This window comes from Rhinichthys klamathensis, unplaced genomic scaffold (assembly GCF_029890125.1).
Source record: "Rhinichthys klamathensis goyatoka isolate OS25496 unplaced genomic scaffold, OSU_Roscu_1.1 h1tg000111l_1, whole genome shotgun sequence".
Lineage (NCBI taxonomy): Eukaryota > Metazoa > Chordata > Actinopteri > Cypriniformes > Leuciscidae > Rhinichthys > Rhinichthys klamathensis.
The window spans coordinates 15,035,294-15,098,623 of record NW_026606649.1 but is presented as its reverse complement, the minus strand read 5'-3'; the positions used below and the strand labels follow the sequence as shown (position 1 = coordinate 15,098,623).

General features: G+C 42.2%; 1 protein-coding gene across 2 annotated transcripts; it reads right to left on the bottom strand.

Moving 5' to 3' along the window:
* Window positions 1–10,607: 10,607 nt before the first annotated feature.
* mc5ra (melanocortin 5a receptor) lies at window positions 10,608–48,569 on the bottom strand. 2 transcript variants are annotated; one of them, XM_056254627.1, is made up of 2 exons: window positions 48,393–48,569; window positions 10,608–12,554 (listed from the first exon to the last, which is right to left on the bottom strand). In XM_056254627.1, the coding sequence occupies exons 1-2, from the start codon at window positions 48,543–48,545 to the stop codon at window positions 11,493–11,495; spliced, it is 1,215 nt and encodes a 404-aa protein (XP_056110602.1). In that variant the 5' UTR covers window positions 48,546–48,569; the 3' UTR covers window positions 10,608–11,492. The 2 variants fall into 2 exon arrangements, with proteins under 2 accessions (XP_056110602.1, XP_056110603.1); XM_056254628.1 differs by lacking the exon at window positions 48,393–48,569 and adding an exon at window positions 13,615–13,709.
* Between the last annotated feature and the right edge of the window lie 14,761 nt (window positions 48,570–63,330).

Genomic DNA, 63,330 nt, shown 5'->3' with positions numbered 1-63,330 from the left:
CTGTCATAAAACTCTAGATGGCGCAAGTGTCACAGTCACCAGCTCAGTCACCAACTCTGTAACTTGTCTGCACTATACTTCCCAGCATCTCTTCTGGTCCCCACCTGCACTCAGTCAGATCATCACCAGATACTGATTCCCTGCACTTGCACTCCCTCATCAACACAGCCTATATCAACCTGCATCACCCTCACATCAGTGCCTGGTCTCGTCAACGTTACTACATAAACAGTCAGACTCCTTACCTGAACACTCACCTGAGATCGTCCTGTCAAGTCTCCTGTCTTCCGTCTGTCTCCTGTCCGTCATCCAGATCTCCAGTCACCGTGTTCATCCTTCACCTGCACAGAGTTTCCACTTCAGTCTTCACCAGCTAAGTTTTCATCAAGTCACCATCCTTTCACCATCGTCTGGTTCCCGCTGTTGTCCCATCACTCTGCTTTTACTTGAATAAACCATTTCACCTTACCATCTTTCTGTTCCCTTCTGTGAGTGTGAGAGCAGGCTAATAGGTCCTTAACTCAATCTGCAATCACATCATTCTCTATAGGGCACAGCTGATTGGTTCCTGCTGTATCAGTAGCCAATGAGCTTGCTGCTCAGTCTTCAAATACTGGTCAGCATTTTCTGGAGAAGTTGCATTGCGCTTTCAGAAACCCTCCACCTTTCCCAGCTCCACCTGTGTAGATCTGCTACGAGTAAATCATGTATGCTTTTTTGTTTCAGCAGCATGCTTTTTTACTCACAGCCCCATGTCGTGTATGTATTGGTAGTAGCAAGTCCCATACTTGCTCTGCAGCAACAAAAACCAACAGTAGCAACGTAGCATATTCACTATATTACCTAAAGTATTGGGACACCCCTCCAAATCATTGAATTCAGATGTTCCAATCACTTCCATGGCCACAGTTGAATAAAATCCAGCACCTAGGCATGCAGACTGCTTCTACAAACATTTGTGAAAGAATGGGTCGCTCTCAGGAGCACAGTGAATTCAAGCGTGGTAACGTGATAGGTTGCCACCTGTGCAATGTCAATTCTTGAAATTTCTTCACTAAATAGTCCACAGTCAACTATTAGTGGTATTATAACAAAGTGGAAGCAATTGGGAACAACAGCAACTCAGCCACAATGTGGTAGGCCATGTAAAATCACAGAGCAGGGTCACCGCATACTGAGGCACACAGTGCACAGAAGTCGCCAACTTTCTGCAGAGTCAATGGCTACAGACATCCAAACTTTGTGTGGCCTTCAGATTAGCACAAGAACCGTGCGTAGAGAGCTTCATGGAATGGGTGTCCATGGCCGAGCAGCTGCATCACCTAGTGCAATGTAAAGCATCGGATGCAGTGGTGTAATGCATGCTGCCACTGGACTCTAGAGCAGACTCTGGAGTGACGCATCGCGCTTCTCTGTCTGGCAAAGAGAACGGTACTTGCCTGACTGCATTTTGCCAAGTAAAGTTTGGTGGAGGGGGGATTATGGTGTGGGGTTGTTTTTCAGGGGTTGGGCTTGGCCCCTTAGTTCCAGCGAAAGGAACTCTTAATGCCGGGCTATTCAATTGGCACCAGGGCTGGGTCCGGCCCCTGAGGGATTTTGGCGTAATTTGCGGGATGGGCGGGTGTAGTGGGATGGGTGGGACATGTCCCCACCACTTTTTGCTAAGGTCGATATTGTCCCCACCACTTTTGAAACATCTCGCGGCACGAATGTACCAATACAAATAAATAAAAAATCTCCAGTTAACTAGCAGAGCATTCATTTCGTTCGTTTGTAAAATAAGAGGCGATCTAGCGCTGAAATGTGTTGTTTTTGAAATCAAGTGATCAAAGTGCTCGTTGCCTCTGCGATCAGTGGCGCGGGATACTGTGTTCTCTTGTGGCTCATCTTCACTCAGTCACTCGGACGCGCGCTTCAATCCATTGTGGAGACTCTCTATTCGTTCCGGTGAAATTACAAAACAAAATGCACACAAACGTGTCCCTGCTTGTCCCTCGGTTTTGATGAGAAAAAGAAAAAAAACCTATTCGAGTGCGGATTAGAACCCAGAACCTCTGACACGCTTGTCAAAAGTTCTACCACTGGACCATTTAAATACACACTTGTAACACTCAGCTTAATTAAGGCAGGATACACAAAAAAAACTACGGTTTATACCCTCTATATGATTTTCTTTGAATAGAAATGTTCTATTTGTTCACAACATAAACACAACAAACAAGATGGAATAATACCTTAAAGTGTATTCAATAGAAGCACCAAAAATAAATATATACAGAATAGGCAATAAGTCCGTTGAGTGTGTGTGTATGTTCCAGTTCAGTGTAAGTGTGTGCGTTGAATCGGCCTCACCGGTAAGCCTTTCAAAGTCCGTGCACAGGAAGAGGAACAGCGCTGTCCTGTGAAGCGATCTCCAAGGTGAAATAATCCACTGGTGTATTTCCGCAAAGAGAGTCCAACAATCACAGTCAATGACGAGCAAAAACAAAAGGTGTGGTGCGATCGATCGCTAGTCCCAAACGAGCAATAGTAGCGTTGCTCTCGAACGCCGACTTACCGGCTCTTTTAAACGGAAGTGAAAGTCATAACTCCAGCTGATCAGACTGACGTCACGGGGATTCCCTGAAGCTCCGCGAACAAACTCTCGCGTGAGAGAACAGGAACACAACCACATGGCCGGGCAATCAAACGAGGAAGAATAATTATAAAAGAACAGCTGTCTGGTAAGAATTATACAAATACTTCACAGCAATATAAAATATTCTTTCCTTATGTGGCCTAGCTACATATTCCCCCCCCCCCAGCCAGCGGCATCGGAGGAGAGCGTCCATAATAGCGCTTCAGGTTTACCACATTCAATATATCGACTCTAGGTGGGTTGCCCCAGCACACAGTGTAATTTATTGGCCCTGTTTTACTTTTAATTTCAGCTGGACCCTCCCACTTGGGCGCTAGCTTGGCAGAGAATTTGTTTGCTGAATTAGAGAGAGGATGGGTTTTAATCCAAACCAGGTCACCCGTATGAAACTGCGCATTTTTTCTACGGTAATTATAATACCTAGCTTGTTTGGCTTGGCTCATCCTCATTCTATTCCTCACTTCTTCCATCATGATGTTTTGTCGTTCTACCAGGGAATATGCAGCTTGATCAGGTGAAGGCGGTCGGTGGATAAGACGTTCCAGTGGTCCTAGAATTTGTCTACCCAGCATGAGCACAGTAGGTGTTTTTCCGGTGGTTTCTTGCTGGGCAGTGTTAATGGCATAGCGGAATTCTGGTAGCCACTGGTCCCAGGTCTGATGATGTTGACCCACGTATGCAGCAATCATAGTTTTTACTGTCCGGTTGATTCTTTCTGTTAGGTTTGACTGTGGGTGATAACTCGTTGTGAGTTTCTGAACACAACCCCATGTTTTGCACAGATCGCTCAGAAGACTGGACGTAAATTGGGGACCCCTATCGGACACCAGGTATTTGGGTACCCCCCATCGTGTAAAGATCTCCTCTCGTAGAATTTTCACTACTTTCTGGGTCTTGCTGTCTCTCAGAGGGAACATTTCCACCCACTTCGTGAAATAATCAACAATGACAAGGAGGTATGTGTTCTGTCGTTTACTGGCGGGGAAGGGTCCCATTAGATCCACCCCCAACGTGTGTCCAGGTTCAGTGATCTGTGTACTCTGCATCAATCCCGAAGGTTTTGTATTGCTAGGTTTGTATTTCTGACAGATCTCACAGCTTTTGACGTATTGGCACACGTCCTTCCTAACGGACGGCCACCATGCCACGTCTAAGATTTTCAGCAGAGACTTTAACTGTCCGAGATGACCTCCAAGCGGATTATCATGGTAGTAGTGCATGAAGTCAGCGGTTAATGATAGTGGTACTACCAACTGATACTTCTCTCCTTTATCCTTCATAGGAACTTTGCGGTACCACACCCCTTGGAGGTTTTCAAAGGTGATGGCTTGATCCTTGACTGATCGAGGGGGAATGTTAGATTGCAGGTCAGTGATGGTATTGTCCAATTGTTGAGCTTTAGTAATCTCCTCCAGAGAGTGCGGTAATGTAGACGCATGGTGTGATATGGATAGACAAGGGGCAACATCAGCATCAGGCGTACCCTGGACCCGGGATAAAGCGTCAGGTCCCATGTTGAGGCACCCTTTTCTGTGATGGACCTGGAAGTTGAACTGTTGCAGGCGGAGTGTCCAGCGAGTTAGGCGTGAGGAGGTTTTAGGGCAGTTGAATGCCCAGGCTAGGGCCGCATGGTCAGTGAAGACGTTGAAGGCTCTTCCCTCCAAGTAATGTCTCCACTTTTCAACAGCCCAAACCACTGCTAGACATTCCTTTTCTGAAGTGCTGTAATTCTTCTCTGCTCCAGTTAAGGTCCGTGATGCATATGCCACCACCTTTTCTCCCTCCTCTGACTGTTGAGTGAGGATGGCGCCCAGTCCTACCTCACTAGCATCCGTGTGAACTTGGAAGTCTTTGGAGGTGTCGGGTTGTATTAACACCGGTGAGTTTTGTAAAGCTAGCTTCAGTGCATCCATACTTGCTTGACATTCTGTGGTCCACTCCCACTTGACTCCTTTCTTTTTCAAGTTGTTCAATGGTGCAGAAATGTCCGCGAAGTGTGCTATAAATTTATGATACCACCCCGCCAATCCTAGAAATCTTTGCAAGGCTTTGAGATCGTGCGGGATTGGGAACTCTGCAACAGCGCTGGTCTTCTCTCGGTCAATCTCCACTCCCCTCTCAGAGACTATATGGCCGAGGAATTTGAGCTGTCGCTTGAAGAAGTGGCTTTTCTTCATGTTCAACGTCAGGTTGGCTTGGGTAAGTCTATGTAGAACCATGTTGAGATGTTGAACGTGTTGATCTAGTGACTTTGAATAGATGATGATGTCGTCAATATAAACAAAACAAATCTTCCCCCTCAAATCAGACAAAACTCTCTCCATCAGACGCTGGAAGGTAGCAGCGGCATTTCTGAGCCCAAAAGGCATTGACTTGAATTGAAATAGCCCCTTGGTGGAGATAAAAGCAGTTTTTTCCTTACTCTGGTCCTCCATCTCCACCTGCCAGTATCCAGACTTCAGGTCCAAGGAACTAAACCAAGAGGCTCCTTCCAAGGATTCAAGGATGTCGTGAATTAACGGCATTGGATAAGCGTCAGCCACTGTCTTGCTGTTCAGCCTCCTATAATCCACGCAGAACCTGTGAGAGCCATCAGGTTTGGGGACAAGCACCACAGGTGAAGACCACGGCGAGAAAGAAGGTTCAATGATATTGTCTCGCAACATCTGATCTACTTGTTCCTCTATAATCTGCTTCTTAAGAGGAGAAACTCTGTATGCCCGGGATTTTAGGGGTATGTCATCAGATAATGTGATTTTGTGTCGTACTATTGAGGTTTTACCCAGGTTGTTGGAGGTGGTGCGTGGCCAGGCGGAGCTCAATTTCAACAACTCCTCCTGATTGTCAGAGTCCCACGTAGTGCTCTCGGGGGAAATGGACAAGAGTTCTGGAAGTCTACCAGTGGATGGTAGGGCATAGTATAAATTCAGCTTTGCAGCCCTATGAGGAAGATCTTGACCAGCCGGGATCACAGGACCTGTTGGAATCTGCGATGGCAAGAAAGGGTAATAGTTGTTTCCTTTTTCAGATCTTAACCCATATCGGCCTCTTCCCACTTCTAGGACCGCTCCAGTGTCCCTCAGGAAATCCAGACCAGCAATAAGAGGAAATGCGAGGTGAGTGTCTTTTAGGATATAAGTATCCAAACTGCAATCTTGGTCATGCCATTGAATCTTAATCCTTTGCAGATCTCTGGACTGGTGAATCGTGCCGTCCGCCATTATGAACCTCTGTGGACTGGAGGTAACAACTGAGGGAATCTCACCTTTCAACTGTTTCCACAGGCTTTCTTGCATTAAAGTGTAAGTGCTACCTGTGTCTAATACAGCCTTCACTTCTTTGCCATTCACCCTTACAGGCACCATCAGGAGAGAGGACATGGGATGGGGTTGTGCTAGTGTTACTCCAGCCAGGTTTTTTGGAAAGGTACGTTCAGCAGATTTTTTGTTGGTCTTTTCTTTGCTGCTCTGAGTACTGACTTTTTGCCAGTAGTCTTTGGCTCCCATGTGATCCTTTTCCACCATAGATCCAACCTTCACCAGCTGCTCAACCGAGTTGACGGTTCCCCTCATACATCCCGCAACCCTGGGGTTGATGTTGTTAAGTATTCGATTTACTAAGTCCTCCTCAGATATCTCTGGCTTCCATTTCAGACATAGGGCCCGGTAGTCATATGCAAAGTCCCTCAGGCGCTGTTGTGGCTGCTGAACCATTGTCCTCAGCTTTTCCTCCACTTCTGAGAGGTAATCATCTGAAAGAAAAGCAGCCATAAATGCCTTTTTGAAGGATTTCCAATCCATTACCTTGACCTTCTCCGCTTTCCACCAGCTCAGAGCAGGTCCCTTCAGCACCGTGCTCAAGGTTCCTAGGAGTTCAGTACTGGGAAGGGGCCGGATCTCCAGGAAGTTCTCACATTGTTCGATAAAGTTGAGCACCTCCGCCGTATCACAGGAGTCACCAAAAGAGGGGAATTCAATGCGGATAGGAGGTCGGGCACAGAATGAGGATGAACCTGCCACTACTGAGGAGGTAAGCACATTAGAGTGTCTATCATACATCGGATGTTGAACGTCATAAGTATCATTGAGGGGTTTATGAGTGGTAATTTTCTCTCTAGATACTAGAGTTGGGGTAAGTGGTTGAGGGACAGTGGAAAATCGGGAGGAATCTGGAGAATAGGCCTGTAATCTGGTGAGTGTGGGGGTGCTAGTGAGCCTCATTTTTCTCATTTGACTTTCCCATTTCGCATCTCTCCTCAGAAAACAATTTGTCACAGCCTTTTCTAATTTTTCCAGCGCTTCTGCAAAATAATCCTCCAACCTTGCCAAGCTAGTATCTACAGCCTGTCTGAAACTGGTTTCCCGATTCAATGTACTGTCCATTGACTGTTTGAAATCTTGTTCTAAAGTATGTACTTTGTTATCAAGGGCCAATAAATCAACTTTACATTGAGTCAGTTCTGATTGCAATGATTGTACCCTCTCAACATTTTGTGTACAACTCTCATCATCATCATCATCATCAGATTGTTCAGCATCAGAAATGTACAATGAACTAAGCATTGAAGTTATTTCAGCAGTAGGATTACGTCTAGTCACAAAAGACCTGGGAATCTCTTGAACATTTGTAAGTTCCATATCATTCTGGCCATCTTCAAAAGTAACTAGGTCATCAGCAGTATTAACAACTTCTGTCACTGTATCAGTATTCCTTACATCCATCTTAAAAAAAAAACACACAAAGAACAATAATAAAGGGTCCCCATACGGGCCACCAATATGTAACACTCAGCTTAATTAAGGCAGGATACACAAAAAAAACTACGGTTTATACCCTCTATATGATTTTCTTTGAATAGAAATGTTCTATTTGTTCACAACATAAACACAACAAACAAGATGGAATAATACCTTAAAGTGTATTCAATAGAAGCACCAAAAATAAATATATACAGAATAGGCAATAAGTCCGTTGAGTGTGTGTGTATGTTCCAGTTCAGTGTAAGTGTGTGCGTTGAATCGGCCTCACCGGTAAGCCTTTCAAAGTCCGTGCACAGGAAGAGGAACAGCGCTGTCCTGTGAAGCGATCTCCAAGGTGAAATAATCCACTGGTGTATTTCCGCAAAGAGAGTCCAACAATCACAGTCAATGACGAGCAAAAACAAAAGGTGTGGTGCGATCGATCGCTAGTCCCAAACGAGCAATAGTAGCGTTGCTCTCGAACGCCGACTTACCGGCTCTTTTAAACGGAAGTGAAAGTCATAACTCCAGCTGATCAGACTGACGTCACGGGGATTCCCTGAAGCTCCGCGAACAAACTCTCGCGTGAGAGAACAGGAACACAACCACATGGCCGGGCAATCAAACGGGGAAGAATAATTATAAAAGAACAGCTGTCTGGTAAGAATTATACAAATACTTCACAGCAATATAAAATATTCTTTCCTTATGTGGCCTAGCTACACACTTAAAGTAGTCAGATCTATGTATTTATTCATTATTCATTCATCATTAAACGACAAATTAAACCCAATGTACTATTTAAATCGATTGCTGGACATCGTAATGTTATTGTACATACATTTGATTTATGATTCAGCATTGTGTTAGCAATGTCCCACCCACTTTTTAAAACAAAGCGGCCCTTATTTTGCCTCAGTTTCATGAACTGGCCCCAATTCCAAATTAATTGAATAGCCCTGTCTTAATAGTTCAGCATACCAAGACATTTGGGACAATTTCATGCTCCCAACTTTGTGGGAACAGTTTGGGGATGGCCCCTTCCTGTTCGAACATGTCTGTGCACCAGTGCACAAAGCAAGGTCCATAAAGACATGGATGAGCGAGTTTGGTGTGGATGAACTTGATTGCCCTCCACACAGTCCTGACCTCAACCCGATAGAACACCTTTGGGATGAATTAGAGTGGAGACTGCAAGCCAGGCCTTCTCGACCAACATCAGTGCCTGACCTCACAAATGCGCTTCTGGAAGAATGGTCAAAAACACACCCCTAAACCTTGTGGAAAGCCTTCCCCGAAGAGTTGAAGCTGTTGTAGCTGCAAAGGGTGAGCCAACTGCATATTAAACCCTACGGATTAAGAATGGGATGTCATCTATTCGACCAAATATAGCAACATTGTCATATCCATTACCATGCCAAACACTCCAAGAGCTATCATGACAGAAATGAGACTACATGATTACTTTATATACATGTACTTTGTTATGCAAATTATTAATATTCTTTTAATATTGTAAATTGATGCAAAAGACATGTAACAGTAAAAAATGGTCACAAGAATGAACTTTATTCTTATATTTTAATTATACATGCATCCAAATACATGAAATAAGATATTATACAGCATAACACAGATGCAGGAGCATTACTGCTGTTCACTCAAATCTAAATTACTTACTAGCTGTATCACTGTTTCACACAATACAAGAATGAAAAACTTTCTTTATATATATATATATATATAATATATATATAAACACACACACACACACACACATATATATATATATATATATATATATATATATATCTGTAGTGAGTGGCACTTTGGATGATTGGAATTAATGATACTTTTCTAATAATTGTCTGTGTATGTGAAACCACTCCACAACAAATTATTTTGTGAGCGGGATTCAAGTTGTTTTCTGTTGAAACAGTGAAGGGTTTAGAGATACACTGTCACTGATTCTTCATGGAGAGCCAGCAAACCTGAGCACCTGAGCAGTTAATGTACCACAGAGAGACCGAGAGGACAGATCAGACGACCTCCGGGTCATTTTGACAGCACAAAACACATTGAAGGCACATTCTATTAATACCATCATGAACACATGTAAGGAGGGTTGACATCATGCTTGAGTGACTGGACGGTGATTTGAACTGAAATGAACTGAACCACTTTAAACCAAAGTGAAGAGAAGGGGATAATACACTGGCAAAAATCAAGCTGACAAACAACCTAACTGAACATATTTGCACAGTCTGAGCAATTACCTACATACACTTTTAAATTCTGGCTCCATTATAAGTCAATACAAGACAATAATCAACTAGCCTACTACAGGAGTCCTACTGCAAAATATATAATGTAAACGTTTCATAGAATTTACATAGCATGAACAGATTTACATTTAGATTACATGTGTAAGCCGTTGGATAAGTGTTTTAACCATAGGAGAAACAGGGCTATAGTTGTCACAAGGACTATATCTTGTAAGGTTTTGAGTCAAAATACCTATAACACTGTTTAGCTCTATCACATCTAATTTAAAACCCTTTTAAATAGAGATAATTTTTATTATTGTAATTTTGTCCAAACTAAAATATCAATATTTCTGATGTAGCTGATGAGTAACAAATGAAGTTGTCATTTTATTAGGATGAGTTGTGTTTTATATTTTCAGAATTTTTCTGCTGTTTTGCTGATTGTTTCATGTTTTATAATCAATGTAGCACTTTATTATTAAAAATACCCCCGATGGGAAATATTAACTGAAGAAAAACCAACAAAACACTTGCTTTTACCCTATAATTTCAAACAGATTAACTTATGCAGTGACTGTAAGCAGCATGATGACAAACATTGATTCTCACCCTGAAATTGTATAGCAAATACAAGAAATAAAAAAGCCATAGAATTTAATTTCATAACATTTAAAGGGGCTGTGGTAAATGCTTCAAATGAGTATAACTGCAGACCCCCAAATTCAAGTGCATGTTCGTGCTTACAATAATATGTAAATTGCCAACATATCCACAAATGCTTGTAATTGTGAGGACAAGTCAGAAATATTTATTTAAGTTTTTTATTTTAGTAGTTGCAATACTTATTTTAATTAGGTAAAACTTATTATTTCTGTTGTTTTATTGTATGAGTTAATATACAGAATTAACTGTCATAATATATTTTTTATTTTGTTTTTGCAGCTATAGATATACACACATTATGATAGAGGCATATGTGAAGAATTTCTATTCAATTACAACTATATTAGAAAACTCCTGATGCCTTTAAAGACTAACAAAAAATGTGTTAGTGACATGATACCAGAAATGTTGTCATCCTCTTTGTCATGTTGTTCATAAAATATCCACTTAAGGTTTCAAGGACTGTGAATCTATTTTTGTCACAGTCAGTCTGGTTCCATTCTTTTATTTTATATACTTTATGTTATGTATTAATGTGTGTATAGTTGTGCCATGTTTTTAAAAATTGTAGTCTGCTGCAGCAGTTTTGTCATTGAATTTCATCTTAGAAATCAATAGTGTTGCTCGTTCTTTCTCACCTTCACTGCCAACCACAGAGCACATGCAACAATGTAAACTGCATGCTATATTACATTTTAATTTTTACCTATACAACATTAATGTCTAGACAGGCTTTGTTTTGCATTGTTAATTTGACAAATGATTGCACTTTTTTTCCCATAGGCTTTGATCAAGAGCTCCTCCGTGTCCCTAGAGACTGTGTTATAAAATCACATTGTTCAACGAGGATTATATTGTTCCATAGAACTAAGGCCTCCTTAATTCTCCAACAATATTACAACATCTACATATATTTATAATATCAAAAATGGTCTCATTAGATATTCTATTTTGCATCATTGTGCCCTGAAGAGTTAATTATTAATACTCCAGCTTTTTTCAAGTTTCAATTTCTGAGTGTTTGCATTATAGAGGATGAGGAGTAAGTAGATGGTATACATCATAACAAAATCTTATTTTTCATCTAGATCAACAGGGGTTGGCACATTCTGCTCTCAGACTTTATGAATCGAAAGATTTCTTCTTGTGAAATGACAATCCACCTATCTTTTTTTAGGTTTGACGCTACCTTGACATTCCAAAAATGTTCCTCAGACTATAGCAGCAGATGATTTCCTTAAGCGTTTTCCGCATTTCCTGACTCCTGAAAGCGTAAATAAGTGGGTCGATGACAGAGTTGCACATGATAAGGATGAGGTACATGTTGAAATGAGACATGAAGCACATGCAGTAGAGGTTTCTGGGGCAGGAGATCATAAGGATGAGGTGGAGAAAGAATGGAGCCCAGCAGACGATGAAGATCCCGAGAAGAATGGTCAGTGTGACGGCCGCCTTCATGCTGGCTCTCTGGTGGATGGAGTTGTAGCCCGGCAGGGCGGCAATGCGTTTGACATGAGAACGCGCCAGCATGAACATGTGGCTGTAAAGAGAGGCCATGAGTGCTAGCATGATGAAGAACATGGAGACCAAGCACACGATGACGGACGTGTTGTCAGAATAGATTATGAAGACTATTCCACAGCCGGTGCAGAAGGTCCAAATCCCCCCAATGATGAGCGCGGCCCGGCGAACCGTCATGATGTTGTGGTATCGTAGAGCATAGAAAATCGTGACGTAGCGATCAACAGCAATAGCTAGAAGACTACACATGGACGCTACCACAGAGATGCAGATCATAGAGTCAAAAACGTTGTCCATCTGTCTGATGAAATGGTCCTCCACCACCAACTGGCGGTTAGTGAGCAAGTAGATGACTATGGTCTCCCAGGCGTTGGAGACACTCACCAGCATGTCGGCTACGGCCAGGCTGCAGACGAAGAAATACATGGGCGAGTGTAGGTTTTTGTTTTTCACTATGGCGCAGATGACCAGGATGTTTTCCAGTAGACTGACAATGCCAAGGATGAGGAACACCTCAGTGGCGATGTTGAGCTGCTCGCATGCTTTTGGCTTGGCATGGGATGAGGTCTCGGTAACATTGAGGATGTACGAAACAGGACTGGAGTTGACATGGATGGCCCAGAGGGAAAGAGGGGTGGTCTCTGAAGTGTTCATCTTGAGGAATTGAATGGGAATGTTGTAGACTTTTCTTGGAGTCACTGTGATGGGGGGTAGGGCATCTTTAACCTGCACAAAATGAAACGAATAATGTTTAATCTAGGAAGAGTTAACTCTTAAAATATAGATTATTTATTGGCATTAATGGTTCCTTGAAGAACCTAAATTACATGGCTCTCTGAAATGCTTAATTCTGATTGGCCAGGTACATAATTCTGAAGTCCGTTATTCCACGATAATGACTGGTGTCTTATAAAAAAACGTTAAAGTTTTTCTTTTGCTCTTTTCGCGAACAGACAACAACCTTGTCAAAATGATCCCTGTTCATACGGATACACGAAAACGACTAAAAACACACATGCCAGCCCAGTAGTGGGCGATGTCACTTTGTAAAGAAACCCTACGCACCAGAATGAACAAGTAGTACGCATGTCAATGTCACTTTATTTAAAGAGCACAATTTTAAAACAACTGTTGACCAATGTGCTGTGCATAGAATACAGAACTAAATACAGTTTGGCACACAACAAACAATAACCAGACAAAATAGGCACTGCATCATTGATTAAAAGCTATGGAAAACAAAACATTGCATTTTGTACCACTTGTACCACTCACCTATGTTGAGTGAGTTGCAGTAGTCAAGCGTTGAAGTAAAAAGGGCATGAATAGCCCTCTCAAATTTCTTAAAGGACAAAAAAAGTCTTCACCTTTGCCAGTGCTCTTAGATGGAAGAAACTAGATTTGACCACAGAACTGACCTGTATATCAAAGTTAAGAGCACTATCCAAGTATACTCCCAAGTTTTTTACACAAGGTTTTACATAATGGGAAAGAGAACCAAAACTGATATTGGATGTTTTTGGCCTCAGAAGGCCCAAGTACAATAATCTCAGTCTTACTTTAATTTAAATTTAGAAAATTTAACTAACACGACACTGCAAATGACAATATATATATTTTTCACTTTATCGAAAAGGATGAACAGCCTATAAAAACGACAGTGTAACAAACAATGGTACATTCATTCATAATTCTGTTTACACTAAACACTGTAAGTCATCCTTTTTTTCAATTATAACTCTGGAAATTCCAAGTGCTTACTTATTTTATTGTGCAAAACTGTTACCCAATCATAGCAGTGGGCATTTACTTCCAAGTCTTGAATGCGGCACGCCTTTCAAAACAGAGTGTTCGAAAGCGAGGATCAAAAACAGGATAGAAAATAACTTGTTATTGCTTATTTTTATTTAAAAATCTTGATAACATTATAAGTGGACCTCAGAGAACTTTATAAAAAAAGTGTGACCCCTTTAAATATGTTACAGTTTAGCAATAAATGCACACTGGTCTTAAGGGGGGCTTTTTCTTCTATCTTATCCTAGGCGGTTAGAGGGGTTAGTTTAAATCCTTACATTTAAATATAATTTATAAAAGTAGTGAAGCTTACCTTAACAAACCTCACTAAAGAGCATATAGATGGCAAAGAATAGGGATCCATTCAGGATGAAAAACAAAAAGCATGCATGCGTCTAGTAACAGAAGCTATTGACTAAATATGGCATTTTAAATAACCAGACCTTTCAAAACCAGACCCAGAGGATACCTAATTACGGTTATGAATTATTGCCTTGCACTAATTCATCATCTCTCGCTTTATTCTCTGAGATACCACTTTGAAAGGTAGAAAAAAAAACATGATCATGCTCCAAGGTCTCCAAGCTACTGCACGGCATGAAATCTAAGCACTAGACACATCCTCAAAAGCATATGATCATCTGTTTCGTGACGGATGGCCAGTAGGGTTTTGAAACAAGCCCATTGTTCATAAAAACAGCCCTGCAAGTAATTTATCAGTGAATTACTTTTCCTGTAAAAGAGAAGATTTATTGTGCCTACTGGTGATCATCGGTCAGGTGTCTGGATGAAGGGTCTTCTATCTGAATGTGTGCGTCAGAAGGCTTTTGCACAATAATGTGTCATCTAGTATCTGCTGATAACTGTACGGTAAATGAGTCATTGCCTGCACAGACTAAATACAGAGCTTTAGAAAACATGAAAGTAAGAACTACAAAGTTTTACAACTTAATCAGATGACTGTAATGATGGACTGAGAGTGGGAGAGCAGAAAATAATGAGTGTTCAGGGTTGGACACCGAAATACTGAAATGACGTGTGTGTGTGTGTGTGTGTGTGTGTGTGCAGGCATGAATAATGTCTCAAATTATGTGGCTTGTTGAGGTGAGGTGAAAATAGGCACAAATCCCATAGATTTACATTGACAGATATGGGACACACATCTATGAGGAGGTGATAAGCAACCACCCAGGGGTGCGTTTTCCCCGAAAGCATCGTTAGCCAACTATGGTCGCAAGTTCTGTCGTTATCAGCATAGTTCAACAAGTCTGTGTTTCCCGAAACCATCGTTCCAACGAACATTCGCAAACAGCATCACAAAGTTGTGTGGTTGAAACGACAGCTCTCGACCTGTGGTTAGAAGCATACTTTCTAGATTGCATGACATGTGGACTTAATAAATCCTTATCTTGAGCAAAATAAGCAAGCTGACATTCAGTACAAACTGTGTCTTTTATTTAGAATACATACAAATGTCATTTGCATCTTTGAGTTTGTCAAGATATTTAAAGCACCGTTTTTGAAGACTGCGCATCGAACGTGCTCTGTAAGATCGAGCCAATGATTGAATCTGGAAATAAAGCGAAATAACTGAGAAAAATGAGAAATAGTCCTTAGATGCCATGTCTGTAATTTATATCAAAACATCTAGCATTAATTCGATCTCAAACATTTTCATTAAAATAAGTTATTATTACTCCACCACGTGCGTGACGTCATAAACCAACGTGGTTGAACGACCACTTTGCGACAATATGGTTTCGGGAAACAGTCGTGACTAGCTAGTTGATTTCTTCAACGATGCATCGTACTATGGTAGTGAAGCATTGAGTTACGTCGTTGTACGGGAAACGCACCCCTGCCCAGCCAACAGCATACTAAAGCAACCTAAAAAGTCTTAGAACAATGCATTAAATTAAAGAATATGGTGTATAACAGTGTTATATTTTAAAGAATATAGTGCTACTAAGGCCATCTACAAAATGCACTTCAATGGTGACTTCAATGGTTTCATGCTCATGGCATCAATAAACTTGGGTGAACTTAAGTGTTTCAGTACACCAAACATTTCCCCCGGTACATCTTGTAACTTCTTCATTGTAATCAGAGGGAGAGGATGTTGATCCATGTCTGTCTTGCTGACTGTAAGCCTTTCAACAGGTTTAGTTGTTGAAAGCTAGTTATAATGCATATGCCACAATGTAATGTGAATTTATTCTAATCTGATGGACAACTGACACATTTTCAAAGTTGAGGCAGAGGTAATTAAAATGATTACTTCCCAACATTACACAACTGTAAAATAATGTAAAATAAAATGTAATGTTTCTGTGTGAATACTTCCATTGCAAACTTTAACAATGTCACATAAAAAAATAACAATAATGAAATGGAAATCCCTGCAGGTCCCAGGTGGCAGATAAAAAGAAAATCTGGGATTGTGGTGCAAACACTGTAATATCGAGATCTGACATTTCAAAGGATTTAATGCAGTTGTTGTTTTTTTCCCTGAAATGTGCCATCATTGATAAAAGCGAAGCCCACCAACTCCCATTTATGCAAGGACTTATATACATACTGCAGATCCAAAGCTCAAATATTCATTTTAGTTTGAACCATGATTCAGTCATGATTCAGTGGCTTCCTTACTGTCTTTTCCATATTCCAGAGCTTCAGCTTCAGAACACAGCCGTAGCAGTTGGCTGTTCCCTTTCGAGGGAACTCGCGATGCGTCAACGACGCTTTGGGAACGCCCCCAGTGTGAATGCGTCTGAAGCATCTATGTCAACTAGTCCAATGGAAAGAATGAGCGTCACGGGCGGGTGACGTCATGACCAGGAAGGGATAAAAGCACATCCGGTGCAAACCGGCATTAGCTTCTGTGCCTCAGCAAGCGATCTGTGTTATACTGTCTCTGTCTATTTATTGTTGTCTGTTGCATATATATTGGAAAGAGTTATGGTGAAACAAATGTACAAACAGTGTGCTTCTCCCTGCCCGTGTTATTTAACGGGTGGGGACACACACGAGCTTTGTGTCATTTGTTTGGGAATGGAGCATGCGGTTTCAGTCTTCGAGGGGGCTGAGTGCCAGCATTGTGAGATGCTTCCGCTTCGCATGCTCCGCTCTCGCCTGTCACTCTTTGACGAGAATGGTCAGGCTCGCGATCCTCAGGGTGCAGGACCCGCTGTTGCCGAGGCAACACGGAGAATGCATTCTTGGGGATCGCAAAAGGATCTTTCGGAGGGGTTGGAGACGGGTCCGAGGGCCTTTTCTCCTTCCTTATCCGGAGGATCCAGTGCTCTCCCCCCGGTGTCGGAAGCCCGCTCTGCAGCTTCTTCCGCCCGGGGAGAGAGTCCTCCATTACTTCAGTGCTCTTCCTCTGAGGAGGTTGATGTAATGAGTATGGAGAGTGAAAGCACACACACTGGGGAAAGAGATTCGCCACCTGTTTCCCCAGCATATGAGGAGCTGGTGGAGGTGATGTCTCGGGCTGTAGAGAAATTAAATATTGAATGGCCAGTTGAGAAAAGGGGCTTCCTTTCTTCAACCACATCATCTCCACCACGAGGCCTTCCCCTTTTCCCCGATCTTCATAGTGAGCTATCTAGATCGTGGAATAAGCCGTACTCGTCACGACTTTTCAGCCCTCAGGTTCATTTATATTCAGGTATAAGAGGGCTGAAAGAGTACGGATATGAGGCGATGCCCCAGGCGGAACAGACACTCGCGAGCTATCTGTCACCTGGTCCAGCATCGTCTCTGAAGGCCTCAGCTTTGCCCACTAAACCGCTTAAAGCAACTTCGGTTTTAGTGAGCAAAGCTTATACGGCAGCAGGTCAAGCTGGAGCATGTCTGCACACTATGGCAGTGCTCCAGGCTTACCAAGCTGACCTGCTGGGGGATCTGGATAGGAGTGAGGGAGTTGGTCCTGACGAGGTTCGAGAACTTCGTCGGGCCACCGATCTGTATCTCAGGGCTACAAAGGAGACCGCCAGAGCAATTGGGCGGTCTATGGCAGCCCTTGTAGCTACTGAGAGACATCTTTGGTTAAATCTGGCCGAAATAAAAGAAAAAGATCGGGCTTTTTTATTAGATGCTCCGCTTGAGCCTTCTGGTCTCTTCGGCGACGCAGTCAATGCGGTCGTAGAGAGATTTCAAGAGTCAAAGAAGCAAGCGGAGGCATTTAAAAAGTTTCTCCCTCGCCGTGCCCAGCCCCCTGGGGGTGCTGGGCGTGAGCAGCCCCAGCCGTCGAGTTCCTCATATCGTGCGCAACAGAAAGAGAGTGTTTTGTTTCGTGCACCTCCACATAAACACTGGAAACAGGCGCAACACTCTCAGTCGAAGTCTTCTAAGTCAAAGCCGGATCTGAGGACCGTTTTTCAGGCGAAGAAGACTTCGGCTCAAAAAAGAGGTCCTGACGTCACTGGCGTCAGACCGGTGAGGACAGCCCCGACCGAAGTGGAGCGGTGTACACCTCAGAATACGGTGCCCGTTCCACTTCGGGGCTTCGGGGCGCAGCGGTCTCCAGCGAGTCGCTGATGCTATGCTGCAGCACTGCATCGGTTTCGCGCCCTCTGAGGGGGGTTCTAGAGCAGCCAGTTCAGGTAGTTCCTGCCATTATGTTTCAGGCTCCAGAACTGGCTGTCTCGTTAATACCAGAGACCAGCCTCGAGAGGTCCCTTAGTAGATTTTCTGGCAGCGTGGAAGCTACTGCCAAATATTTCTCGTTGGGTCCTGCGGATTGTAGAGAAAGGATACAGAATCCAGTTCGGTTCTCGTCCTCCTCGCTACAACGGGGTGTTGCTCACTGTAGTGCATGCCGAGCAGGCTCTGGTAATGGAGCAAGAGGTAAAGGCCCTGTTAGCAAAGGAAGCTATAGAACAGGTGTATTCACTCGACCGAGAGTCGGGTTTTTACAGCCGTTATTTCATTGTTCCGAAAAAGGATGGAGGGTTGCGTCCCATTTTAGATCTTCGTCTGTTAAATCGTTCAGTACAGAAACTCAAGTTCAAGATGCTGACACTCAAACAGATCGTGACTCAAATCAGATCCGAGGACTGGTTTGTCATGATAGATCTGAAGGACGCTTACTTCCATGTCTCCATCCTCCCTCAGCACAGGAAGTTCCTAAGGTTTTCTTTTGGGGGCAAAGAATACCAGTATCGGGTACTTCCTTTCGGTCTAGCTTTATCACCCCGCACGTTCACGGAATGCGTAGATGCAGCTCAAGCCCCGCTCAGGCTGCAGGGCATACGTATTCTGAACTACATCGACGACTGGCTGATTAGCGGAATTAATTTAGTAAGTAAAGCAGTTGCTTTGTTTTTAGTTATAATAGTTGTGTATATTGGCACAAAAATGCACAGATGCACAACTTTGAAAATCCACTGTAAATATCTAATTTCTCATTTCAAAGCAGTATGACATGCGATGACATCCTCTAGTTCTCAAAGAAACGGTTTAATTTGGGGAAATCATTATCTTGGCTAGATAACACAGGTTTTTAGAATGGGTGAAGAAACCAGTCAAATTAGAGATTCACTGAAAGGAGATAAGCATAGATAGCATCCATTCCTCAGGCCACATTTATATTGTACATTTAGTTTAGTCAAATAAATCTTTTTCACATTTAAGATAAATGGATTTCCCTGCTTTTGTGTTTTTATTTTTTTAACCCATTGGACAACCCTACTCCCACTATTATGGAAAAACAAACTCTAAATCTATGTTGGCTATGTGTAGATCAATTAGCTGATTATCAAAATGATTTATGTTTGTTAAAAAAATTGTTTGCTTAGATTTATCTGAAGCACTACTAAATACAGAGTGGAAAAGTGTGCCCTTGAAGAGCATTTCCCAGAAAAAGGAAAAATCTAAAATGAGATCTCTTTAACATCTCAAATGTTGTCCTAGACAACAATTTGGTCACTTTAACATCAAATGGAGACTTTTACTTGAGTCTCCTGCTTCTCACACTTGTCTCCATAGACAAAAACTCTAAAACTCGAAGAGGTCTCAACAACATCACACACTGTGCTCAGATTTGTCTCCTTAGCTAGAGAAACTGGTGGTCTCTCACATTTATCTCCTCTAAAGATTCAGAAGAAACCTCAACAACATCACACACTGTGCTCATACGTATGCTCTTAAAAAGTATAACCTAGACTGCTATAAAAGTATAACCTATATACATCTATTTACCATTAAAACAGGCTAAATAAATAAATCAATTCCACTTTCATAAAGAGAATGTGCAGCTTTATTTATTTATCTATGTATTTATTACATCAAATGTAAAGAATTTTTTTTGTTTTTTTTTTATTCTAACATTCACTAATGCAACAAGGTCTGCTAAACAAGGATGAGTCCTCTGGATTACTCACTTAATGGAAATCAATTAATATATAATAGAAAAAACTTATTGCAAGCTGTGCACCAGAATCAACAAGACGGACAAATATTCTTGGTATGATAGGCTACATTTCTTGCTGAAACTCTGATTGTATATAAATAATGGCACCACTGTGCTGCATCAAAAAGTAGAAAGGTCCTATTTTTATATACCGTAATTCCTCAAATAAAAGCCGGGGCCTTTATTTACCTGAACTGCAAATGGTACCAGGCTTTTATTTGAAGCAGGCTTTTATTAGAGGCAGGCCTTTATTTCTAATTCCATCTGTTTGATAAATAATTGTTTTAAATAAACCGTTTTAAATTAAAAGCGATGAATGATCTCTGTCCAGTGTATTTTTTTTCCAAAGAAACATTTGCAAAAAATATCACCATATACAGCCAGGAGGGCGACAAAGCAATTTGGGTCAGAATTACGGTAATCAAACACCACCACCATTATTTCAGTTTGAACCCTGTAAATGTACCGGGTGTTTATTACATTTTTTTTATTTCAAATACAGGTAACTTACGACAGTATTGCTGGTAGATTACAATAAGAGCATACGCTACCTATGTAAAACACATTGCTGGTTTGCAGAACACCAGTAGCCCATCTGATTAACGTTACAGACGGTAGCTATAACCAGCATGAACATGACAAAAAAAATCTATGTTTCCTCAGAGCTACACATACAGGTATGCTAAATTACACGTGTGTGTAGTAAGCATTTGTAACATCATGGTATCCAGTGTCAAAACATAAAAAGAACAAATCTGAAGTAATGCTACTTCGGATACCATAACATTAAAATACATTCCTGACAGCACAGTAAACTGCCGGTATCTAAGAACATTCAGCTGCAAGCAAAATCTGAACAAAATTGCTTAAATAACATCGTCGCAGCTTACCTTGATAAATGAAACGGTGTAATTACACGTAACATTATTTGGTGGTCAGTCCTCCTCCTCAAAATCACCATCCTCAACATCATCAAGAACTACAAGTTCATTGTTAAACAGTTCATCTTCATCTTCCTCCTCCTGAGGTGCTTCGCGCCGGTTTTCCCGGCCCTGCTGTCGGATCTGACCGAGCACCTCCCGTCCAGCGGCGCAAGGCTGTCCCTCCCTGAAGCAGAGGATGAGGTCATCTTCGCTCCGTCCACACACTTTGAAAGACTTTTTTATCATATCCACGTCCAGTTTGTCCAAGGCGGCGACCACCCAGTCCACAAGCAGGCGTCGGGCGGGGGCTTTTAAGTTACCTCCGGCTATGTACTCCTTATCTGCATCCCCTGCCATCCACTGATCGTAGGCATCGTGCAGGCTCGCCTTGAAGGGTTGGTTCCACATCACATCGGGGGCTTGGATATATTTAGTGCAGCCTCCCGGGATCACCACTGTTATGATATTGTAGCGACACTTTAGTTCCTCTTTGGTGGCGGCACTGATGTGGCAGCGGTATGAGTCCCACGCCAGCAGCCGTGGGGTGAAGTTGAATTTTCCCACCACAGACTTCAGCCAATCTGCTGTGAGGGTGTCATTCATCCAGCCATTCACAGAAGTGGCGGTTACTGCGCTGGAGATCTGCTGCTGCATCGCCTTCACTTCACGAATAGCCCCTTTAAAAACGATATAAGGCTTCAGTTTGGTGCCGTCGGCCTTGCCAGCGAGGACAACGGTAAGATGGCTTTTCTCGTGTCCTGTGGTTTTTAGGGCCACACTCTTTGCTCCTCGTGTGTCAACAGTAGTGGGAGACACCATGTCAAACCAAACTGCAGTCTCGTCCATTGCAATGATGTCCTTATCTAAAATCTTTTTAGAACTGACAGCCTTGCTAACGTAGTCAACATATGAAACAAGTTTCTCAGTTAATAGATCTGGGTCTTTCTGGGCCATGGTGGTGCGACGTCGAAGTGCGAAACCATTGCGCTGTAGAAATCTTTGTAGCCAACCCCTGCTAGCCACAAACAAATCTCCTCCATCACTCACAGAATTGTAGATCTCCAATGCTTTATTTTGTATAATTTTTCTCGATACTCGGTTGTGTTTGTCCCGCATGGAGTAGATCCAATCTGGCAGTTTTGTTTCTAGTTCCAGGCTAACTTTTTTCCTCCCACCTCCAGCCAGCCGTGCTCTGCTCTTATCGGCTAATCTTGTCAGCTCATTCCAGTATCGGATTCTCCTGGGGTCAATGCCGAAATGTTTCGCAGCTTTTTCACCTGAGTTTTCCTCCACATAATTTAAAACTGTTTGTTTAAATTTTAAATCAAATTTTCGTCTGGGTGTCATGCTCCTCAAGTTCGTTTTTTAATAACATTGTTGAAAAGTTCGTCACCAGCACTAAATGAGACCCGTGTTACATCCAATGTAGCCACTGCCATCTATCGGCACCTGTATATAACGGTGAACTTGAACGCACATTATATGAAAGGCACGTACGGTCCCTATCCACATTATTTTCCCCCCGGCCTTAATTTGAGACCGGCCTTTATTTGTCCGTGTTGACCACGCCCCCGGCCACTATCAGAGGCCCGGCGTTTATTTGAATACCGGTTTTTATTTGAGGAATTACGGGTACCTACCACTTCAGAAGCGGTTTCTGTGCTGCTTTAATGTTTTTAAGACAACATTAGCTTGAACACAGGTGTATCCATTTAATTGTTCATTGCACTATACATGTAGGTTAAGCATTAGACTTTCATTATTAGACACACAATATATAAAACCGTAAATAAAACATGGAAATAGAAAAATTAAGACAACTTAAATGTTCAAATATTAAACATAACTTTAAAATAGTTTTAGTATTTTTCTGCATATCATAATTTGAGAACCACTGTTTTAAACATAAATAACTAACCAAAAGTTAAAATCCATAAAAGCTAATTTGCACAGAAACTTAATGCACTTAAAAAAGAAAAACACCACAGAAAGAAGGTGAATGTGTAATGCAGTTATTTAAATGGGTGTGTATAAATATTTTGCCCTAAACTTTGCCTTGAATCCTGGTGAGAATTTTAAAATAGTAGAGAGTTTCGGGCTCCTCATTAGAAAGGAGTGTTTTGACAGCAATATTCTATTCACTCCTGATCTCCCTCTTTACTCTCTCTCCCTCTCTCCCTCTCTCTCCTACACTTCAGGGACATCATCTGCATTTGAACTCATCCTGCATTAATTAAGATCCTCATTAGTTATATGAAAGGAAAATATTTCATTCATTCACACAAACATTATTTTGCAGGGATCCAATTGGTTTGTTCTGCTCTACGTATGAAGCACATCATGGAGGCGGTGGGCCTCTGGGACGCCACACAAAGACTCCAGTATTGTACAATTTCTCAATGCAATGAATGAAATTCAGAGACAGATTCCTTTTATGATTTCATGGCCTGTTCTCAAGGATGAAACATTAACCTTCTAAGAAAGCTTGTAATACACGTTTCTTCTGACAACGGCGGAGATCGTGCTGTCTGCAGTGCGCTGGAGGATGAGTCACTATAGCTGGAGAACACTGATACAACCTACAAAGTAGACAAACACTGTTTTTTTTTTTGTTTTTTTATGCAAAACTTTTATGATGTGTGGTTAAAGAAGCATCCTCTGGGTCACTCCTGTTCTGGTTGGAATTTGAACTCTGAGTCTTTTTAAGCTCAGGCACTTACATGCTAATTAAAAGTTGATGGAGCCTGGAATGCTGGAGGATTGAAATAAAGCATTTGTAAAACTTTTCCTGAAATTTTGATATTAAGAAGTGGGCTTAATAATTGTATTGATTATGCACTTGTAGTGTACTTCAGATCTTAAAGGTGCAGTATGTGATTTTTGAGAAACAGTTGATATTTGAAATCAACCCAAACAAACACACCCTTCCCTTCATTTCTCCGACCCCCAAAATGCATGAACAATCAATGCATAGCTGGTGCATTTGTAGCTGAAGTGAAGCAAAATAATGAATATTCAGTACACAACAAGAGTATTGTCATGAGGGTGCAGATAGATGAACCCAGAAGCAGACTGAATGCACACACACAGGGTTTATTGAGGCACAAAACAGAAAACAAAACCCACGAGGGGGCAAAACATAGACAAGACTAGGAAGCTAAACTTTGACTAAGACTAGACAGATAGAAAACAAACGGTTACACAAACTTACGAATCTTATCACAAGATACAGATAATGTACTCACAGAGAGTAACACGCAGTTCTGACAATGAACCCACACAGGACAGCAAACACAAGGGGATAATAAAGGGAGACACTAATGACAAGGACAGGTGAAACTGACTAGACAATAACGACGAGACGAGGATAACAAGGGGCGGGGTAACGAAACGAGACAACGCAAGCACATGGCCCAAACAAATGGCCATGTGCTGCACATAAAAACATGGGTCTGTCATGATTCTGCCACAAGACCAGAGAAATCAAAGACATGATGGCAGAATCATGACAGAACCCCCACCTTAAGGAGCGGCTACCAGACGCTCCTCAAAGGGAAACTAAACACAATACAAGACAGACCGTGACATAGAAAAAAACCAACAAAACATGGAAAACACTAATAACGGCATACATGAATAAACAATAACAGGGTTAGGGTGAAACATCAAAAACAACATACAAGGCAAGGGAGGAGGAGGAAAAACAGATTTAATGGGGGGTCGTCCAGGGAGGATGGGTGTGCTGGGGTTCTTAGGTCCATGGGATAATGGCAAGGAACGAGGAATCCGGGCAGGCTTGGAGGAAGACACACGAGGATGGGACTTGGGCAAAACAGTCCGGGGTTTCGTGGTGACAAGGGGAACAGTCCGGGGACTAGTGGCGACAGGGGGAACAGTACGGGAACTATAGCTGCGACAGAGACGAACGGGGAAACAGTCCGGGGATGAGACATGACAGAGGAGACAGGGGAAACAAACAGATGACCAGAGACAGCGGGGACTGCAGCAGCAGGTAGTGGAACGGAGACAAGGGGATTATCAGGCGGAAGGGGGGCGGGAACAGGAACAGAGCTCCCAGAGGTAGACCCAGAATCAACGCTCCAGAACTCCGATTCGGTAACCGCCATAGGCTCTGAAACTGCACCCTCAGCGGCAGGCTCGGGTGCAGCGCCCTCGGCGGCAGGCTCGGGTGCAGTGCTCTCGGCGGCAGGCTCGGGTGCAGCGCTCTCGGCGGCAGGCTCGGGAACTGAGGGCAAGACAGGACGGACAGGGACTTCGAGGATTTTGACAAGACTTGACAAATAATTGGATAGGGTCCTGGCAGCTATGATGACAGGCATCTCCTGTTGTGACGAAACAGACTGCATCAGCCGCTCGATCGGCCGCGGCTCTCACGGCAGGCTTCACTGCATCAGATCTTGCCCTCTCAACCGCGGGTTTGGGATCAGCGCTTGCAGTAGCGGGCTCTGGGACAGCGCTTGCAGTAGCGGACTCTGGGACAGCGCTTGCTGTAGCGGGCTCTGGGACAGCGCTTGCAGTAGCGGGCTCTGGGACAGCGCTTGCAGTAGCGGGCTCTGGGACAGCGCTTGCTGTCGCAGCTTCATTTACAGCACTCGCGGCAGCAGACTCAGGAGAAGACGGCGATGGGGAACAGGAAGCTCCCTTCTTTCTCCTCTTTCTCTTTGGCCGCGGGGCAATGGTCACAGCAGGGCTCGCGATCGGCTGGCTGGGCTCAACGGAAAGCGAAACAGGAACAGGGAAGACCACTTCTGGTAGGGTGAGCTCAGATGACGATGACTCCGAGGGGGAATCCCAAGAAACCCGTCTCCCTCGTTTACCACGGAGGTCAGCGGGTGTGGAAGACGCCTCTGGAGTCGAAACGAGGTGGGCCAGGTTCTCCTTCGTGACCACCGCTAATACGCGACCCTCCGGGATCAATGGCAGCGCGCCGGGTGAAGACGATATAGTGGGAGCCTGCGAATCCTTCCTCGACAAGCAGGCCACCATATCCGGGAACGGGCGGCGAACCAGACTCTCCCGTTCAGCCAGGGGAGGCAGAACATTTAGGCCCGCAATGAGGTAGCGATTTACTAGAACCTCAGGCAAGAGGAACCGCCTCTCATCAGCGACCCGGGCGTACTGTCTCAAGGTCCGCTGCCCCTGGGAAGGAAATGGGAGCCTTCCATTCCTGGAATCGGAAATCGCCTCCTGCCACCAATGTGCAAGATCGTCAGGATGATCGTCAGGCATACTGTCTGCTGGGTTCTGTTGTGGTGGGTTCATTCTGTCATGAGGGTGCAGATAGATGAACCCAGAAGCAGACTGAATGCACACACACAGGGTTTATTGAGGCACAAAACAGAAAACAAAACCCACGAGGGGGCAAAACTAGGGATGGCTGCCGCGAAACAGTCGTTCCTAAGCTTTGCGAGATCCCGAAGCGCAGATGTTTCGAAACACTGATTCGAAGCGTGATTCAAAACACCCATGTCACATGACTATGGCCAAACGAAGCCTAGAAGTGTTTCACTAAATGTTTCATCAGGTGTGATCCGCCGAATCAGCGTTTGATTGACACGGTCGGAAACAGACCACACAATCGCACATCTGTATAAAAGTGAAATCAACGCATATTGACCTCGTGGGTTTTTGTGAGAGGAGTTTGATTTTGAGATAGCGGATTTTTGGTGATATAGTGCGATTTGTTTGGTTATATTTAGGCTTACATTTAAATTTACACAACACATTGACTGATAGGCTAGAGACACAGAGTATACATATAGTGACACATTAATAGATACATAGATATAAATATATATAGACAGCTAGATTAATAGATAGATAGATACATATATACACTCACCGGCCACTTTATTAGGTACCCCATGCTAGTAACGGGTTGGACCCCCTTTTGCCTTCAGAACTGCCTCAATTCTTCATGGCATAGATTCAACAAGGTGCTGGAAGCATTCCTCAGGGAGTTTGGTCCATATTGACATGATGGCATCACACAGTTGCCGCAGATTTGTCGGCTGCACATCCATGATGCGAATCTCCCGTTCCACCACATCCCAAAGATGCTCTATTGGGTTGAGATCTGGTGACTGTGGAGGCCATTTTAGTACAGTGAACTCATTGTCATGTTCAAGAAACCAATTTGAAATGATTAGAGCTTTGTGACATGGTGGAAGTAGCCATCAGAGGATGGGTACATGGTGGCCATAAAGGGATGGACATGGTCAGAAACAATGCTCAGGTAGGCCGTGGCATTTAAACGATGCCCAATTGGCACTAAGGGGCCTAAAGTGTGCCAGGAAAACATCCCCCACACCATTACACCACCACCACCAGCCTGCACAGTGGTAACAAGGCATGATGGTTCCATGTTCTCATTCTGTTTACGCCAAATTCTGACTCTAACATCTGAATGTCTCAACAGAAATCGAGACTCATCAGACCAGGCAACATTTTTCCAGTCTTCAACTGTTCAATTTTGGTGAGCTCTTGCAAATTGTAGCCTCTTTTTCCTATTTGTAGTGGAGATGAGTGGTACCCGGTGGAGTCTTCTGCTGTTGTAGCCCATCCGCCTCAAGGTTGTGCGTGTTGTGGCTTCACAAATGCTTTGCTGCATACCTCGGTTGTAACGAGTGGTTATTTCAGTCACTGTTGCCCTTCTATCAGCTCGAACCAGTCTGGCCATTCTCCTCTGACCTCTGGCATCAACAAGGCATTTCCGCCCACAGAACTGCCGCTCACTGGATGTTTTTTCTTTTTCGGACCATTCTCTGTAAACCCTAGAGATGGTTGTGTGTGAAAATCCCAGTAGATTAGCAGTTTCTGAAATACTCAGACCAGCCCTTCTGGCACCAACAATCATGCCACGTTCAAAGTCACTCAAATCACCTTTCTTCCCCATACTGATGCTCGGTTTGAACTGCAGGAGATTGTCTTGACCATGTCTACATGCCTAAATGCACTGAGTTGCCGCCATGTGATTGGCTGCTTAGAAATTAAGTGTTAACGAGCAGTTGGACAGGTGTACCTAATAAAGTGGCTGGTGAGTGTAGATAGATTAAAGATAGGCTACATATATAAATACATAGATAGATTATAGATACATTTGTAGATGCATATCTAAATACATAGATAGATTATAGAGACATAGATTATAGATACATATCTAAATACATACATTATAGATACATATTATATATACATATCTAAGGCTGGAGAAATTATCTGTAAAAAAAGAAGTAGGCTAAGCCCTTCCACAGCAGAGAAATTAATATTTTTGAATACAAATATGTAAAAAAGTGAGACATTGTGGCTTGATTTATTTTATTAATATTCATTTTGCAGGACCAAAATAACATTATGCACAGTGAGGAGCCTATAGGTTGCAAGATTCACATATTAAAAAGTACAATAATAAAAAATAAAAAAATGTTCATGGCTCGTCAAGGTTGTTTCAGATCAACACCTGCAAGTGACCACTAGGTGTCACCGTGGAGACGGGTGTCGGATTGATTCGAAGCCTCGAAACAATATGGACCATTTGGTTCAACTGTTTCATTGCTTCACGAAGCCTCGATCTGCCCATCACTAGGCAAAACATAGACAAGACTAGGAAGCTAAACTTTGACTAAGACTAGACAGATAGAAAACAAACGGTTACACAAACTTACGACTCTTATCACAAGATACAGATAATGTACTCACAGAGAGTAACACGCAGTTCTGACAATGAACCCACACAGGACAGCAAACACAAGGAGATAATAAAGGGAGACACTAATGACAAGGACAGGTGAAACTGACTAGACAATAACGACGAGACGAGGATAACAAGGGGGCGGGGTAACGAAACGAGACAACGCAAGCACATGGCCCAAACAAATGGCCATGTGCTGCACATGAAACCATCGCTAACAAAAAGTTCATGATTCTGCCACAAGACCAGAGAAATCAAAGACATGATGGCAGAATCATGACAAGTATACATGCAGGAGTTTGTTGTTAGTCACCAGCAAAGCTCCAGACAAACAATGACTGTCCTGTTACAAGCTACAGCATATCTTCTATGAAACATAGCAAAATTAATGTCACTCACATATGGAACAGAAAGAACACAACCTCAGCATGCATTTAAGGCTTTCCCGCTTAGGGATCTCTAGTGCTGGAAAACTTTTCTAATGTTAACGCGGATCCTGTGCTCTTGCCTGATCATAACCCTTCTTTTTCCTGTGATATTTTGACCTTTTCTCTTTTGTAATGTCTCTCTGTCTTTCTACAGTATTTCTTCAAATCTACTTCTTGCCCACTCTCTCCCCTCCTCAATCATGTGTATACGCCCCCTGCTGTTGATTGGCTAAAATTGTGTGTTGTGGTTCTCAGTCCGATCCACTTTCAACAGGGTTTCTCAGAAATCGCTTCCTGCACCTTTAAAAGTATATTTTTAAAAAACTGTACCTGCAGATAATTAAATAATACCTCTTAACGGGATATACCCAAAAATGAAAATTCTGTCATCATTTACTCACCCTCAAGCTGTTCTAAACCTGGATGTAACTGTCACAGGCTAGTCTGTGTTTCTGTCTGGTTTCATGATTGTCACAGTCTAGTTTGTGTTTCTGTCGTGTTTCATGCATGTCTCTAGTCAGTTTTTCTGTCTTGTTTCATGTTTAGCAGCTCCCCGTTATGTTTATTAGTCTGTCACAGGTGTTTCCTATTAGCCACACCCTCTTGTTATCTTGTTAGCTCGTTTACCCTTGTATTTAAGCCTGTATGTCTAGTGCAGTCTTTGTGTATCCAGAGATTGCGCCATGGAAGATAGTTTGGCCAGAGGTAGACTGGTTTGTGTTACAGGTAGTGATGGCGAGATGAAGCTTCATAAAGCATTGAAGCGTTTCATCCAATTGGTTCACTCATGTGCCGAAGCTTCATGGTGCTTCATTTGCTCTATTGTGCCATCAAGTGGACAATAAATGTAAAACGTGCAGTGTGATTATAATGACACTATGGCTTTGGTGTCTGAAGCATTGAATGAATTGAATGAAGAAAAAGAAGCTTGAATAGATCGCTAACAAACTCGCAAAGTCCCAAGTCCACAAAATGTGAGGGGGAATCTATTGCATTTTGCTGGCCCTTATATTTCAAATAGACCGCCAAACCGCGAACCACTTCCTGAAGCAGTCACGTGGCACAGGCGGCTCGCGAGGCTTCAAACGTCACCACATACGTCACCGACACAAGCCTCGATACGCGCTTCACAGAAATCATCCCGGATTACTCGACACACGCTTCGAAGCCTCGATACGGGAGGACACATCACTAGTTACAGGAAAAAAGGAAGGCTCAGGAGGATATTAATTTAGAAAGACTGTTCAAAAATAGGTTGTTGGAAAAATATAATACATATATACAGATTTATACTGATGGAGCTAAGAATCCAGAGAAGGAAGCAACAGGATTAGGGGTGGTGATACCAGATAAAGGAACAGGAATCAATAGGAGAACGTCTAATCAATTAGGGGTTTATACAGTGGAAATGTTGGCTATATTAATTGCATTACGATGGGTAGAAAGGACGGGACAGAAAAAAGTATTGTTATGCTCAGATTCATCAGCAGTTTTAACAAGTCTTCGGTCATTCAAATCCAAAAGTCGTCAAGATATTCTGTGGGAAGTACTTCAGTCAGTAACAAGAATAGTTAACCAAGGTGGACAAGTAAAGTTTATATGGGTACCAGGACATGTAGGGATAAGGGGGAATGAAATGGCTGATCAATTAGCAAAAAGGGCATTAACAAAAGGAAATATAGAAATGCATGCAAGTTAGTATTAGTAAAGCAGAAGTTAAAAGTGTGAAATGGGAGATAATAAATCAAAAGTGGCAAGAAATGTGGGATAGAGAGAGGACAGGGAGACACTTATATCAAATTCAAAGGGAAGTTAAAGAAACAAGGGTTGGAAGTGGAAATAGGAGAGAAAAAATTGTGATCTCTAGGTTAAGAATGGGACATTGTTTATTAAATAAAACGCTTAAGTTAATAGGGAAACATAATATATGTCTTAATAACATCCTCATCCTCTCCCTATGGAGGATCCCTTTCCCACTCTACAGATAAAGCGTTGTTGATAATCCGGTTCGCGTACCTCGAAGTGATAAAATAAAATTCTGTATCAAATTTATAGGCAAGACAAGTAGTTTGTTTAGGCATGGTTTGTTGGGAAATTACAAACCTGCGCACACATATTCAAACGAATTTAACTATAGAATCAATTTTTAATGCGCATGTGAACGCCATCAGGTCACAGGTTCGCGTTTAAAGTCTGTTTAGAGAGAACGCCGTTGTCTTAGTGGCCCCTAATGTAATGACAAATGATAATTTTGCTGGAAGTGAATCAATCAAAACCAACTTTAGCTGGAAATAACATTATTCAAAAAACGCTATAAAGCCAAAACAATCTGTTACCGTAAATTGTATGTTTATCTCTGTAAAGCTGCTTTGAAACAATCTCCATTGTTAAAAGCGCTATATAAATGAAGATGACTTGACTTGACTTGACTTAATACTGGATTGTGTGAAGGATGCCAGGAAGAGGAGTCTGTAGAGCATATTATTTTGAGATGTAGTAGGTATGGAGCACAGAGAGAGATGATGAGGAATAAGCTGAGGGAGATGGGAGTTCAGAATATCACATTAAAAGGGTTATTGAGTAGTGATAGGGTTCAGACTAGAATTCTTATGACTTTCTTAAGAGAAATAGGGGTTTTTAATAGAATATAAATAAAGGTAGTATGGATGAGGGTTAAAGTATAAATATTGATGTTGTAATTTATGGTGGTAATAATAATTGTTGTTATTACTATTATAATTATAAACATGCCGAATGAATGGGAGGAGGTGTGTGTGTGAGTGGGAGAGGGGGATTTAGTCTGTAAACCTATTTTCTGTTCCACACTCCGGAGCAGAAGGTGGCGGAAATGCACCAATAAGTTGGATGCCAACCGCCGTAAAATAGCAACAAGAAGAAGAAGCAGCAGTCTTTGTGGGTCCTTAATGTTGTTTCCTGTTTCCTGAGTCTGTCTTTGTATAGTCTGAGTGGTGTAAATAAAGTAAATCTGCAAATGGATCCTACTCCCTCGTCTGCTTCAACCTCACGTGACAGAAGGACCCACCTCACCATGGATCCAGCAGATTGTCGCTTTCACCTCCGCCAGGATAACTGCCTGATGGAGGATTATGTGAGAGATTTTTTTGAGTTTTGCCATGGGGTGAACTTTAAGGACACGGACTTAAAGGACATGTTTGACCGGGGACTTAATAAGTTTCTGTATTTCCTCATGCTTCACGATACCCCACATTACACTCTGGCACAATATATTGGGTTCGCCCTTTTATTGAGTGGTTCGCCATTTACGGTGGGCTTTGCAAGTGAGGAACCCCACAAGCTCACACTATTCCCGATGCCTGTCATAGTGCATGTCATGCCCACCATGCCTGAGGCCGCTGCGGAGGAAGCTGTCCCTGAGGCCGCTGCGGCGGAAGCTGTCCCTGAGGCCGCTGACTGCGGAGGAAGCTGTCCCTGAGGCCGCTGACTGCGGAAGAAGCTGTCCCTGAGGCCGCTGACTGCGGAGGAAGCTGTCCCTGAGGCCGCTGACTGCGGAGGAAGCTGTCCCTGAGGCCGCTGACTGCGGAGGAAGCTGTCCCTGAGGCCGCTGACTGCGGAAGAAGCTGTCCCTGAGGCCGCTGACTGCGGAGGAAGCTGTCCCTGAGGCCGCTGACTGCGGAGGAAGCTGTCCCTGAGGCCGCTGACTGCGGCGGAAGCTGTCCCTGAGGCGGCTGCGGAGGAAGCTGTCCCTGAGGCCGCTGCGGAGGAAGCTGTCCCTGAGGCCGCTGCGGAGGAAGCTGTCCCTGAGGCCGCTGCGGAGGAAGCTGTCCCTGAGGCCGCTGCGGCGGAAGCTGTCCCTGAGGCCGCTCCGGAGGAAGAGTCCCTGAGGCGCTGACTGCGGCGGAAGCGCCCCTGAGGCCGCTGCGGAGGAAGCTGTCCCTGAACCCGCTGCGGAGGAAGCTGTCCCTGAGGCCGCTGCGGAGGAAGCTGTCCCTGAGGCCGCTGCGGAGGAAGCTGTCCCTGAGGCCGCTGCGGAGGAAGCTGTCCCTGAGGCCGCTGCGGAGGAAGCTGTCTCTAAACCTGCTGTGGAGGAGGCTGTTCCTGAGCACGTCACGGTGGGCGTTCCTGAGTTGGTCCAGAAGCACGTCAGGGCCATCGAACCTGAGACTGTACACACCGTGCCTGCCGCACAAGAGAATGTTCACGCCGTGCCTGCCGTACAAGAGAATGTTCACGCCGTGCCTGCCGCACAAGAGAATGTTCACGCCGTGCCTGCCGAGCCAGAGACTCTTCACGTCGTGCCTGCCGAGCCTGAGTCTCTTCACGTCGTGCCTGCCGAGCCTGAGTCTCTTCACGTCATGCCTGCTGAGCCTGCACTTCACGTCAGTCCTGCCGAGCCTGCGCATCACGCCACGGCTGCCCAGGAGGGCGAACTCGAGTCTGTCCCTGAGCATGCTGTGGAGGGCGCTCCCGAGGCTGTTCCTGAACTATCTGGTCCGCCCTGGTCGCATTTATGGCATGCTCCGCCCTGGCCGCCCGCACAGTTTGCTCCATTGACCTGGCCCTCCCACCTTCCCCAAGAACGCCTCTGTTTCACCACCACCCTCAAGTATATACTGAAGAGCGTCTGGTATCTGCTCTTTAAGGGGGAGGTTATGTCACAAGGCTAGTCTGTGTTTCTGTCTGGTTTCATGTTTGTCAGAGTCTAGTTTGTGTTTCTGTCGTGTTTCATGCATGTCTGTAGTCTGTGTTTCTGTCTTGTTTCATGTTTATCAGCTCCCCGTTATGTTTATTTGTCTGTCACAGGTGTTTCCTATCAGCCACACCCTCTTGTTATCTTGTTAGCTCGTTTACCCTTGTATTTAAGCCCGTATGTCTAGTGCAGTCTTTGTGGGTCCTTAATGTTGTTTGCTGGTTCTTCTGTTCCTGTTTCCTGAGTCTGTCTTTGTATAGTCTGAGTGGTGTAAATAGTCAATCTGCAAATGGATCCTACTCCCTCGTCTGCTTCAACCTCACGTGACAGTAACATTACATTATCCTGCTTATTACACGGCTACTTGCCACATAAGTAAATAATTAGACATGAAATACTGATCTGAGATTAAATATTTTATTAGTTCTTTAAACGCAAAGCTTCCACTGAGAGAGCAGTTGCTAGGGCGGCAAGTTCAAACTAGACAGACATTTAAGAGATACGATATACAGTCATACCATTTATTGCACGGCATTTCGAGACACAAATAATTATGGGGATAAGAGATATTGATCTGAGATGAAACTGTTTTAAAATTGTACCTGTCTGTTGGCCTATTTTATAATCCAACAGTGTACAAAACAATAGTCATGAAATGGCAACAGCTGTGTTTGCATGAAACAAGAGCTCTCTCTTCAAGTCAGCAATACTGGAGGACAGAATTAAATAACTGTATACAAAATATTGATTTGACTGAGTTTTAATATTTTATTAGCTCACCAAACGCAAAACTTCCACGAGGAAAACCCGTTTCTAGCAAGCGTATAGCGCAGCTGACTTCAGTTACCCGGATGGAGCCTGTGTTATCTGTTTTCAGCGGTTGTTATCTGGGAATAACATACCACTGGATGGCACGATTGACCAATCAGAATCAAGTATTCCACAGAGTCGTATAATAAACAGCCATATCGCACTGCTACTCGTGTGATATTGCTCATTTATTTATTTGTATTCCTATAAATACTAATCAAAAATCTTACATATAAATACTAAATAATAATGTAAATCTAAAAGTATTATAAATTTAAATATAATAATAATAAATGTAACTGTTTATTTTAAATGTGAGTTTAAATATTTCATTTAAAGGTGCCCTAGAATGTTTTTTATTATTATTTTATAATGTTTCCTGGGTTACCCTTATAATGTTAGTATGTTTTTTAGATAAAAAATAATCATAATTTAGAAATAAATGGCCTTTTTCCTAGCCTGCTTTTAGCCTCTGATTTGAACACTCTGTTTGAAGGGGCGTGTCTGCTGTGGGATTCAGTGTAACCGCGGCCACTGCTGTGATTGGCTGACATGCTTGCATATGAAATAGCTACGCATTACATGTGAAACTCTCTCCCGAACACTTTTACTACTGCTTTTATACGTTTTTACTATAACAGCTATCGAGATTAACGAATCGTGAGATGTTTTTAAAGTATTTAGATCTATTCCCATCACATAAAATGTTGCCGTGATGAGCATTGAGCAGATGACAGTGTGTTGATCATGAGAATGAAGATCTTATCATTGCAAAGCAGTTTCTGCACTCTCTCTGCTTTCACCAATGCAAACACGATGATGTAAATACAGTAAGAGCTTCGTTGTGCAGTAACGTGCGTCATTGATTTCATAACGAGTTTGGCAAGTGTCCAGATAAACTCGCGCTGTGTGGAAAGATTGTTCTTTGATCGCTTTCTGTATATAATTTGTTCACAATTTAAATACGATTATTTTCATCCAACTAAAAGAAACGATGTGAAGCTGATATTTTAGTCACTGGCTTGACTTACTGATGCATAAACAGTATTGAACGATTTTGAGAGAAAGATTACCTGTCTGAACTTGAACAATTACACATCAGAAAGTGTTGCTTGGTAGCTCGATCCGAGGCCAGCTCTGTATTGGCCCAAGTTGAGGAAACAGTCGGTGAAATGTTTGGAAATTTCCAGAGAAAATAAAATTAACCCATTGTTTCTTCAGAGGCTCAGATGAAGGAACTAAAAAATACTTTTGTGTTCATGTGTACATCCACACTGAGCAACTGCCATGCTTCGGCTGTGCAGTTCCGCCTGGCATTGAGGGCTGGCATTATGCAAATATTTGGAGGCGTACATATTAATGATCCCGACTATTGCGTCACAGTCGGTATTGTGTGGAGAACCGACCGTTTTTCAGGGGTGTTTTTCATAAACGTGAATTAAATGAGAACGCGAAAACAGTCCAGTTTGAGATTCACTCTATGTCATGTCCATGCACTGAACTCTTGTTATTTGACTATACCAAGGTAAATTCAATTTTGAATTATAGGTCACCTTTAATATAATAAGACATATTTTGGCAACATGAAAATGTTAGAATGATTCGTCTTATAATTATAATTCACAAGCACAAAGATAAAAGGGAATGTGTGAGAATGATTTTAGCTTGATAACATGATCAGTTTTACCTTGAATGAACCTCAATGCACATGAATGTATCATATGAGAAGCTATAATAACCGTTCTGTGCGTCATTGGTTTCAGATCATCATGTTATGAAAGCACAGAGATCTCCTAACATTTAATGCCTCATTCTTGTGGTGTGCTGGTGCCATAAACACTGAGCTTAAGATCAATGTTTGTTTGTTAGATGAAGCCTTAGAATATGTCATTATGAATGCATTTACTTTCTGTTGTCTTTTGTTGTTGATAACCATAAAAGCAGCTTGCTTTCTAAAGAGAGCTTCAAAATGTCCTGGTGTGACACTTCATGAATAAAAGATGATGGGAACACCTAGTGCTCCTCCAATCTAATAACGCTGAGACCACGTTTCTGAGTGGTTGGATAATGAACCGATGTCTTGTTTCTTTTCACAATCCTTAACCCCTTCGTTTTTGCTGTTGAATACAGAAAGGGAAAAGCCAGACATATAGAATGGATGGATCGCACAGACATGTCCTACAGAAAGTCTTAAGAACAAGCATGGAAAAAAAATGGTAATCAAGGTACATTTTTATTCAAAACACTTTAAGGTGTGCTCATGAGTTTTTGATGGAAACTACAATACCTACAAGGCACACTTGAATTTCAAATAACATGCGAGGAATGGACAAATAGCTGCTATTATGCATAGTAAAACAGAAACATTCAAGAGACTATTTTCACTAAACTGTTTTCTGAAAACTTGATTTCAGAGTTGGGCCACAACATCTGAAAAGACTGATGACTTGTCTGTTCTAGGTTATGGTTAATGTTCATTCCGTGTTCCCCTCGTGTGATCTTGTCATGTGGTTCCTTTGGTGTGTCTTGTTTAGTCATTAGTCCATGTGTGTATACTGTATATTGCCCTGTTTTTCTGTTTTTCTCAAAACTAGGGATGTCCCGATCAGGTTTTTTTGCCCTCAAGTCCGAGTCCGAGTCATTTGATTTTGAGTATCTACCGATACCGAGTCCCGATCCGATACTTATATAATACATAAAAAAATAATAAAGAAGAGAGAAAAAACAGATCCAGGATGTTCCTTATTTTTTATTTAATTCACCTTATTTTAACATTCAACAACTCTGTTAACAAACAGAGCACTTCTGTGAGGTAGCTTGAACAATCAAGTAATACATAACATAAAATCTTCACTTTTGGACTTTAGTGCAACAGTAAATATAGAAAAAGTCTAATATAAAAACAAATAGCACCTCAACCTAAAATACCCGGCAGGCATGTAAACAAAAAATAAAAATGTTTTAAAAGTGTATAAAAAATAATGAGAATATATACATTAGGGGTGTAACAGTTCACAAAATTTGCGGTTCGGTTCGATACAGCAAAAAGAAAGAAATGCCAGAGAAATGTCCTATTTATTAAAAGAAAAACTATTTTTAAATAAGTTTGAGTTTTCCTACATCTTGAAACTTTCAGGTTTATAAATGGGGGTAATCTTTGAAGGATGAACAAATAATGTTTTGGTAATCACATTAAAAATAACATTTAAATATATATTTATATAATATTTGAGTTTTGAAGTGCAACATTAAATCCATTCACGGCACAATGTTTCTCCTGGTTCCCACGTCAGCGCTGTTTGATCTAATAGAGATCTACAGTTAATAACGGAGAAATGTGAATGCTTCTCACTAGATCTCGCAGCGATGTTATTACTTCAGTGGCGAATTCAAATGTTTTCTCCACTGGATCTCTTAGCACAGTGTCGCTTGATCTCGCGCTGCACAGATGTTGCTGGTCCGAACTGATAATGGTCCGTTAAGCACAATATAATGAGTAGCGAAGATTCGTTCCGCTTTCATTACGTTTGCCATTTGATGTTACGCAACGTTGTGGTGATCGCGCCAGCGCGGATTTTGTCTGCAGGAAAAATGGTCCTAGGAATCGTTCGGTTTGTATGCGTACCGAACCGGAAGCCTCGTACCGAAACGGTTCAATAATTACGAATACATGTACCGTTACACCCCTAATTTACATATATCCGAGTCCGGATCGGGAGGTAAACTCACCCACGTGATCGGGCCCGATTTCCGATCGCGTGATCGGATCGGGACATCCCTACTCAAAACAATTGTGTCTTAACCCTTGTGCACTGTTCGAATTCTGTGTAAAGCCTTTATGGAGCAGGTCAAATTGACCCTAATTAGATTCAATACAATTCCTCAAAAATCACACTATGAAAAACAACAAAGATTTAGATACAAACTGTAAACTTTTAATATCAACAAGTGGATTTGCTGTAAACTTTTAATATCAACAAGTGGAAGTGGATTTGCCCGCGTTATTTAACGGGTGGGGACACACACGAGCTTTGTGTAGTTTGTTTGGGAGTGGAGCATGCGGTGTCAGCCCTCGAGGGGGCTGATTGCCAGCATTACGAGATGTTTCCGCTCCGCATGCTCCGCTCTCGCCTGGCGCTTTTCGAGGAAAGTGGCCAGGCTCGCGATCCTCAGGGTGACAGGAGAATGCATTCCTGTGGATCGCGAATAGGATCTCTTTACGGGGTTGGAGACGGGTCCGCGGATCTTATCTCCTCCCTTTCCACGAGGGATCCAGTGCTCTCTCGCCGGTCTCGGAAGCCCGCGCTGCGGCCTCTTCCGCCCGGGGAGAGAAATCAATGCTTCAGTGCTCTAGCTCCGAGGAGGTAGATGTGCTGGGCATTGAAAGTGACACAATCATGGGGGAAGTGGATTTGCCATCACTTTCCCCAGCGTATGAGAAATATATATAGCCTATATATATATATATATATATATATATATATATATATATATGATAGTTTATATATTATATATAAAATAAAGTGAATATATATAAAATATATATATAAAAAATAATAAGCTGGTGGAGGTGTTTACTAAGGCTGTAGATAAATTAAATATTTAATGGCCAGCAGAAATAAGGGGGCACTCGTCCTAAAAATAAATTAAATTGAACGAGTTTCCTTCCCTCTATTTTTCCACCTCCATCACGGGGCCTTCCATTTTTCCCGATCTGCACAGCGAGCTGTCTAGATCATGGAAAAAGCCTTACTCATCTTGTCTTTTGGCCCCCACATTTATGTATATTCAGATATTTGGGGGTTAAGAGAGTATGGCTATCGGGCAATACCCCGGGTAGAACAGAGTAGACGCTTGCGAGCTATCTGTCTCCCGGTTCAGTATCGTCCCTGAAGGCGTCGGCTTCTCTCACTAAACCATTAAAGAAAACTATTTTTTAATCTAGTGGGAAAAGCATATATGGCAGTGGGTCTAGCATGAGCCTGCTTGCACACTATAGCAGTGCTACAAGCATATCAGGCTGACCTGCTGCGGTATTTGGACAGAAGTGAGGGAGTTTGGCCCGATGGGGTTTGAGAACTCCGTCGGGCCACAGATTTATCTCTCAGGGATGGCAGCCCTTGTGGTCACTGAGAGACACCTCTGGCTCAATTTGATGGGAATCATGGAGAAAGATACAAGATAATCTCTCCCTCGCTATGTCCAACCACCTGGGGCTGCTGGGCGTGAGCAGCTCCAGCCGTCTAGTTTCTCATACACAACACAGCAGCCAAAGCCTTCAAAGCAGAAGCCGGATCCGAGGACCGTTCTTCACGCTGAGAAGGCTGCGGCTCAAAAGAAAAGGTCTGGCGCCACCGGCGTCAGACCGGTGAGGGCAGCCCCAACCGGGGTGGAATGGTGTACACCTCATTATACGGTGCCCTTTCCATCTCGGTGCCCTCAGGGGACCGTTCTGCCAACCCCGCCACCCTTGGTGCTTCGGGGCGCAGCGGTCTCCAGCGAGCTTCTGGCGCAGCGTCAACTCGACATTGCGTCGGACTCGCGCCCTCTGAGGGGGGTTCGAAAACAGTCAGTTCGGGTGGTTCCTGCCAGTATGCTTCAGGTCCCCGAACTGGCTGTCTTTATTACACCAGAGGCCGGCCTCGAGGGGCTGGTTCCCTTGGTAGATTTTCTGGCAGCGCGGAAGCTACTGCCAAATATATCTCTATGGGTCCTGCAGTTAGTAGTAAGAGGCAGATTTGGTTCTCGTCCTCCAGGCTACAACGGGGTGTTGCTCACGTTAGTGCATTCCGAGCAGGCTCTGGGAATGGAGCAAGAGGTAAAGGCCCTGTTAGCAAAGAAAGCTATAGAGCAGGTGTACTCACCCGACATTGCGTCGGGTCTTTACAGTCGTTATCTCATTGTTCCAAAAAAGGATGGAGAGCTGCGTCACATACTAGATCTTCGTCCGTTGGAGTGTTTGGTGCTGGAACTCAAGTCCAAGATGCTGACACTCAAACAGATCGTGACTCAAATCAGATCCGAGGACTGGTTTGTCACGATAGATCTAAAAAACGCATACTTCCATATCTCCATCCTCCCTCAGCACAGGAGGTTCCTGAGGTTTTCTTTGGGGCAAAGAACACCAGTATCACGCACTTCCTTTCGGTCTAGCTCTATCACCCCACACATTCACGAAGCGTGTAGACGCAGCTCTGGCCCCGCCAGGCTGCAGTGCATACGCATTCTGAATTGCATAGATGACTGGCTGATTCTAGCGGAATCAGAACAGTTAGCGGTTCGGCACCGAGGTGTCGTTCTCAGTCATATGCAGATGTTGGGGTTGAGGCTCAATGCCAAGAAGAGTGTGCTTTCTCCAGTACAGAGAACCACTTTCCTTGGTGTGGTATGGGATTCAGTGACGATGCGGGCCACTCTGTCGCCCGTTCGTGTAGCTGCTATCCTAACAGCCACAAAAGAGCTGAGGCTAGGCCAGTCACGCACTGTAAAACAGTTCGAGAGACTGTTGGGTCTTGTGGCAGCAGCATCCAACGGGATACCTTTTGGCCTGCTGTACATGAGACCTTTACAGTGGTGGCTCAGGACCAGAGGGTTCTCCCCGAGGGGAAACCCACTTCGTATGATCAAGATCACGCTGCGGTGTCTCCGCGCCTTGGTTATATGGAGGAAACACTGGTTCTTAAGACCAGGGTCCGGTGTTGGGAGCTCTTTGCCATCGAGTTGTGATCTCGACAGATGCTTCCCTCACCGGCTGGGGAGCGGTATTAGAAGGCCGCTCAGCTCAGGGCTTGTGGAGGAGTCATCATCTCTCTTGGCACATGAATTGCCTAGAGATGATGGTCGTCTTCAATGCGTTGAGACATCTCCTCCCAGACCTGAGGGGCCATCATGTGTTGTTCTGGAACAGTGACTGTTAGGCCTCAGGGCAGCAGCGTCCAATGTGATACCCTTTGACCTGCTGTACGTGAGACCTTTACAGTGGTGGCTCAGGACCAGAGGGTTCTCCCTGAGGGGAAACCCACTCCGTACGATCAAGTTCACGCGGCAGTATCCCCGCGCCTTGGTTATATGGAGGAAACTCTGGTTCTTGACCCACAGACAACACGTTGGTGGCCTCTTATTTTGGTCCCTCAGGAAATTACGCTGTCTGAGGGCAGTGTATATTCCAGGGGGGCCAGAATATTGGAGCAGACACCCTGTCGAGGCAGTGGCTGAGGCCAGGGGACTCCACCCCGAGGCGGTGGAGCAAATATGGGGGTTTTACGGCCAGGCAGAAGTGGATTTGTTCTCGTCTCAGCATACCACGCACTGTCCACTCTGGTTATCCCTCACTCAACCAGTCCCCTCGGGGCTGGTTGCTATGGTGCAGACGTGGCCGAGGCTACGTCTGTACGCATTTCCCCCTGTTGCTCTGCTCCCAGTAGTTCTGGAGTGATTCCACCAGGATGGAATAAGCCTATTTAGTAGCACCACCCTGGCCGAGCTGAATTTGGTTTGCGGACCTAATTTTTCTCCTCGACGGACCTCCCTTGGAGGTCCCGATCAGGAGAGACCTCCTGTCTCAGGCAGGGGATGCAATATTGCACCCCGGCAGGGGATTTGGAAACTGTGGGTTTGGCCTCTGAGGGGGCCCAACTCATAGAGAGTGGTCTCTCAACCAAGGTTGTTGAGACCATTCTAAGCTCCAGAGCTCCCGCTACGAGGAAATTATATTCACTATTTCGAGAGTTTTTCACTTCTTGGTGTTACCAGCGTCAGTGGGATCCGGTTAACTGTTCAGTAAACACAGCATTCGAGTTTCTGCAAGAACGCTTTGTATCTATGTCCTTCCACGCTTAAGGTCTACGTGGCGGCCATTGCGGCTTACCACGCCCTGGTGGGGGGTACATCTTTGGGTCGAGACCCCCTGATTACACGTTTCCTTCGTGGCACATTGAGGCTGAGGCCTGCAACTCGCACTAGGGTGCCAGCTTGGGATCTTGCTATAGTACTAGAAGGCCTGTCTAGGGCTCCATTCGAGCCCTCAGATTCGGTTTCAGAGAGATTTCTTACCCTTAAGACTATCTTTCTGCTAGCTATTTCGTCCCTTAAGAGAGTTGGGGATCTTCAGGCCCTTTCGGTTTCCCCCACTTGCCTTGAGTTTGCACCGGGAATGGTCAAGGCATTCTTATATCCAAAACAGGGATATGTCCCTAAGGTGCCGACCTTAATTCCGAGGCCCATTGTGCTGCAGGCTTTCTGTCCTCCTCCTTTTACATCTGCGGACCAGGAAAGGCTGAACCTCTTGTGTCCAGTGCGAGCACTGGATACTTATGTTCATCGGACATCTTCATGGAGGAAGTCCGACCAGTTATTTATTTGCTTTGGATCACCTAAGAAAGGTCTTCCTGCTTCTAAACAGACGGTTAGTAAGTGGATAGTTGAGGCTATTACACTTGCATACGAGTACTCTGACCAGCCGTGTCCTTTGGCGGTCAGAGCTCACTCTACGAGGGGTATGGCGGCCTCTAAAGCTTTACTATTTGGGGTTTCTCTTCAAGACGGTTGTGATGCGGCAGGCTGGTCCTCACCGCTCACATTCGTTAGGTTTTACAGCTTAGACTTGGATGCTGCCCCAGGTTCTCAGGTGCTTAGTGCTTAGTTACAACTGACTAACACTCAGGTACTTGGAATTCTGGCGTTTTGGGTATTCTCGTTCCCAAAGCGTCGTTGACGCATCGCAAGTTCCCTCGAAAGGGAACGTCTCAGGTTACGACTGCAACCATAGTTCCCTGAGAAAGGGAACGAGACGATGCGTCACCCTGCCATACTTCCTGCATCCCTGTGATCGGCTTGCTTCGGCAATTTTCGAAGCTAATGCCGGTTTGCACCGGATGTGCTTTTATCCCTTCCTGGTCATGACGTCACCCGCCCGTGACGCTCATTCTTTCCATTGGACTAGTTGACATTGATGCTCAGACGCATTCACGCTGGGGGCGTTCCCAAAGCGTCCTTGACGCATCGTCTCGTTCCCTTTCTCAGGGAACTATGGTTACAGTCGTAACCTGAGACGATTTCTTTGTCTGTATGGTAATGAGGGGGCATTTTACCTCAGACATATGATGACGCAAGATGCGTGTTTCACCAACTGCATTTACATGAGCACCTTTGGTTTGATTGAAAACAGAATAATTACAATTGAGGATTTAGCCTAGATTTAGACGTGATTATTCAGTAGCCTAAGAGCAGCATCTTTGAAAAATGCGTTATATTTTAAAGGTCCACTGACATGGGGTTATTTTATTATTTTATAATGTTTCCTGGGTTGCCCTTATAATGTTAGTATAGTATACTCTCAGCCGCTGGATCAGAATTGGCTCAGTATTCTGTCATGAACTGCTCGGTGGAAACAGACAGTGGTGATCCAAATGCAGGCTTTATTGAGAGGACAATCCAGAAACAGGTACGAGAGAACAGGCAGATGTCAAAACCAGGTGAGCAGTCCAGATCAGCAAACATATAATGCAAGGATGAGGCAAACGGGAAGACCAGAAACAGGCAGGGAGTCCAGGAACCGTGAAACTAGGAAACACTAAGGAACTAGGAAAACGCTTAGGATGCAGTGAGACACATACAATACTGAGCAAAGAACCAAGGGAAAACTCAGGCTTAAGACAGGTGCGCTAAACAAGATAATCAAACACAGGTGCATGAAATCAACCAAAATCAGTCCAGGGTGAAACCTAAAGGAAACAATAAACTAGGAAGGAGTGCCCCCCAGAGGCTCAAGCGGGCACTCCAGCCGCAGATCGTCACACAGCCACACCCAGGGCATTTACTGTTTTACGGCCATGTACAGAATAAAGAGTTTATATGGTCAACCAATAAACATACATTTTGGGTGATATTAAATGACTTAAACCGTGATATAAGATTTTGGCCATATTGCCAATTCATTCCCTGTGTGACTTGCAATGGCATGTCCACAAACCACAAACCTCTTGCGTTTCGTTTGGTCACACAACAAGGTGTCACTGTAGCCTCAAAGCTTCAGTACTGCCACTCTGAGCTCGATTGCTATGTCTGAGGTAAAACACACGGCCCCTCATTACCATACAGACAAATAAATGTATAAATGTATAAATAAATAAATGTGGAAATAAATAAAAGTAGAAATAAATTAATGTTAAAATAAATAAATGTATAAATAAATAAATGGACATTTTATGTAAATAAATGTTAAAATAAATAAATATATACATTAATAAATATATAAATAAATAAATGTGGAAATAAATAAAAGTGGAAATAAATAAATGTGAAAAAATGCAAAAATACATAAGGAAAAAAAATGTATAAATGCTCATTTATTTATTTTACATTTCTTTGAAAATCTATTTACATATTTATTTATTTACAATTCTTCATATATTTGATAATGTATTTATTTATTCATTTATTTTGGCAGCTTTGGAATTCCATAAATGAAGGTTCTACAAAGGAACATTTATGAAAACACTATGAAAGTAAATAGCAGGGACAACAATGCCAGTATAACCAGAGATTTGTCAATCATAGACATAGAGCCATAAACATGTGTCATCGTATTTGAATACTTCCAAAAAGGCTGTTTAATGGCATGTTCCATTATGACAATTTAGATATCTCCTGGTCAATAATAGTAAAAATGTTTAATAGTTTTTGTTATTGTTATTGTTGGCAAGACTTATCAAGACCAGTGGCGTAGGTTTGATTTTGAAATTGGTGGGGACGGGGACATCAATATATAAATATATTTTAAGTTTTGGTCGAAATTATTGCTAGGGATATATCAGTGTCACTGGATATTGGTAGGGACACGTCCCTAGCGTCCCTACTAAATTCTACGCCCCTGATCAAGACACATAATGCATGTGCCTCTACAGAAACAGTACTTTCACAACTAAACAAATTCAGCATGGCAAAAAGTGTGACAACTAGCCCCGGTCTCCTCTGTATATTGGTTTTAAAGAACAAGAAACTATGCAATGTAACAAGTCATTGTTAATATTTACTGACTTATTGAACATTTGTTGTCAAAAGATTTTACAATAGAGAAAATTAAATGCACTAATCCAACATTTATTTACTGAAATAATGTATAAAATAATAGCAACATTTGCAGCAATGTGCTATATATTTGCTATTTGGTAACAAATTGAGCATCTCACAATCCTCATAAAAATGTCAAGGACACAAATTCTGGCCATTTTTCTTACACAATACTGAGGGAACACAGAGTCTTTAAATGTAGTGTGGCATTTATCAGCGTTCTGATGCAGTCATCTGTAGACTTTTGTGGGATCTGTGTTCAATCCCCTGGGCTCATTAAAGCAGGGAGTGTCTGAGCCAGGCCTGTGGATTTAAACCCCATGCCAAATAAACAACTTCGGCTATGTGTATGTTTATTGCATTTTCTATTAAATAATCTCAGAGGATCCTCTTGACCTTCAGTCAAGACTTATGTTCCTGCTGTGGTTTTGTGTCCATGCACCACTGCAGTGGGCACACACACACACACACGCAGAGAGAGACGTGGCATGATCCATGCACACACACACACCCACGCAGCTCTGACTCAATCACAAACACGCTCTGCAATGCCTAACGCTGGATGTGTCTCAAAACTTATTGATCTGCCTACTTGCATTTTAGGCATCAGAGGTGCTTTCCAAGTCAGTAAATCTCACATTCTAAAAATATATTTATGCACTACTTATAAAGACAATACAATACAATAAAACAAAAACAAAAAAACACCATAAATAGAACAGATATATACACAGAAACACACACACACAGCTGAACTGACTCAGATAGCACCTATAGCCAAAAATGCTGTCTTTTAGCACTAAAAAATGCCAAGTGAGAGATCATTGTTTGTGTCAATATCAATTTGAAAAAATAAGCCAATTCAGCTGTTCAAATCAGCCCAGAATTCCCAGTGCAGCATTTTGCATGTAATTTTTGTACTGAAATATTTAGTAAAATTATGGTTCCAGCAAGTCACCTTTTACACTCAAAGTTTTTACAGTAGAGTACTTTCAATGCCATTTTTTTTCATAATTTAAGGAACTATATGGCTGTTATGGCCAAGTTACATTGTACAATGTTCATTCGTAGCATCTGGCCGTAAATTGTTTTTGTAAAAACAATAGGTAACACATTATTTTACACATCGTACATGTACTTACTACAGTCAAAACAGTATACATAATTAAGCAACTAACCCTAAACACTACTCCTAACCCTAACCCTAGATGTTAATTAATACTACTTAAATGTATAATAACGCTTTAACAAGGGCACCTTGTACAAAATAAAGTGTGTATACCTAAGCCTATATAGGCCTAGTTTAATACTGAATGATTTTAAACTGAATGTCACATCACTGATTTACTCCCAAACAGAGATTTGAGCTATAATCGATTCAACTCTGTCATTTAAAACAATTGTTTTGTTTAACTCATGCTTTAATCGTCAACTCCCCCAAAGCCGCTAATTGAGGTGGGAGAAGCGAGTTCAGCAAGTGAATAACTAATATTTAAATGATTCCAAACGCCATGTACAGTGCTACAGTTTGTTTGTACATAATGTGCTGGTATTAGCCTATTCATAGGCCTATATCGCGATTCGTTTTCTGTTTTAGTCTGTATTGATGAGGTCTTTCGACAATTTGCATGTTTTATTTGTGTATTTATCAATATCATTAGCCTAGTCCAGTTAACGAAGAAGCAGGTCTAAGCGTGAACTCTTTGAACGTCATTTGGTCATTCAGTGCGGACAATGTAGAAAAGTGATGAGAACCAGACGAGAGTTGCATATCCTACTGTACTACTTCGGGCATATATTTAAATGGAAGAAATAGTAAAAGTATCCTATTTCCAATTTTGCCACTGCAATAGATCCAGCGATTCAGTGTCTACAAAACGATAAAAATTTAGTAATTTGCGCATCGGACAGCCTGCTCGCTATTTGAGATAGCTATAATCCACAGCCACGCCGTGACTTACTGAAGCAACACCCTCAATTTTAGCAACACTATTCCCACTTAAATCCAAAAAACAACAAAGATATATGAAAACAATCCGGTTCCTAAGCTTTACACAACATCATTAAACAAACAGCAGAATCACATAAAATGCCAGTTTAGTTCAATTACAGCATATTTTATGTAAGCTATATTAGTTACATGTTGGAGAGTTATCATTTGCAGTAAACTACATGAACTACATTCAACATTTACAACAACATGATAGCAGGGTTCCTTCTTATGATACATTTATATGACATAATAATGTGCTTTCAGGGTTTTCCACGTTTGAAAAGTTACAAATAGTATTTTATGTCATTAAATGACAGTAAACAATACGCGCTGCTGAGTGAATCCTGATGAATGAACATGATTGAGATTTCAGCACTAGTTAGTGGACAGCGCCGAATTAATGATCGATCTGATCATTGTCACTTATTCAGTAAATTAATGGATGGATGAAATACAGCCTGATGTAGTAAACCCGCCATGCAAAATTCACATGCTTTACATGCTAACTAAACACATTAGGCTATTCAGCATCTACCGGTGCTCTATCCAAACGAGATGGTGGCGCCTTTAGGCTTCTGACATTGTAGAAACAACGTATGAGTGAGTAAATATATTTAGCGCAGTGCAACGAAAGAAAAAAAAAGGATATTTGTCAGAATAATGTTGCATAAGTTTTGGTGGGACGTAGCGCACCTCAGACACATTTAGGCTAGATAGAAATGACAAAGCTGAAGTTCAGCAATTGACTCACTTGTTTGGAGAAGGAGTTGTCTGTGCTGAATCTTATCACCACTAAGAATCTCAAAGACTGTCTGTTTATTTCAGTCCAGAGCCGTTTATTCGCGCTGGAGGAGGATGTTTGAAGATCTCCATGAAGAACGGGGCTCTGCTGCATCAGATACATATATAGGATCGGGTAACAGCGACAACTCCACCTCCAGAGCTTCTGAAGCTCCTCTAGACCCCATACTATACCACGTTGAACACAAACCAGGATTCATTAAACACTGCAATGCAACTCAAAGTCTGTGTTTTACATATTGTAAGACCAGAATACTTGCAACATAAAAAAATATATAGGCCCATTATTAATTTATGGTCCAAACACAGGTCTATACCCTGTTCATATGTACAAATATATTTATTATATATATTTATTTATTAATAAAAAGCAGGAATAAAAGTCAATTGAGATTAATCATTTTTTTATTTAGGTATCTAAAACAGCCAAATCTATTAGAAATGTATCTTTATTTTCCCCAAATGAATTGGAAACAGTGATTTGTTTACCCCTGGGTGGGCGGGGCCTATCTTGCAGACTGTATTGTTCAATTCACATTTCAATTCGCATTTATTTGTATCGCTTTTCACAATACATATCGTTTCAAAGCAGCTTTATACGTGTCTATTACAATTTAGAGTGATTTGTTATAGAGGTGACTGTGTCCAAGTTGTGTATTTCAGAAATGTACATACAAATCACACAGTTAGCTATAATGTATTAATTTAAGCAATGTATTTATTTAAGGCAGAAACAATAAGATTATTGAAGTAAGGAATACATGTTTGTTAACAAATGATTAGGATATTTAGAAAAAAATTGCATTTGTGCATGGTGATTCAGAGCTTGCTTCATCTGAAGTCCTTGCAGTAGTTGGCACTCTCTTTTCACAGGTGTTGGGACATCTGAAGTCTTCATAAGAGGCTGGATACAAACTGGATATACTCTCTAGTTACCTCAGGATGGGCATCCCGAGATACAAATAGAAAAGCAAATGAAAAATAATTAGTATAGCTGCTGATAATAAAAGATAATCATGTGAATTTGATCTGATATAACTGGAGTATGCAGTTATGAGATGCATCGAATGTTTGGCTAAAGAGATGTGTCTTTAATCTAGATTTAACCTGAGAGAGTGTGTCTGAGCCCTGAACATTATCAGGAAGGCTATTTCAGAGTTTAGGGGCTAAAAATGAAAACGCTCTCTCTCCTTTAGTGGAATTAGATATCCTAGGTACAGTACTACCAGAAGCCCAGAGTTTTGTGATCTTAAAGAGCGTGATGGACTGTAGGGTGATAGAAGTTAAGTTAAATACACAGGAGCTAAGCCATTTAAGGCCTTTTAGGTCAGTTGCAATACTTTGTAATTGATATGGAACTTAAAGAGATGATAAAATTGTTGTTATATGATCATATTTGCTTGGCCTAGTAAGAACTATAGCAGCTGCATTTTGGACTAATTATAGCTTGTTTATTGAGGATGCACGACAACCAGCTAGTAATGTTTTACAGTAATCTAGTATAGAGGTCATGAATGCATGAACTAACTTTTCTGCATCAGAAACGGATAGCATGTTCCATTGCTTAGTGATGTTTCTGAGGTGGAAGAAAGCTATTTTTGTAACATGAAATCTGATTTTTGAAAGACAAATTGCTGTCTAATTTGACACCTGGGTCATTAACTGTAGAGAATGAAGTTACATTACATCCTTCTACATGCAAATTGTATTCTAAGAGATTCTGTGCACAGGTTTTTGGTCCAATAAGTAATACCTCAGTCTTATCTGAATTTAATAGAAAAAAATTACAGGTCATCCAATATTTTATATCTTTAACACACTCTGTCAACTTGGATAATTTAGAATTCCAGGTCGTGATGAAATATATAACTGAGTTTCATCGGCATAACCGTGGAAACTAATTCCATGTTTTCTTATAATATTACCAAGTGGCAGCATATACAGTATACTGAAAATAGCAGTGGGCCTAACACAGATCCTTGCGGCATTTCATAATTTACTGACGTTATCTTCGATTTTTCCCCGTTTAAAAAGACAAAATGGTAACGGTCTGATAGGTACGATCTAAACCGCCTTAATGCCTGTCCCTGCATACCAGTGTAATTTTGAAGTCGATCTAAGAGTATTTTATGATCTATAGTGCCGAACACAGCACTAAGATCAAGTAAAACTAGTATTGAGATACAGCCTTGTTGGTGCTGTTCTGTTATAGCCTCTTTTAGGGTTGAGCGTTATGGCAAAAATATATCACGATTTCTTTCAGGAAAATCGTGATTTATGATTTCATCACAATTCTTTTCATGTTTATGTTACTATTTTGCAAGTGACTGAGCAATACAGCCAAACTAATTTCCCTATTTAAAAAAAAACGTAGCCTTACAAGGTAACAAAATATAAAAGAAAAAAGAAAGACAGACCATATAGGCAATATAGTGGGCGAAAATAAAAATCTTTATTTCATTATTTTATCTTTGTTATTAAAAATAAGATGCACATTACAAATACACAACATTTATAAACAGTGCTTTATTTTTTCAGCCACAGTAGGTGTAAATAACAGCACCATTCAAATAAGAAATTATTTCTTATTTGATAAGAATATGTAAAATGTGTATGTAATATGTAAAATGTAAAAAAACAAGAAAATGTAAAAAAAAAACAAAAAAAAACCACTACCTAGACTTCAGTTTATAAATTATACATTGATTCTTATTTAAGCTACTGTAATTCTTCAGTGAAGATCAGTGAGTGATTTGCTCTTTTGTTGTTGTATTAACATTAAGGACTAGCGGCAGCATGTTTATTACCGTATATACCCGAATATAAGACGACCCTGCATGAATATAAGATGCCCCCAACCCAACCCAACCCAATGTCAACTTTGTGTGTATATGCCAGTTTAAACCCAATAAGACGCAAATGATAACTTAGTTCAGTACTCAAGCGCTGCAGGCTTTTATACACATGCTTCACATGCTCAGAGCAGCATGCGAATTAAATCTCATTAACATGTGAAGTGAATGAATGTCGTGTTGTACAGTATGTTGGGACGGAGGCACCAGAACTTCAAAAGATAGAATGTACTATAGCACGATAGTGTGGTATCGAATCACAAACGGAATCACAAACGAACCGTTTAGTAAATCTGTAAACGCAGCCCCTAATGCATTCTTTGTATTATCTACCTGAATGTTAAAATCTCCAACCATCAATGCTTTATCGACGTTAAACAATAGGTCTGAGAGAAAACCTGAAAACTCTTTTAGGAAATCAATAAAGGGCCCTGGAGATCTATATACGGTAGCCAAAGCAAGAGATAGTAGGGATTTTTTTCTAATCTGAGTGTAATATTTAGCGCAAGCCCTTCAAATGATTTAAACCTGTGTCCTATTTTCTGAGTAACATTAAGAATATCTCTATAGAAACTAATATCTGTGATCATTTAATTTACAATGACCGCCTTCGGTGATGTTTAGGAGACCTAGCTTTAGAAGTTGTTTTTGTTCACTGATTTTGAGATTTTCTGGTTTAATCACGATCAGATTTTTTCTAGATCCTACAATAGATTTATTGTTTGACCTCACTAACCGAGGAATAGACACAGTTTCTATATAATGAACTAACTCGCACTTCTATCAATTAAGTGGATAGAACAAAAAAAGATTCCAATTATTTACAAAGAGCAGCTTCTGTTCATTACACCATAACATTAAACATTAATTTAGAGCAAATAATCTACTAAACCTTTCATGTCCTCGTCAGTACGTGGCGGGCGGAAGATCTTTTTCCTATTTAGCACCAAAACTTTGGAATAGTCTTCCTAGCATTGTTCGAGAAGCAGACACACTGTCAGTTTAAATCTTTGTGTCAACTAGACTCTCCTGTGAAGGCCTCATCGACACGACAGTCAGTGACACTGATCCTCAACAAACCCGTCTCCATGCCGGCATGATGATTCCAATCTTCAACCAGATAGAACTGGATAAATATTCTGTATGTTCCGATCCAATCTGACTTTTGACCTGTAATGCAGCCTGAATCATAATCATACACTGTTAGTTTGTTGGCCAGTTCTCCAGACTGAGCCTGGTTTCTCCCAAGGTTTTTTTTTGCTCCATTCTGTCACCTGATGAAGTTTTGGTTCATTGGCACTGTCGCCTTTGTCACCTTTGGCTTTTGGCTTTAGTTGGGGACACTTAATATTCAACAATTCACCATTCAGGATTTCGGGTACCTGCGCAGCGACATCAAGAACCCGAGCACCAGGAAAGCAGTGACTGCGCACCTTACCTTTAGCTGTGGTAGCGTGGACGTGCCGGACAATGGAATCACAGATGAATCAGCCAGGGCCCGTGATGTGTCGGAGTGAAGGAGGGCTGGGATGATTGCGTTCTGGGTGCTTTGGTCCTGTGCAGAGAAACACACAGAGTAGAGGAGGTCGGGGTGATAATATTACTTACAACGGACTTGTGAGCGTCAGCCCGTGATGTTTCTAGCACTGATCACCCGTCCCGTAGCTCAGCCTGCTTCTCTAGTAGGTCGCGTATCTGCTTCTCCAAGGCCTCCAGCTCCAACTGCTCTGAAAAAACAGTAATTTCTTGAGTGATAAGAGTGTAAACAAGACGAGCGATGGGCAAGACCACAGTAGTGATGCTAGCGGGCTGAAGCTAGTAGCGGATGTTCGGAAAGTTGGATACAAATAGCGATATCAAAGTAATCCGATTATGTTTGATATAGAATATTATTTTGGATATGTTCACCCGCTGAAAAAGAGAAAATATTAGTTTATAAAATAAATATTAGTTTATAAAAATTGTTGACATGTTGACCTGCACAAATAGAACCAGACAGTGTTTACACTCTTCAAATGTCAACCATATTGCTTTCTTATTAGTATCACTTATTAGTCTTACGTTAAACTGAGATATGAGAAAACATTTTAATAATTTTAACATTTCTCTTACTTTAGACTCAATTTCCATTATGATTTATTGTATTCATTGTGATTTATTTTTGTCTTGGGATCTCTATTCTGTCAGGACCACTATCTTCAAATACAATTGACAATTAGCATACAGTTAGGATTGGCGGTATGGTTCTGTTCTGGGCAAGAACTCCCTGCGCATCCATGCAGCCTAGCATGGATAAGAGCAGGGAGAGCAGCAATAACCCCCCTTATGGTAAACAGACCAGAACCAACATGAATGTATTACAGAAATCATTAATTCAAGATTTTAAAGTACAACATAATTCGAGAATTTATTCTGATTCAAGGATGCCATACTGACTGACGAGAGGAGGAGCTGAGGATGGAGGAGGGTAATTAGCTCCTGAGAAACACGATAAAGCTGCTGATAATACTGAAGGAGTTTATATATATGTTTACAGTGATAGGCGTTGTATTCTTATAGGTAGATGTGTATCAGCTGAGAGTCAGCTGATGAGAGCTTGACTAACGTGACCTGCCAGAACTGACGCTACGCTTAATTATTAATTCTTGAGATTTACCTTTTTATTTTAGGATAAGCCTATTTTAGGTCATCCAGATTCATCTGATGAGTGACAGCTCAACATCAGGATCAACATGTGAGGAATATGCTTTAACAGAACCCATGACTGTTTTCACAAATGGGAACAAAAGGCGCATTGAGAAAGCAGTATCAGGACGATCTCTGTTACCACTGCCTGAACAAATAAATTTAAAAAATCCCATATAACTGTAGGAGACAATTACTGGTGGCGGAAGCTGAAACAAGAGTTGTCTATAGGGATGTTTGATTATAAACTCTTAAATGCATAGCACTAAATGTAAATTGTGATTATGGTCCTAAACAGGGTGTCAGCTAACGAGAAACTTGTGATGGCAGTCACAAGTTTGTTCTTTTTTTAAGATTTAGAGTACCATGGTTGCATAAATAACTCCTCTTAAGAGTTGTTATTCCTTTTGGGGGGAAGAACTGTGCCTGTAAAGTAATTACAAACATGAAACTTGTTTGGAATTTTAAGGAACAAATGTTTATGTATCACCTTCTATGAACATAAGATTGCGTTAAACAGATTTCTCTGTGGCATATGGGTTTTTGGACCCTACACCCTTGAGGAAGTACTGTACATAATCAAAGTGGGAAATGTGTTGGAAAAATATTTGATAAAATAACGGCTTGCAAATTGAAGGTTAAAATACAAAAAAACAGTGAATTAAAAAAAACTGTGCTCTTAGAAAAGAGTGTATTGCACTCTTTGTCTGTTTCTGTGTGGAGACCTCAGAATGCTCTTTAATGTTGTGTCATGGTCTTCTGTTTGCCATCAGATTTTTTTCCAGCCTAATGACTTAATATTGCCATATGCTGCTACACAGAACATCTTCCCTTCAGAGATGGCATGCTACATTGTCTTTTTATTATATATCTGATAACAAAGAGGCAAAGTTTATGACAATATCATTGTTAAAATCTTTCTCGATATTCTCTGAGGTACTGAGGAAGTTATTTTTAGTGTTCCCTCGGGCGGACAGGCAATTTCTTCCATCAATAACTTCCATTTCCTTTGTAATTGATTAATTACTTCATCTCTAAGAGAGGGAACACTGCAACATTATACACAACTAAATTACTGCATATGGTCTTTATAGATGAGATTACATAACAAATGAATGTATGATTTAATACAAAATATCAGTTCTGTTTTGTGATAAAATCACTGCCAATTAAATTAACTTACACTGAGAAAAATGATAATTAGGAACAAATTTTTAAAACTTCTATAATTTGTTATAGACAAATGTATTGGTTGATCTTAAATTATATTTATGGCATACCATACTTAAAGGAGCATTTCACCCATTTCAACATTAATCTTTATTGAAAGTGGGTCATATATGTAGTCGAAATGTAAAAGAAATTTTGAATTTGGTGCCCTCTTGACCGAGAAAAGACAGAAAATAACTTTAGGGCGCATTTATATGTAAGACAACAACTCCCACAATGCACCACATTGCACAGCTCCGCGAGCCACTCCCACTAATCCAGAACAGCGCAAACATCAGAGAAATCACTCTTCCGTCTACAAGGCTAGCTGCCACCAGAGTTTGAAATTCATTTCACACAAAATTTCTAGTTAATTGGAAAACTCATTAGTGAATTACTCCTCGTTTGTATTTCTTTCTATATGGTGAATTATTGCATGAGACCAGGATGCTCAGTCAGAACATATGCGGTGCGACACTAGGATGGTTCACATCACAACACAAATGTCCGTGTGCTCGTCTGATTTAGAGATTTCGTCCAGGAGAAATTGCCAACGTTGAAATTCTCTGCAGCAGACAGACTCTATCTGTGTCCGTAGCACACAGCGAGAGCACAGGCACCAGCAGTCTGCCTCAGCTCGAGCCAGTCCGGGCTCCTCGTCCGCGACAGGCAGCCGCCTCCTGTTCCTCCATCAGCCTCAGTTGCTCTTCACTACAGTATATTGCGGCTCGTAAAGATAGCCACGAACATCGGATTCGAGCAGCAGATTTTCAAAATCCTCTTCTTTCATATCATGTTTAGTTTCTTCCGTCATTGTCGTTACTTCCTATCTCCACGGCGCTCATTAGCTTAGCTTCCAAACAAGATGGCAGATATTGATTTCAGTATCTGCAAGTGAAGTCTCACCCACTGATCTGTAATAGGTCTGTAGTGTGAGTGGGTCCCAACCCCTGGATAAATGATGAGCTAGTGTTTGTAGTCTCAACCCTTATACAACGAAATGGGACTTCCTGCTTTTTATGACGCAATATGACGATTTTTACGTCATAAAAAGCAGGAAGTGGAACACTTAAATCATTATTTCTCCCATCTCAGGGGAAAATATGGGAATAAACTATGACCATTAAAAAATATGACTGGGTTTCTAAAGATACATCAAGTTCAAGTTCATTTATTTATATAGCACATTTAAACAGCCGCTTAGACAGACCAAAGTGCTTTACAGAACACACAAATAAGAAAAGTAAAAACAGCAAACAACCCATAAAACACATAAAAAGCAGCAAAGCTACGAGTAGCCTTGTCAGAGACTCAATTGTAAAATAGTAAAAATAATCAAAAAAGAGATCAATATGCTAAAGAGAACAGGTAGGTTTCCATACATAGCTTAATGCAAATGGGTGAAGTGTCCCTTTATTCAATATATTTTATTTAAACAAAAGCCAAGATGATAATGTATGTGTGACAGAATGAATGAAGTAAGTGGTGGTGATTGACACTTGTGATCACCTATCAGTGAAAAGTGTCTCCTAATTAAGACCTGGTTGGCTGTGCCTGTGATGCGTCCCGTCCGGCTCTTCCCCTTTCTGTTTGTTGACACTAGCTGCAGGTATTGTCACGATAAATACGGGTGAACCCAAACAGGATGTATAACAAACAGTTTATTTACTAACAAACAGGGAAAACAAAAACCCACGAGGGGGCAAAACGTAGACAAAACACAAAGAGACTAAACTAGATTATGACTAACAATAACTAGACAATACTCTGGAACAGGAAACTCACAGGATATCACAAGGTCTCAAAACTCACAAGGATCACACAGAGGTAAGGATCGCAATGAACCGACACAAGACAGCAAACACAAGGAGACTAAATAGGAGAACCAATAAAGGGAACAGGTGATGCTAACTAGACAATCATGACAAACGAGGATAACAAGGAGGCGGGGTAAAGTAACGAGACACACAAGCACATGGCCAAAACCAAAGACCATGTGTTGTACACAAACATGGGTCTGCCATGATCCTGTCTCAGAACTAGAGAACTCAAGGACAGAATCATGACAGAACCCCCCCTTAAAAAGCGGAACAAAAAAAAACAGTAAACAAGGGAGGGGAGGTGGAGGCACAACAAAGTTCACGGGAGACTGTCCAGGGTGGGTGAGTGGGACGGTGGTCTTGGGTCTACGGGATGTAGACTTCTGACGAGGGACCCGGGCGGGTTTGGGTGCGGAAATGGTAGACACAGTCCGGGGTTGAGCCTTAACAGGGAGGAGAGGGGAAACATACAGAGGCTGGGTGACAGTGGGAACTGCTGCAACCGGCAACGGAACGAAGACAAGAGGTGTAGCCGGTGGTAAGTAATCGGGAACAAGAGGCGCTGCGGCAGACGGTGACGCTGGGACAGGACCCACGGTCTCATCTACAGATTCGAAACCCTCTGAAACAGATTCGGAACCCACACACTCCATCATTGACTCAGAAACAGAGTTCTCTGTAGTAACCATGGAGACCGCTCTCTCTGCAGCTGACTTGAAACCCGCACTCTCCTCTGCTGTGGACGCAGGACTTGAGGGTAAAACAGGTCTGACAGGAACTTCCAGAATCTTTACAAGACTAGACAAGTAGTTAGATAAAGTCTTGGCCGTAACTGCAATCGGCATGTCCTGAGGAGCTGATACTGCCCGGAGGAGTGCTTCTGCAGCTGTGTCGGCCGCCGCCCTCTCTGAAACTGACTCTGAGATATCGTTAGTGGCAACAGACTCGAAAACCATCTTCACTGCTGCAGGATCCGGAATAATCCTCTCTGCAGCAGCCTCAGGAACAACTCTCACCAGTGCTGACTGGGGACCTGCGCTCTCTGCAGCAGGTTCGAGAGTCCTCGTGGACTCAGGAGAAGACAGAGACGGAGAACAGAAAGTTCCCCTCTTCCTCCTCTTTCTTCTCGGCCGCGGAGCAGAGGCCAAAACCGGACTTGAGACCGGTTGGAAAGACTCAGAGGAAACCACAGCAGGAACTGTCGTCTCTGTGGAGGATGACTCTGAAGCCGACTCCCACGACAGCCGTCTCTCTCGTTTTCCACAAAGACTTGTAGCTGTGGAGGATGCTTCAGAAGTTGCGCTGGGACAAGTCTGGCTCACCAACGTGGCCACGGTGAGGATGCGACCCTCTGGAATCACGGGCAGCATACCAGGTGATGACGGTCTGATGGAAGTCCGTGATTCCTTCTGTGCCAAACAGGTAATCATCTCCTGGAACGGATGACGAACCAGTTTCTCCCGTTCAGCCAGAGGAGGCGGCTCATTCAGGCCCGCGATGAGGTAGCGTTTTAGTAGGGCGTCAGGCAAGAAAACCCTCCTCTCGTCCACGACCCGGGCGTACTCTCTCAGGGACCACTCACCCTGGGGAGGGAAGGGAAGTTTGCCCCTCCTACTATCAGCAATCGTCTCCTGCCACCATTGTACAAGAGGGTCCGAATGCTGATCAAGACGTGGTGGCATACTGTTTGCTGGGTTCTGGTAGGGTCGGTTCATTCTGTCACGATAAATACGGGTGAACCCAAACGCAAACAGGATGTATAACAAACAGTTTATTTACTAACAAACAGGGAAAACAAAAACCCACGAGGGGGCAAAACGTAGACAAAACACAAAGAGACTAAACTAGATTATGACTAATAATAACTAGACAATACTCTGGAACAGGAAACTCACAGGATATCACAAACTCAAATCTCAAAACTCACAAGGATCACACAGAGGTAAGGATCGCAATGAACCGACACAAGACAGCAAACACAAGGAGACTAAATAGGAGAACCAATAAAGGGAACAGGTGATGCTAACTAGACAATCATGACAAACGAGGATAACAAGGAGGCGGGGTAAAGTAACGAGACACACAAGCACATGGCCAAAACCAAAGACCATGTGTTGTACACAAACATGGGTCTGCCATGATCCTGTCTCAGAACTAGAGAACTCAAGGACAGAATCATGACAGGTATGTGGCGTTAGCAGGTAGCAGTTTGCTAACTTTTTATTTACTGTTCGTGTGGCATTTACGATTCGTTTGTTGCATCCTAGCCTGTCTTTTTGTCTCTCTTTTACTGCTTTTAGTAATGTGCAGTTCCCTTTACTCCAGTTTAGCAGCGGGTAATTTGAATGCTGTTTACTTTTGCCTGTGAAAGGATAACAGAGCAGGGCATCGTCCATTTTAGGTAAGTGGTTTCTAGCATGTTACAAATGGGGAACTCTAGCAGGTGATGTGTAACTATTAGTAATATTTTGATTTTCTTTGTTTATATTTGCCGCAGGATTCTCTCTCTCGTTCTTGATCATTTGTTCTCAGCTGTTGCTATAGTTACAGCCCTGATGCTTCTCTTCTGCTGTGCTGCAAGAACGCAGTTCCCTTTCGAGAGCAGTAACATTGCGACATTGCGACATTGCGTAGCTACGCTGCGGGAACTCCTCCCTTCTCCACTTTTGTTGAAATCTTATGGGCTAACGCCAGCTTGGAACAGCTGGCCAATTGTCGAAAAGTATGCAAATACTGACAGGCTCGCAGGCAGTATAAAATGCATGGGTGCGACAATTGCGTCAGAATCTCTTTCTTCATGCTGTCATCGTTGAAGTTGCACCTGAGGACTAGTTACCTTTTCTTCCTCGCACCGATGACTAACCTTTGCAGGATTTGTGCAGGCCCCATCGACCCGCCCCACACCTACGAGTACTGCGCCACCTGCCTGGGCCTGGCCCACGCCGAGGCGGCCTTCTTGGACTCCACGTGCGTGCATTGCGCCGACCTGCCGGGTTTTTGCTATTACGGGGTCAAGGCCCACTGCCGCCACCGAGTCGCTGGTGGGCCCTCCCCCACCCAGAAACGATGGTGACGACAAGGCCTGGGGCCATAGTCCTCTGCCAACGCCACGCACCGGTCCTTTTTCGGACGCGTTGGACTCGACGCAAAATGCTCCAGTAAAAAGAAAGTAAGTTTGGTATGTCCAGTCGAGCCACCGCCAGGCTGCTTCGAGTCCGAAATTCACGTCCGAAATTTTCGCACGTTAAAAAATAAATACGACCTCACGTTATGCCAATCACGCTTGCACACTGCCTCCAAAACTTTCGTCCGTCATAAAAAAAATCGGATCGGGTTCGATTTTCTGCGTTTTTTGGCATCCGTAGCAAGCAGTTTGAATGGTGTTTGAATGGTGTTTTGACAATTCAGAGCCACCGAATCACGAATATGAAAAAAATAAGAATAAGACATTTTCAGTCTAAAGGCCTGCAAGGGCCTTTAGACAACACGTGTCTGGACCTACTCATTGTCATAATCATACTCTAGATCTAATTTTATCACTTGGAATCAATGTTGATGCCGTTGAAATTCTGCAGCAGAGCGATGACATCTCCGATCATTATCTAGTCTCGTGTAAACTTCATTTAGCCAAGGCTGCAAAGCCGACTCCATGTTACAAATATATTATACCTATCACTTCTGCCACTAAAGATTGCTTTATAAATAATCTTCCTGATCAGTTTCATCATCTCAGCATCCCAGATAGCTTAGAAGAACTTGATGTTGCAACAGAAACTTTTAACTCTCTCTTTTCCAGCACTTTAGACTGAGTTGCTCCTTTGCGCTTAAAGAAGATTAAAGAAAATAGTCCAACGCCGTGGTACAACGAGCACACTCAGGCCCTTAAGAGAGCAGCCAGAAAAATGCAGCGCAACTGGAATAAAACAAAAGTAGAGGTATTTTTCCATTTCATGGAAAGAGAGCACGATTGCATACAGAGAGGCCTTAAAAACTGCTAGATCTGCTTATCTTTCAACCCTATTAGAAGAAAATAAACAAAACCCTAGGTATTTATTTGAAACCGTGGTTAAACTAACAAAAAATAAAGCTTCAAACCCAGACGTTTCCAAGCAGCACAGCAGTAATGACTTTATGAACTTCTTTACTTACAAGATTGATAATATCAGGGAGAAAATTATAACTATGCAACCATCTACTACAGTATTGCATCAGGCAGTGCATTGTAGTCTCCCTGACGAAAAATTTGATTCATTCATTGCTATAGGAGAGGATGAATTTTCGTTTAATTTTCGAATTTTTCGATTTAGATGATTTAACGAAAAAGTCGTTAAATCATCTAAATCGGCAACACGTATGTTAGACCCTATACCAACTAAACTACTGAAAGAGATGCTTCCAGAGGTCATAGATTCTTTTCTTAATATCATTTATCTTTGTCATTAGGATACATGTCAAAAATAAATAAACGCTTGTTAAATAAACGTAACTTGATCCTACAGAATTAGTCAATTACAGGCCGATGTAATTCTGTCAAAGATACAAGAAAAGGCAGTATCTTCACAACTATGTTCCTTTTTAGAAAGAAATGATATCTGCAAGGATTTTCAATCAGGATTTAGACCATATCATAGTACTTAGACAGCTCTCATTAGAGCCACAAATGATTTGCTCTTATCATCCGATCGTGGTTGTATCTCTCTATGAGTGTTACTCGATCTTAGTGCTGCATTTGACACTATCGACCACAACATTCTTTTAAATAGACTCGAAAATTATGTTGGCATTAGTGGAATTGCACTAGCATGGTTTAAATCATACTTATCTGACCGTTATCAGTTTTTAGCAGTAAATGAAGAGATGTCTTATCGGTCAAAAGTTCAGTATGGTGTACCATAAGGCTCAGTACTAGGACCATTGATGTTCACTCTGTACATGCTACCCTTAGGTCATTAGGTCATATCATTAGGAAGCATGGCATTAGTTTTCACTGTTATGCTGATGATACTCAGCTCTATATTTCTTCACGCCCTGACGTGATGCATAGCTGATATAAAAAACTGGATGACCTTTGCGTCTATTGCGATTCTCAAAATTCCGGCCAGTTGATAATACCTACAATATCAAAATCGACTGCTAGCGGTAGATCCTTTTCCTATTTAGCACCAAAACTTTGGAACAATCTTCCTAACATTGTCCGGGAAGCAGACACAGTCTGTCAGTTCAAATCTAGACTAAAAACACATCTCTTTGGCCTAGCATACACATAACACATTATAGACTTCTATAAGGCTACATAGTTTAGATCAGCCGGAACCGGGAACACTTCCCATAAATCCTGATGTACTTGGTACATCATAAGAAGGATGGTGTCTACGCTAATATTAGCCTCTCTGTTTATCCCGAGGTTTACCACAGTCCACCGGATCCAGGCTGTATCCAGATCTGATGAAGGACCAGCGCCTGGACACAACCACAACACACTCCTAAAGTGTCAACTAGTCTCTCCCCTGTGAAGGCCTCCCTCCCTTTACCTCTGTACAGATACAACGTTGTCGGGATAATTCCGGTTCGCGTGGCTACGTAGACGCGACAATATCTGTATTATAAATTTTTTAAGACCAGACAAGTAGTTTGTTGAGGGTTGATTTGTGAAGAAGCACTAAACGCCTGCGCACATATATATTAAAACGCGCATACCTATTGTAGGGAAATCTCGGGATTAGCTCTATTACAGGGAATATAGTTTTAATAACTATGAAACATGATCGGGAATCACCTACAAATTATAAAATTACCCACTAAAGGGAAAAGTTACCAACGGCCTGTTTGGACAGCCGAACACAACGAATTTTGATCAGTTCTCCATCCAGGTTGGCGAAAATAGATCAATTTGTCAGAATAATACTTGAGGGGATTAATTTATGATCGAATCATCTGGTTGTCCCGCAAACCTGATCATTCGATCTCCATCAAACCTCACAAAATTATCCTACTTTTATAGACTTTCAAAAGAAGCTATTCCTCTGGCCACGAGAATTAACTTTCCTGTTCTATAACAATACCTTTTTAAGTCTCAATAAATTTGTAAAGCACGTAGCTTTGGGTCGTACATTAAAGGGACTTGTATATGAGCGACACAGACAGGCAATCAAATGAATAATGTATTTAATAAAGGAGTACACTACGTATATGGTTACTAACGTTACAGCGAATAAAATGTATTTACAGACAATAACACAACGACAATGAACGGAGAATGCATAACATAAAGGGAGAGAGAGAATGAGAGAGAGAGAGAGTCTGGAAGGATCAGTGGCAAATT

Bases quoted from the DNA above. Each gene is read 5' to 3' on its own strand.
- mc5ra (XM_056254627.1), bottom strand. From the start codon at position 48,545: ATGTATCTGATGCAGCAGAGCCCCGTTCTTCATGGAGATCTTCAAACA. The intron at 12,555-48,392 runs GTGAGTCAATTG...CATTTTGTGCAG, and splicing joins ACAACTCCTTCTCCAAACAA to GTTAAAGATGCCCTACCCCC.